Source organism: Scaptodrosophila lebanonensis, unplaced genomic scaffold (genome assembly GCF_003285725.1).
Source record: "Scaptodrosophila lebanonensis strain 11010-0011.00,11010-0021.00 unplaced genomic scaffold, SlebRS2 tig00000096-arrow-pilon, whole genome shotgun sequence".
NCBI classification, from domain to species: Eukaryota; Metazoa; Arthropoda; class Insecta; order Diptera; family Drosophilidae; genus Scaptodrosophila; species Scaptodrosophila lebanonensis.
Genome location: NW_022060567.1, coordinates 1977975 through 2050063, shown reverse-complemented (window position 1 = coordinate 2050063; position 72089 = coordinate 1977975). Strand labels below are relative to the sequence as shown.

At 38.4% G+C, this 72089-nt stretch overlaps 1 protein-coding gene across 1 annotated transcript; it reads left to right on the top strand.

Annotated features, from left to right (window-relative positions):
• Window positions 1-17968: 17968 nt before the first annotated feature.
• On the top strand, window positions 17969-52300 carry LOC115627682 (chromatin modification-related protein EAF1). Its single transcript, XM_030523425.1, has 4 exons — window positions 17969-18415; window positions 18514-18660; window positions 19218-19885; window positions 52219-52300. Exons 1-4 carry the CDS (start codon window positions 17969-17971, stop codon window positions 52298-52300), a joined length of 1344 nt encoding a protein of 447 aa, XP_030379285.1.
• Window positions 52301-72089: the final 19789 nt, after the last annotated feature.

Genomic DNA, 72089 nt, shown 5'->3' with positions numbered 1-72089 from the left:
AAAAGTTGAAAAAAATCAAGCAGGTACAATTTGAAATCAGCTGTAGTCGTTTCGATGGAGAACAACCTTCGTGTGTACGTAAAATAAGAACAACCAACCAACAACCAACAACCAGCTGATTCATTGAATGCGCCAGCAGCTTATTGCTATCATTTCACACACGCTTTAAATGAGAATTAACAAATGAGTGACGGCATCGACCTCATGGTAGCGACGTCATCTCAGCAACAATGACGTTATGGTTGAAGTAAAATAAATTGCGCTTAGATCTAATAACGCATTAGTATGTATGTGAATGTATGTATGTGATTAGAGTCTAAAGTTTATACTATTATTACTTACACAATCTTCATTTGAATTTAATGGAAAATGCTCGGCTAAGGCCGCCCTTCCTTTTTTCTTTGTTTCTTGATGCATGGCAGCAGTAGGTTTGCGTTTTTTACCCATTACCCGAATGAGAACGGTCGCCAGGTCGCTAGTAATTCAGCAGCCCCATACTAGGTATAAGTATATAAAGGTAGATGCTAGGAACTACTAAAAATGTTAAAGTGTTCAGTCGTTCAGTTATCTGGGCGAAGTTTCGAAAACTCCTTCAATATTCGGGAACTCTTACTTTTGCAATGCAAGTAAAAATGTAAAAAAGTAAAAATTTTTTGCGCAATATTTTTTCGCCACATCTGCAATCTAACGAGGATAGTTGGCTGGTTGAATGATTTATTTGAACATAGGAATGATAAATGACGAATTCTGTAAATTTATTCATTAATTTATAAATTATATATCTGTCGGTTCGGTGAAATTTGTGGTAGTAATGTGTACGCAGTGCCTTCGAATTGCGAGCCACAGATCCTTTAACGTGTAGCCTCCAGCTCTGAAGATGGGATACCGTTCGTAAAAAGTCTTCAAAAATGTTCAGTTGCACCTTCTGCTGGTGCAAAAGAATCGAACAGTTTGGTTAGCAAACATACTTACCCATTTGTCTTGGGAAATCGATATCGGTTAAAATATAAAATGGTTGGACCAGATGTTTACTTACCAAGTGGCATGCCAATGCGACATGCGACCTGTAATTGTTCTGGCATTTTCAAAGGATTTGTAAAAGCAGTGCGTTAAGCAATGTGTCCGATAGCTTGGCAGATCCTTAAGCCCAAACTCTCCAGCGTTCAGGATCAGGTACCGGTCGCCAGGAGCCCAGCTACTTGGCAGCTGTTATACTATATAGTGTATCTATATTGTGTCGTCTGTAAAACTGAACACCAAACAGGCATTAGCCTTGGCACTTGCGTCAGATATGTATGACCACTTACCCCTCTTTTAGTAGAATCAGTTTTGTGCGCCACGCCACTATGTGGTGCCAAGATTCTATTGACGAGTGGTGTCTGCGGGGTCAAATGATAAGAGATATACCCGAGGAAAGGGTATACATTACTGTTTACTTTCCTAGAAGCATGTTAGTTGGGAATAGAATCTGTAATGTCCCTAAGCTGTCAACATGTTTTTTATAGTGTTTGTTTGGCACACGTTGTGGTGAACGATAGGTTAGATAGAAGAAACGTTGAACCTCAACTCACATCTTTTCTTCATCTCTTCCACAGAGTTCATAATCCAGTTATGCCTAAAAATTGTCTGTGTATTCCTCATCGCGGTACCCTTCGGTTTCAGCAATGCGGCAACTTTGTCAAAACTAAGCCCGCAACAAGACGCAATGTCCGATGCCTGCTCCGATATAAAATATATATACATACCCAAGTTTTCAACTCTTAAGAAGGAATGGGTGAGTAGAGGGCAGCAGTTAACTACTGCATCAAACTAATCAATTGTTTCTGCTTCATAGAGCGGTGCATACTCCCAAGGAGACAACGACTTGGAGAAGACGTACTCGCTTCTCACATTTGCATTTAATCATCCTCTAAAGGAGGACCTAAAGCGGAGCATTGCTGAATTGGAGAACCAGAACCTAGTGGTAAATCAAAGACAAGTCAAGCAAGAGCATGCCAGCAATCTAATAGCAACCTTTTCTTTTCATCAGTTAAGCGACGAAGTGGAGAAAATAGTGAGGACCATCGAATATTGGGAAGCCCTACGAGATGGTCTGCTGGCATCAAAGAAGAACACAATCGGACTGGGTGAAACAGTATTGAACCGCATAAGCCACAGTTTAACGAACCTTAAAGATACCTTAAGCATATTCGAAATTCCCGCATCCAACCCGACGCCAAGCTCCCAAGAACTAGCGATCCAGCAGCTGGAGTATGGCATTATAACTGAGGCGATCAATGTGATGAAGGTGATTCGTGCAAAGTGTGAAAGCCGTTTGAACCCTAAGCTGCTTTAAGCTGCTTTAACACCAATATGCAAGCAGCTGTAGCTTCCAACACAGGAACGTCTTGTGCCATACTGTGCGCCAAAGAACCGTATCTAATAGTCTATGTTTGTTGTATTTAGTCCTATATTATTTATTTTCCATTCATATTCTCCCTTCTATGCAGTAATTGGTCATACCAATACAAAACGTTACCAAAATCAAGCACTTTTTCTCGCAAACTCTCCAAATTATTGCCCTTAGCTAATTCTTCTTTGAATCAACCAAGCTTATATACATTGCTCTCGCGAAAGCCGAAATTTTATATTATTTCGCTTACAGTATAACTGTATAAGTTTCTAATATAGTATGACACCCCAATTTGAAATAGTGCCTCTTACACGTACACGTACTTATAAAGTTCCGCGATATACAAAAAATTCCGAACACATACATTCATATACCAAAAATTATAATATTATTTATATATAGCATTAATATTTTATAGTACATGTAATCATCACTTGTTACCAAATATTAGAATTAAAAGATAATTTATTGAAATTTTGCTTCTTTTTATTCAATACATCATTTTCGGAAAAGACTAATCATCTCATCGGTAAGCATCCCTATCTTTTGTGCAAATATAATATAGCCTATGTTATCAAATCAAATCTTTGCTCTTTATAATATTAGTATAGACATATACATATGTGGGGCTATGTATTTTGGTTAAGCTGATACTTCGGATTCAATATAATATTTAGAGATGTCGAAATACAAAAGTTATTAGAAATCATTAAACTTCGTTGGCTCGTCTTTTGCATCGTCGGTTCTTCTTTTCTGCGACTGAAGGCGAACTCTTCTTTTCGTCGTTGATGTTCCTGTATTAACAGAAACAGAAAGAGAAACAGCGTGAAATTTTCTTGTTGTAGAAAACCCATTCTAGTCATTTGTGAGAATATTTAGAGCAAACCGGAAGTTAAAAGAAATGCAATCGGCAATTGTTAAACATATAAACCTGGAATACCTTTGATTGTTCTGGCTTGTTTGTTGCGCTCTAAGAGCTCGATTTAAGCCACTGTCCCATCTTGACCAAAATATGAAATAATCGTCGCATCGTTTCAGGTATAGACAGCACCAAGATTCCTTGCTTACAAGCGAATAAGTATAGTGTCGAGTAAGTATTTAGACATTTGCGTATTGAGTTGCTGGCGCCATTTTAGGGTATGCGCACTCCTTCGAAATCTATACTGCAACATGTTCCCGTTATCCACACGCACACACTTGTTGGGCTTCCCGGAGAGCAGCGGCAACCAAGTAACTTGATAGGAGCCCCCTCTCCAGCTGAACGATCTGCGGCTTGAAGCTACGCGTGGCAGCGACTATGGCGATGCCGTCGATTGTGCCTTTAAAGCCCCAACTCTGGCATTGAATTGCAGAAGACAGAGAAGCATGATATGAACTCAAACCATATTTAACTCTGCAATAGCCCTTTTTCATATGAAATGGATAATGGATTGTTCGAAAAAAAAAACACAAACCTAAAAGAAAACCCATGTTTAAAGGAACTAATTGCGATTGACGAATTTCATTTTAATTGCAATGCAATTTTTAAGTTCCAGTTCTATCTCAGAATTGCCAATCAAGTGCATAAGTTATTTTAATTATAATAAACATTAAAAGGAGCTTAAGCCATATATATATGTACTACTGAAGTGTAAAGTAGTAAGTGCCAATCCATGCCTATTGTAAACATTTTTCTTATATTAGACTACCTTTTTAAAAACAAAAAATATTCCTATTATAAATAAATAATTCGAGAAGCAATACACACCGCTTAGTGATTGAGCACAGCCAAGTAAAGTTCTGCCTTTAGGTTAAATCAGCCAATGAACCCGTTCTTTTTTCAATTAAGATTCTTCAAACTGAAATATTATTATATATTCAGAATGGAGCCAGAGTTATGAAAACATCACATTAAAGCTGTGCTTAGCGAGTGACATTTTCGAATAATCTGAGGAGGCAACCGGCCCTATCAAAGCCGAATATTTAGCTATAGCTTACACGCAAGTATTGAAAGAGCTGAAGTGCATCCATTGCATCCAGCTCAGGAAAACAGGAAATTCTTTCCGAATATTTGCTACATGTATTAAAAAGTTGATATTTTCCAGAAATAATCAGCCTGATTAATTGTGTGAGCTTTATTAAGTTCACCGCATAAAATCATTTTGCATTTGTGGCCACAGAAATCTAAAAATTCCTGTAAGCCTTAGAATGCCCCGTGTACTAAAACTTGTGTAATTTTGGAAATACATTTCCTCGAAGTTTTGAAGCTACAGTTTTGTGCTTACTAGCTGTCTTATTAATGAGAGTTATCCTATAATTAAAGAAGTCCCTCTTTTGTCCCGAAAACAAAAAAGCAGTTTGAATGGCGTTTGAAGTAAGCAAGCAGTGTCAAGCAGTGTCGAACAGTTCCGGTGGCTCTGCATGATATCATATACAAGTATGTATGTAAGTATTTTTCAATGAGTTTCGAAATATAAATGCATACAACTAAGTTTTAAAATCAAATTTTCTACATCGAATACAACGGATAAGCCAAACGTTTTTTCATTACAAATGCCAGAAGTATATAAAAGCTCAGCATTTTTTCAGGAAGTCAGTCATGTTGTACAACGATAATTCTACCTGCATCTTCTATTTTTTCATTTATTACACGCTTCACTGAAAAGTGTACTAGAATATTGAATTTGAGGTGCATGCTTGTAACGCTCTAATGCAAGAATGATAGACCATATGTTATCGGTAGAACATACTTATATCAGCAGCGTGATGTGTGACCATCTGTCCGTCCAACCGTCTGTCTGTATTACTCAATACATCTCCCACGGTTTTAGAGCAATCGTGCTTGCACCGTTTCATATAGTATTAATTATAAAGCCATTAAAGAATATGATTAAAATCATATCACCACAAATATTTACCTAACGCCGAAAATACTTATACCGCTCTCTATTTTTACATCCTGTAGGTTAAAATGAAGGCATGTCCCTTTTGGAGATCATATTTTCTTAAGCAAGGCGCAAATGTTTGTTTCACCGCTACAAGTAATTTTCTACAATACATTAATTCTTGGAATTTGTTCCAAATGGGCAATTACCTGGCTTTGCATTTTTTCCTCATTTCATCATGACTGATTAATTCATAAGAAAGTTATAATCGGAAATATAGTCTTTGTGTCTGCTCTGCCAGGAGCTAGAATTTGCTATTGCTGTTTTGGTTCAAGTCTATACTGCACTCAAAAGCATAGACACAAACCCGCCAATCTTTTATATACCCTATACCAGCTTAAGTAATTAATTAATAATTAGCTTAAAATACAATTTCTTAAAGTCCTTTGTAGTTTTTGATTGAAACATGCATGAAAAAGTAATACAAAAATATAAATATGCATATGTAAATCTATGTTAAGGAAATTATTTACATCGTGATAAGTCTATTCTAATGGTAGGTAAGCCATACAAAAACTGAATGAAAACGAAAAGGGTTGATGTTTATTTCGTTTGTAATCCAAATAAACTACATACATTGACTTATGACCTCAACAAACTTTGGCCAAAAATAGAATAGTATTTGAAGATTCTACTATAATATAGGTAAGCCGTATTCAGAGACCAAAATTATTTTTAGTTTAGCTTAACATTTAAAATACACACTTTAACTCCACATCCCTCTCAGGACAATAATTACAAGTATATCTCGTTTAATGTAAGCCCGAGAACGGAGTGAAATGTTGCATAGAATGTTTATGTAGTACATACATACATAATAAAGGCAATATACATATATTATTAAAATAAACTCACAGTTGACTCCAAGCATATACATAGTATACATTTTCCGCGTGCTACTTGGTTTGTACACGCCCTATTGAGTCAGCAACGGAACGAATACATTCGCGCCTAGCGGCAGCAGCGTTCACAATGCTGGCAGCGAGGGCGATGAGAGCGCGGCGTGCACTGCGATCACATAATACTGTAAGCTAATTTTTATGAATGAAAACAAGGGTGAGCGGAGTGCGCGGCGGGAGAGGGAAATGCGCTCACCTGTTGCGCTCTCGCGCTCACAGCAATAACAACGGCTACGTAATAACCTGTTGCTACTCTCGCTTTTTAGCTCGCTCAGCACTCAGCATTTGAGATTGTGACTCATTGCGTTGTGAGCGAAGAGGCAACTGCCGCATTGGCCAACCGACCCACAATTTGAGTAAGACTCAAATTCTCTGAGGGCCAATCAAAATGAGTCATGCACTCTCACACGCGCACACACACATTGACAAAATGTTGTATGTTGTTTTTCGTGACGCCCTGCTGCTCCACTTTTTTAGACCAATGCAGTGCTCATTTAAGTTATTGGGTTGCTCAGTTCTGGTTACTTCTTGCTGTAAGTTCTCTACTCTTGGATGTGATTATTGATGGTCCAATATTGCATATTCTATATACATACATATATTTATGAATGTAGCTTCTTGAACGTTGAGCAAAGCATGGGATTGGTTTTTAAAAGACTGCCCAATCCGAGTCGAAACGGACTCCTTCTAAATTTGACACATATTTCCCACAGGAAACCAATGAGACAACAAGCATCATACAAGTAGTTTACATCTTACAATTCATAACTACCTTATTTGTTTGTTTGCTGCCTAATCAAAATAAGCACTTGGTCAAATGAAAAACAAATTACAAAGGCCTCCTCTCTACACCCCCAGGAAACATAATTGAAGTTGAATTGCGGAAGTTCTTGCGGAATGTTGTACATAGTTAAGCATTTGTAGGATGCAGCCAAAAGTTAAAGAACTATCTCTAAATCATGTTGCGGACTAAAATAAGATTGGTCTGTCAAACGATTTGTTTTAATATGGGAAGCGAATTTAAGACCCCAAATCAGATGTATATATCAGCGTATATCCAATGTATGCTAGAAATATCCGGGTGCGCTGCTTACTTTGCAATAATTCGAAGGCTCCGCATTCGAATCTAATTTCAGTTCACAAAAGGACAACTGAAAATCGCACATTTTCGAGAACATTCCCACAGAACTGTTGAAAGCTACTTATTTGGAAAACTGTTTGAATCTATTACTTCATTTTTTTCGTCATCTTTGTATTAAAATAATAATAGGGCTATTGAGTTAGGCATTGCTGAGATCCATTGGCATTGAAATTGAATGTATTTTGTAAATAATATGAGCTTTTATGGCAACGACTGCTCCCTTTCGCACGACAATATTTCTTACTAAACTTTTAAGAATTTGGAAATAAATATTGAGTTCATAAATCCATCCTTTATACCTTTGGAATATAAGCATATTCGTAGAGTTAATGTTAGTTTTTAACATTACTTATTGTAAATAGCAAAGTTTGTTTCTATGTTCTGCCCTTTTGGGACAATGCAATTGTTTTTGTGATTGGTGTCTTTATTACGCTCATTTTGCTTTATTTATATTTATATTTAAAAATCTTAAACAATTATAGCTTTTGCCTCAATAACAGAAAAAATAGATTTACGATCCATATACCACTTAGAACAGTAAAAAAAAAATAAATATAAGTTAGGACAAAAAGTCCGTTTGTGGGTTAATGGATTTAATGGTTTTTCAATTTAAGAATACAAATTATTTCATTATGTTATTAATAAGACAATCTTCGTTAAATAGTCGTTCATTTGGGCAGTGTTTTCTTTAGGTTCTATCATCAATTTTTCTATATCGATTCATCATTTAAAGGATTCATCAACTTAAAGCGGGCTTGCTCCGATGCCGATGATTTTTTCCATTAGCTGGATATGTCTTCATTTAAAATTCGTATATTTTTTTGTCATCCTCCCTTCTGGCCTATTCACTTAATAGTAGGGAAGTATACAAGTAATAAAAGTTCTACTCCAACTAGAACTCTCATTTATTTATTTTAATTTCATTTGTTTATAAACTCATCCTAGCTTTACAGATTACCAGATTACTTTTAAGTTAGTATGCTTTTTATTATACATTTATTTCTAATTTAATTATGTTTAATTTAATTACAAGCTTATGTTAGTTTTATTTGACGATGAACCTAACAATTATTAATTGTTGTTTATCTATTATTTTTTTATTAGTTCACTCTTCAAAAACCAAGTTTCACTATTGTTGTTAACTACCAGAAAGTTCAAGGCCTACGAAGTAAACTTCAGTCTTTGTATGTGGATTACTTTTTTATAAGTAATATTTATTGGCCAATTTTCATTACGTGTTCATTAAAGTTTCTTTGTTTTTCAACAACTTCATAAGTTAGTAATATTAACATAGGTTTTCGAAAAACGAAATTTATATTACTTTAAATAAATTCTAGAGTGCCCATTACGGACTATTAGAGTAAGAACCAATTGTACTTGTATATTAACTGGGGTTTATTATAGTATTATAAGCAGATATATTTAACTGGCATAAATAAACAAAAAAAAAGTTAATTACTTTGCCCAGCAACAAGCTGGTGCCTTAGTATTTATTTTAAAATTGTTTCCTGAAAGTGAAATTGTTTTTCACAATCTACGAGTATATCAAGGATGTACTATTTAGTTTTGAAAAGATTAATATATTTTGTACATGATTTTTAGAGACTCATCGTTTTTATTTATGCGCCTGAGGAACCGCATCATCCCACTTTAGATATAACGAAACAACCAGTTTATTTGGACAACATACAATCTAATGATTCTTTTTCTTCTTCTCTTTGAGGTTCTTCTCTACTACTTACATAAATGTATCTCAAACATATTTTAACCCGTCCTTTATAGCCATCACAAACTCAGATTCTGCTCGCCTCAGATCCAGTTTGCTACTCGTACATGAATTATTTGGTTCGCACTGTATTTTTGAAAGTTTGAACAAAAGTCCGTCCATAATATGGTCCTGATGAATTTCAAAATTTCCATCCCTCTGAAAAGAGTCCTTTATTTTTCTGCTACAGAAAAAAATATTTTCAATCTCTTGTAATTGACTAACAGGCTATTTCATAGCCATTCTTTCTGAAAATCATGTTTCTCTATTGTTGTTAACTGCCGGCACTTGGAGCCTAGTTTATCCGTTTATTTTATCAATTACTTAACTCTTTGAAATCCCAATCGTTATTCAAATTACTCTAGATAGGAATCTTACACAGATTCGTCCATTAAAAAAGCAAAGGGAGGCTTTTGTTTTATTATTATTGCTTTCATTGTTCGTACAATTCTAAAATGCTTTTCTTTTATATGTATCTTGTTTTGAATTGGTTTTATTTTTTAGGCCTTATTATTTGGTGTGGAACTATCATTCAGGGAGTTACACTGCCAGGCGTCATCACTCTAAACATATGTCTCAATAAATTTGAATATGGACTCAACTTTATCTGAAGAGCTTCTAAGCTTTAATGCGCATTTTCAGAAGGACTCGTTGTTCCACACAGACACAGACACATACACGTACAAAGTAGAACGGTAAGCGGCATGTGCGAATTGCTGTAAAAATCATGATGAAATGAACAATTTTACGCATTTTACGGATAATCAAAACATCACTAGCCTCTAAAAACTCACACCTTAACGATCCTTGTTGCACACCCACAAACACACAAACACACGCATCCACACACCCTCATTGCCAGAGGAAACAAGGCACGAGGGCTGATGCCCGGTAACTGGCAAACGGCGACCGGTGATCGGTAATCGGTGAGCGGTACACGATGCCCTCGGGGCCTCGGTGCATCGGTGCCTCGGGGACAGGAGCGGCAGCAGTGAACTAAGCAGCGTGTAATGATTTGAGCTGGGCATCGTTTTTGTTTTTGTCTTTGTATTTGCACGGTCTCTGTCCCTTTCAGTGTAGTAGTAGTAGTAGTAGTGTGTGTGTGTGTGTGTGTGTGTGTGTGTGTTTGTTTGTTTGTTTGTGCATGTGTCGGTTAACCTTCCACTCCTTGGCAAGATTGAGGTGTCGGTTGCTGTTGCAGTGTGGCAATTAAAGCGTATCCTTTGGATTAGATACGCCGGTAAAAAATTACACTGTCGACCATAAGCAGGCCGAAAAATCAAACACAAGGCAGCGACATAGGACAGCAACAGCAACAACAACAACAACAACAGTAACAGTAACAGCCAGGACCAACGCAAACACCAACAACAGGACCGCACAACAACTCAATTTTGTAGCAAAATATTTTGTTGCCTAGAACGAATTGCAAGTAAAACATCATGTCAAGCCACCTTTTGCTTATGGTCAGTGCGAAGGTCAGTTTGTCAGTCCGGTCGTCCGGCAGTCCGGCAGTTGGACATTGGACTGTTAGGCAGCCAGCCAGCCGGTGGCAGCCTAAGGGCATCCTGGAGTGCCTGCGTACTTTTTGTATACCGACAACAGCAGCAGCAGCATCAGCAGGAGCTCATCAATGCAATAATCATGTTGTTTGTGTACTTTATAGATACAGATACAGATACAGATAGAGAAACAAGCATCAGCAGTAGATTGACGGCCAGATAGTATGTATGTTTGTATGGCTGTATGCCAAAAGTCGATGCCGCCACCGCCACCGCCGACGACGTCTTCATAATAAAGTCGTTGTCGCTGTCCAGCGAAATCGTCTTGGGTGCGAATTGAAGAATGGAGGAAAACCTTTGCCTTGAGCGAAACTCGTTGCGAGCGGGTTTCCACAAAGTGAGCAGAAAATAGAAGCGGAAGCCGATAATTGCATGCTCTTCCAAGTGCTGTCTTGTAATGAGTTTTAGGTTCAGATTTCGTTTTATCGCTCAATTACTGAAAGGATTAAATATAAAAAATACAATTAAATAAAAGTAGGAAACTTTTCATATTTAAAACAAATAAATACATACTATATGTATGTATACTCACCAGAGAAGGAATATTATTTTCAAAAATTAATTATTTTTATACTAATTTAAGATAATCCAAAAATGTAACTACTTGTATTTGCAAAATATAACAAAATCAGGAGCTTTCAAATACAGAGTTTTCTCTAGTTTTCAGAGTTTTCTTTCTACTGGTGTCTCTACATGAGCCTGCTTTCTTTTCTCTATTCAATGCTTGTGAGAGTTTTCTTTTATCTACAGCATTATTTTTTCCACAGCTATTTTGATTTTGTCCCTTTTTTCCATAACAAGTTCTTTCCAGTAACTAAGTAGGTCCCCAATAATAATTGTCTCACATTTTTGTGTGACAAAGCAGAGAAGTACAAAATAATCCCCTGTACTTACTGTAGATAAAGACAATCCCAAGCAAAATAAACCATATAGTATGAACCGGGTTACGAACAAAATTGGATCACTTTCTCGATGCGGAGGCATTCTGCAAATAAATATTTCCTATCTTTGAAATATAACAGATTTTCGTAGAGTGCATAATGATTGTTAAAAATAGATAATACACGTATGACTAAGTATTACATTATTACCCTCATTATAGTAATCTATATAAAGGAATATAATCATATTGATAAAGAAAAAAATAGATGTATGTATGACAGCGTTCGAAATAAATAGTATCAGAAAAAAGTTTGCTCTTTTATATAGAATTGAATTTGATTATAATATAGGGGATTTTACATTATATTAAAAAAGAATTATCCACTAAGTGGTATAGAAAACAATTAATACTTGTTTGCATCTGCCAATGTCGTCATTGTATTATTATTATTCAAATTATTGGCTCAGTTTTAATAAATAAAACCAGCCTGGTTAGCGACAATTTAAACAGAGATTATGTAAGAACTGAAGGCTGAAATGATTGAAATATATAAGTACATTAATGAGGCAACAGGTTTTTTATCATCGTCACCATGACATCTCTAGCGTAAGAGATACATTTATGTTTGTTATAATACTGCAGTAATAATTTGGAGATAATTTATTACTAACTGAGTCCTTTAATGGCACTAGTGTTACTTTTTTTCATGAGACGAATATTTGCCAAAATTTGTAATGAGCCTGCACCGATTTTTCATGACTTAACAAATTATGAACAAAATTAAAACAAACCTTTATTCATAAAATATTTATTAATTGAAATATGTTGAAAAATATTAAACCTATTCGTAAGCCTCTTTCTTATAAATAAAATAAAAAATGATGTGCTTGTACATTAATTTCAAATGTACTTGTAGAGTAAATGGGTCAAAATTCTATCAAATATTGCAACTGCTAGGGCATAAATACATATAATCAAGGGCGAAGTTTTTTCATTGATCATATGCATAAGTTATTTTTCAAATGCATCGTGATTTATTTCATCAAAATTTTATTTTTTTGGCCCCCCCTTTGGTAAAAGCTGCCTACGCCCTAGAATATAATAATATTATATGTAGCTCCAGTTAAGTTGTAGCCTGCTTATGTTCGGAAGAATTTTTTTCTCCGCGTACATCGATCTGTAAGATAACATGTTCTCTATCCTGACTTTGTATAGCAATGTTTCAGCTTATCAAAAGTTGCCCTCTTAGAATTGTTGACTATATCTATCGCATAGCCCGATAGCTAGATAGTGATAGATGGTTCGCGCATTAGAGCACCCAGAAAGTGTTATAACTCCAATTCGAAGGGTATGAAAGAAACGAAGAAGAAATAGAAACTGTTTGCCACCTACCTAAAACATTCCCAAAGGACATGACAATGGATAGTGATATATATGCATAAATATATATACATGTACATACATATAGATATATGTGTGTGTGTGTGTGTGTGGGACCCCGTGTCTATAGGCATTTGGTGTGGCGTGCGGCTGAAATCAAGGCAAATGCCCCGCTGATCGACATGGCTGTGTGTTCTGCTTCCTGCTGCCTCGGCGGCCTGGCCAAAACAATTGCACTTACGGTTAGGCGCAGCGAAAAGGCAAAAAGGGCCTCCAGCGCCTGTTTTGATTTTGGACCAGAGTCGGAGGCGCAAAGTCAAAGTCCTTAGTCTACGAATACTCGTATGTACGTAGTACAGAATGTGTCGGTTCCGACAACACAGCTGTTCTTAACAATGTGGCCATAATTTTGAAAAAGCCATACAAAACAAAGCAGCAACTACATTTAATTAGCTCGTCAATTGTCCTTTCTCGCAGGCACACTCACACACTCACAGACTTACACAACACACACCCAAAAACACTCACAGCCTCACACGTTCGCATGCTGGTCAGTTTTGATTTAATGGTCACGATCGCCCAGGATTTTAGGTAGACAGCTACGAGAAGGTTGAGGCGTTGCACATCAATATAAATATTTTAGCCTATTTAATTGCCAATCGTACTTAGAATAGACTTGCTTCGGACATACTTGATATGTACTGCAGTCGTTTGATTCTGATCTAAGATAGGGGCGCCTCTTAGGAGCAGCAATTTCCCCACTCGGGCACTTAGGACTGATGAGATTGCAGGAGGAATCGTGAGAAGGCCACCTTTCCACACATAAATATATAATTGGCCTTTCCGATTTATTGATTTTTATACAAGTATGATCAGTTTCATGGGCCTTTAAGGAAGTGAGAGTAAAAGTGTTCTCCAAACAGTGCGATATTCATTAATGGTTCCGTGCCATCCTTGAATAAGGATCCTTGATGCAGACAGTATGGTAAGCTTTTAGCCTCTGAATATCTCGAAAGCAAAACCTCTGTTAAAGAAACCATCAAACATATAGTCGCCGACAATTTATTGGTATTCCACCGCAACCCTTCCCTCACCAACAACATTTCATATATAGTATGATTCAAATATATAGCGCAATAATCCAGAAAACTGTTTTAACATTTAAAATTATATCTAAGTTTCGCAAATATATTCATAATCAAATAAATGTTGAGAAATGCGTCTCCATAAATTAATTTTAAGGAAAGTAATTTTTCAAGGGAAAGACCGATATATTTATTTCCAGAAAAAAGGAAACAGTCTGTTTTAAATATATACACACAATAATAGCCTGAACTTTTAACGAAAGATAAAAGCGAATATAATGCTTCATAATAAAATAATATAAAAACTTCCTAAGCCTGGTTTTCATATATACGTCCATATGCCAAAGAAATTGGGTTATAGACGAAAAATGTATAATATATATGTATGATTAAAGCTGAAGATGAAAAAGGAATTTACACCTATGCTTACAAAAAAGCGTATTACTCAGGACAGCAGTAGTCCTTCTTTTATGTTTTACTCGAATATAGCACACATTTTTAAGTCATGTTGTTGGTTGCACAATTTTAAATTTGAATTTTATAAAAGGGGGTGTCATTTAGTTAGGGCTTAATTAAAAACTAATTATTGAGAAACATTTTTGAAAATTTGTTTGGAAAATGCTGGGGAACATTCTGAGCTTAAAGTAAATGTTTTCGAAAATTTGCTACATTTTTTTATACCCAACCAAAATAAAAAACCAATTTTAGCAGAGAGGACCAAATTGGACGGATAACTCCCAAAAAAATTGGCTATTTCGAGTTCAGCTTACATATTAAAAATAATTAATAATTATGGTGGACATATCCAGGAATTCTACAAAGGTATAAAAAAGTAATATTATATTGACTTCATTTAAATTAAAAAATTGTTTATCAACCATTTGTACACTTTATAATTTGAATTGTCATTTTATTGAGTTTAAAGACAAATTACAATAATTTAAAAATAGCAACGTTTTTTGTTTCAAATATAATATGTTGATAAGGTGACATTTTCACTGACCTTACTAATGTCCTAAAATTATGGGATATCCTTTGCTATTGGGGCTATTTATGTTAAACTGAACAACAAATTAAATGAATCTTTAAACTACATTTAAAGTGTTTATCAACCTCTCTGAAACATATTACCGATTTCCAATTGATTTATATAAACATAAACATACAAGTATATATTTTACTATCTGAAACATATTACCGATTTCCAATTGATTTATATAAACATAAACATACAAGTATATGTATATTTTACTATACTACTTACTTATATGTGTGTAGAGGTGAGTGCCTCGTGCTCGTACAATTGTTTTTAGCAAAATCCCTTCCATGTATATGGTTGGGGAAGCGAAGGACTTGGCCCAACAGTAAATCAGGCTCAGCTCAAGTTAAAGTACAAGAACTCAGGTAGTTAACTAAATATAAATAAGCTATACATACGAGCATATGTATGTATGTAAGTATGTATGCATGTAGATATGTAGATGCATTTTTGCGCAGCCGGGCATCGTAAAAAATGATCCCGTTTTATAGAGATCGAGAGAATGAGTAACAGGGACAGACATATGTGGTTGGGGTAGAAGCTACGATCATAAAAATGAATTTTCAGGTATAACAACAGGAGCAGTGTGTGAGGGTGTGTGTGTGTGCGAGAGAGAGAGGGAGAGAGAGAGAGTGTGTGCAGATCTATGAGTGCAACTGTGCTCTGAGTGAAATATTTTCATTGGATGAGTAGAAAATGGGAACAACGACAAGATAAGCCTTGGGTCTAACAGAGCGATGGCGATGGCGTTGCACACACACACATACACATACACACATGCACATGCACACACACATGCATGCGATGCCTACAACCGGCTTATAATGCGTTCGTTAGCTGGTTGGTCTGCCTTTCGGCTTCATTCGTTGGTCGATACGAACAGCATGCACATACACACACACACACACACACCCAAACACACGCACGCACATACACACACACACTTGCAGCCCAGGCTGACCGTTGAAGCCCGTCGATGAGTGACAGGCAGACAGAAAGGCAGACACTCACACTCGGGCCAGCGGTAAACAGGCAAAGAGAATGGGAGGCAGGCAGACAGAGGCTGTCAAGCAGGCAGGAGGCAGGCAGCCTCTTTCTCTGCTTCTGCCGCGATCAACGTTGAGCAACAACAACAACAGTCATACACACACACACACATAGACAGTCCTTGGTAGTATTAGTGTTCTTTCGGTTTAGTTTGAGCCGTACCGTTCGTTTTCCCATGGTCTGCCCGGCTGGCTGACTGACTGACGGCGGTCGTCTCGGTCTCGGTTTCGGTTTCTCGGCCGCCGCTTTGTTATTGTATTGCCATTGCCCGCTGTGGCTGTGGCAGTGGCAGTGGCAGTGGCTGTTGGTGTGGCTGTGGCTCTCAACAAAGAAAGCTGGTCAAATTCAGCGCAACTTTTGGTTCAGTTCGGTTTCAAACTTGGACGTGAACAGTAGTGGTCGGAAAGTACGCTCTTTGATGATCGTTGGTGATCGGTGATCTGGTCCCAAAAGGCAAATAAACATTGATCATAAAGCATAAGCAGCATTCTGGACAGAACTGTATGAGACAGCATTTTTATTGTAAATGTGCGTACGGATTGAATTTTTTCTCAAGTGTGGTGCCAAGTGTACAATAAATTCAAGAGAGTGCTATTCAAATTTGAAATTGTGATCAAATATCAACAATCCAATCAAAATCGAGAAATCATTTCGAAGAACAACCAATAAACAATATCTTATCGGATTAATTGCAAATTGCTTTTACCATTTTGCAATAACATTTTCAACTATAATGCGGTGTGTGTATTATTTTTGATTTGAGTTTTAATTTTTTTTTGCATAGTTATACAAATGTCTTGTTTTGGTATAAAAGGTGCATAATCCTAGAAACATCCATTAAAGCCAATCTGCAAATATATTCAATCCAATATACAGAATGATTAAGTTCTTAATTACCTTTTAAATATTAATATTTTGAGATTAGTCCAAAGAAAGGATTTCTTATTTTATATGAGTTTGGAAGAATTGCGTTGAAATATTTTTTTGGTAAGAATTATAATATAAACTGTAGAAAATGGCAGGAAAATTGAATTTGTGAATTTTAAGGATTTCCAAAAATTATCTAATCAAAATAATTGCCTCAGAACTATGCTGATTATTACAATAAATTCGATTTAGTGAAAAGAGACGTTTAGGTAGAAAACAAAATTTTACGTTTTCGTTTTTGTCAGTTTTTGCTTTTGAGTTTTCTGTAAAATTTTCAACAAAAAAAATTATAATAATAAGATAATAATATTAATAATGATAAAAACATTCGCTCAAGATAAATTGGACCAAATATCGTTACGAACAGATATGGCATCGCTATAACATTTCTCGAAAGTTAAGGCGAAGGTCATCTCCATGAACCCCATCCTCATATGCATCTCATAGTAGAACAATTCATTTGTTATGCTCTGCACTTCTTGCACGTATTCATTTAATATTCATTGTGTTTTCTATTTTGTTTCCTTTCATTTTGTTTGTTTTTTCGGATTTACTGTTACATCGCTTTTGCATTTTGGCAATAAACTTTTGGATATTCACATACAAAAAAAAACAAATAAAAAATAAAAAAAACCCAAAAAATTAAAAAAAAAAACAACATTAAAATACCAACAAACGGCAGCAGTTGGTTGCCATTGCGCTGCAACCAAAGTTAAAGGCAACAAAACGGCGACAGCGGCAGCAACGACGCGGCAAGGCGGCGACGGCGGCGGCGGAAGTGGAGGTGGCAGCGCTGGCGCAGCAAAAACAGCAACAACGAACGCAACAAGGATATGCACACACAAGTACAAAGCAGAGCAGGACCATGCGCCAAGGCGGCAGTATCCGAGCAAACAGCAGACATCCGCAGAAGAGCAGAGGAGCATGCATCTGGCCATGTCCTTGCCGGTGCTTTCACTGCTGCTGGTGCTCAGCGCCGCTGGCGGCTGTGACGCCGCCGCACTAACCACAACCAGTGGCGGCTTGACTGTCATCGATGCAGCAGCCACCACGACGACAACCACGACGACGCTGCTTGGTCAGCGCCAGTCGCAGCAGCAGCAGCAGCAACAGCAGCAAGGATCTAGCGTTGCCCTGAGCCTGCATGCCGTGTATGAGGCGACGCAGGCGCAGTCGCAGTCGCAGCAGCAGCAGCCGCTGCGCAAACGTCACCGCAAGCGGAACAGCAATTGGTACGACTATCGCAACTACAATGAGAACACCACAGCCCTGGAGTGGATGAATCCTTGCGGTGGCTTCTACATGCCCAGCCCCACTGGCGGCGGCTTTGGCGACGGCAGAGCCAACAGGAGACGCATGAATCCCAAACAGGTGGGTGCACGATATGCCAGGGAAAAATGTGTATTCAACATCGACATTCCTAAACAAACTGCTTCCCCTCTTCCATCTCTTCCTCCACACTCGCACAGATCTTTAACCTGCTGAAGCGCGCCGCCGGCAGTGAGTATCGGTCGTTGCGTGGCAATCAGGAGGGCATCGACATTAGTGACATGCAGATGTGGTCCCTCCACAACTACAACTACAAATTCTTGCCAAAGCTCAAGCTAAATTCAACGGTAAGTGTCAGTCAATAGAAAAGCAACAAAAATATACCACAACCATAGCTTTTTTTAAAAAACATTTCCCCACTGTTCATTTTTGAAAAAAAAAAATGAAAGAAGCCTTAACGGGTCATATTTTAGTCCTGATCACACTCTTGCCATTTAAGCCTAATTTTATATTTTCCTTGAATGTTTTTTGAATGAGTTCTTCTATGATATCCTTTCCTCAATATATAGTATTTTTGTAGCTATTACAAAAAGTGGAACTCACCAATAATATCGAACCATTACAAAACAATTAATTATTTAATACAAAACTGCTGTTCGAGAATAAACAAGATTCAGAGCAAAAAAACATTGATATACTTTTAAGAAAAATTGAAAACAAGGCTTTCAGTCCGTTCGAACGATTTTATTTATCAGTGCCTCAACGTTACCTCACTCTGCCCTTGAGCCTGATATTAGATTTCGAAATCATATAATACCTTTCATGGCGCCCCGTGAAAGTATATTTCCATAGATTTAGTCATCACTAATTTTCCTGGACTTTGGCTCCCATTTTTCCACGACAGATTGCGCTGAAGCGCTGGTACCGCAACATGCAAACCTATGTGGCCTCCTTTGCCTATTTGCGTCGCATGCAAATCAATTGGGATCGGCAACACTTGAAGCGCGAGAGTCGCGCGGCACGCGAACTGAAGCTCCTGCTCCTCAGCTCGCGCAGCATGTTGTGCGAACTGGAGACGGCAGTCAATCACACATATCCGGCTCCGAGTGCTGCACAGAGACGCCAGCTACCGCAAATATCGCGCAATGACATGAACAAGCGTCTCAAGTTGCGCTCCAAGCGGCGCCCGGCGACGTCGTCCCCAACTTCGATGTCGACGTCGTCATCGGCGTCGGCGTCTGCCGCCTTTGAGGCGGACTCTATTGACTTGCAGTTCGTCAAGCATCATTATTACGAGTTTCTGCGCACCATGTGGCAGCTCCTGCGGCAGAATGGCAAGAGAAACAGGCGCCGGTTGGCGCGAGAGCACCAAGGACAACGGCAGCGCGATAGGCAGCAGCAGCAGCAGCAAAAGCAGAGGCAACAACAACAGCAGCAGCAGCTGTTGGCGCAGCGGCAGAAGCGCCTGCAACTGGATGCTGCCATCAATCGGAAGGAGTTCAACGAGGTGGCCAAGCCCACCGCGGAGCTGGCCGCAGGACGGCGTGGCAAGCGTCAACAGCCGGCCTCAGCGTCGGCGTCGGCGTCTGCGTCTAGGCCGACGTCCAGGCCGACGTCATCGCGTCGCGTGCTGCGCGCGTGAGTTGATGTTGAAGCTGAAGCTAAAGCTGCTGTCTGCCTGTCTATCTGTCTGTCTGTCTGTCCGTCCGCGTCTGGATCAAGTAAATTTAATGAATTACAATTTTCAGTTTGGTCTCTGTCCACACACACACACACACACACACACCCCTAACATTCAAGCACACCCACACTAACCCAAACCCAAACCCAACCCAAACACATTGCACTTGAAATGCATGGCATATGAAATTTAAAAGTATTATTATTATTTTACATATATACAAGTACGCATTCATATACCCATTTATGTATATATACTATATATACATAAGGTAATCTATTTATTATTGCATGGCACAATCATTCTGCACATGCTTTTAACTTAAATTTAAATAAATTAAGCTGGTTTTTTTTATTTCAATCTTCAAAATAGCGTGCAAAGAACTGCAAACAATTCTTGAGAGATGCTTAGTCTTAGGTTGCCACACACACACAGACACACACAATTACATAAAGTTGCCGTTCTAGTCAAAAAGGAGTAACTGCAACATTCACACACACACCCATATACACACCCATACTTTGTACTCTTAATTAGTTCATCTGCTTATCTTTAGTAGGTACTAGCCCTGACATCCAAACCATTTTAAAGTATTATATCTAAGTACCATATATTTAAACGCCCATTTTTTTGCGCCTAGATTTAATTTAAAGTAGTTACGAATATATAGCATATACATACACTTTTTTTTTCATATAATAAGTCCTGTTGAACTGTGATACAGCCGTGAGTTGTGTTAAATGCAATATGGCTATTTTAGTTAATTTCACACGATTGAATTGTATATAGAGAGGAGATACGAATGCACGTATGTATTGTAGTATAGCATTATCTAATTTATGTTTGTAGGCGTCGTATATAGACTAAGCTGCAGAAATAAATGCACCCAATAAATAAAATGAATATGAAAACGAATCCACATCTTTTACCTAACACGTTGGGGAATTGAAGTCCTACAACTGTCGATTTCGGTATTGAACCAAACGGAAGTGAATAATACGTAAGTATTATTGCCAAGCTCTGCATGGGGGGATAAAATCAAGAAATTTGCGCAATCCCCTTTTAAATGTTCCAATTAATTGAGAGAAGCACTGTTTCCTTGAAATCATTCGCAACATTCCAAACCTTCAATTAAGATATGTGATTCTCGCACAATATTTTTTTGAAAACCTCAAACAAATTAAACCACTAGAATAATTGCAAGTGGTTCTAGGAAAGGAAAGCAGAATTAAAGCAACATATTTTAGATGTGTATTCAAATATTCATATGAGTATCGAGTATCCTCCGATGAATTCTGTTGCAAAATAAAATTTTACAAATTAGTAAAGATATCAGGACGACTTAAGGACAGAATGGAATCAATAAATATATAAATGAGCTCTTTTATGTCTACTAATACAAAATCTTACGAAAACAAGATTACAGTCGTTTACATTTGAAAGAGTTCTAATTTAAAAATCTGATAATTTTGCAATTTAACATCGAAAGTAACGCTGGAAAGTTTCTGTAACTATCTCGAACATTTTTTGCTTTGGCAGTAAATGCATAAATAAATTTTGTTAAGGCAGGTATGCCTCTGTCTCATAAATGCTGATCGGCATATAGAGCATAAGTTGTTTTTACTCTCCAGACGCTAATAATGTTAATAATGCTAGAATTGAACAAATCTTGGCAAGTCTCTTTATTTAAAGAAAATGTGTGCCGGAAATGGAAACAGCTCTCTGTTAGTGTTTAGAAATGGCGGACCAACCACTTTTATTAAAAGCAAGCAAAATAGTCCGGAAAGCGTCGGAAAACTTCTGAAAATTTTAATTCCAATAGTGGAAGTAAATTTTTTTAAGGCATATTTCGCTATCTTGCGATTCAATTAGAGCCAGTATTCGAAGATGCACGGTTCTAAGAGGCGATCTGCACAAAACAAGATTAATGTGAGGACGTCTTTATTATTTTTTATTTTCTAGATCCAAAATAAAACAAGTTAGAATGTCATTCATCTTTGTATTAAATGTTCGTTTAAATATAAAGAATTATTTACGTTATGAGCTTTTTTAGTCAAAGTTTTAAATAAGGCTTAGCTAGTACAGCTATTTATGCATCCAACTACTTCAGATTCCTAGTCGCGACACGAATTAGAAACGCACGAGCGAGTCACAGGAACCAATATAATGTCGGGAATCGAGAGGATTGTGTAGTTGGCTCCAAATGCAGCAAAATCTATAACAATAGAGAACGATATCAAATGGCTCAATGAAGAGCCTCAAAAAAGGACGAATGAGCAAAGGAGTAAAGAGTTGAGAAGCCAACCCTGTGCTGCAGTTAACGTCGAGGAGCATCAATGAGCCGTCCATTCTCATTATGCTAAGCTTAGTCCCAGTTTAGCCAACTAACTCATTGAACTTTGGTAAGTGCTGCTGCAAGGTGATGGTGATGAGAATGAGGATGTGGATGATGTACGTCTCGAGCTATTGTCCGCAACATTAATCCGTACACTTGTTGCATATTGGCATGCAAAGTGTCTGTAAGCCGAGCTATTGCACTAATCCTAGTCCAGACTACGGCTACTCACTTTGTTTTAAGCGGATTTAAACAAATTTACTTTTTAATGCGCCGGCTTATTGCGCCAAACTCAATGCTTGCCAGCGTTTAGTGGTACTTTGTGGCACATAAGAGCGGGGCTAAGCAGCAAAGTCGCTAGCAGGGAGAGGGAGAGAGAGAGAGAGAGCAGAGGGATCGAAGGCGATCGGAGATTGCTGAGACACAATTGCTGAGACAGACAGGATTAGCATGTAAGTGCGTTGAACGGAAGCAGGGAGCAAAGGGCCAAGTGTTGACATTCAAATGGATTAGAGAAGTGGCTGGAAATATTTGAATATTACTTGACCGGCTAGTTGGTCGCGTTGTAGTTGCTTTGCTTGTTGTTTCTAAGCCGTTTATTGATTGCAATCGAGCGACAGTTTTTATGATGCACACACTCTCCCTCTCTCTATCTCTATCTCCCTCTTGCTTTGGATCGTTCCCTCTGTCTGTCTGTCGGTCGCACAGGAAGTTAGCATAGTTGTCAACTGAAAGGACTAAGCCCGGGGCTTAGCCAACATCGACATATTTGACCTGCGTCTAGTGTCAAGTGTCGAGCGGTTCGAACGGTTCGAGCGGTTCGGGAGTTGCGAGCACTACGACTGCACAAAAGTAGGTGTTGTTATGTTTTTAGCTGTCATAAATATTGTAAAACTTGGTAAATATTTAAACAGCGAGCACAATAAAGCCAAATGGCAGAGGCAGAGGCAGAGACAGCAACACATACTCGCAAAGAGAAACTGCGCCTCCTCTGCCCATTGTCCATTGTACGGTGTGGTTATAACGGTGGTTGCGGCACGGCACGGCACGGTGCGGTGCGGTGCGGCGCGGCCAGGCGTTGCCTTGACCATTTACCTGCAACATTGTTCGCCGCCCAGCCCTTGCCTCTACCGCCGCTCTCACCTTGCCATTTCTCTTAGCCATTTCCCAAGTCTTTTTATTTGGCATTTGTCTGAAATTTGAATATGGCCCGAACGGTCCGAAGGTAACCCACAGACCAAATGAGCGACCGACCGACCCGGCTGCACAATAAAAGTGACAGATTAACAACATTTAATAACCCATCATTTTTTTCTTATTCTTTTTGAGTATTTTTGTACGAATACTGCTGCTGCTGTTGTTGTTGTTGTTGTCGCTGCACTTCCTTTGTACAATTTTTAGCTATGTGTAGTACGTATGTATGTATGTATATATGTATGTACAAGTATGTATGTGTGTACAAGTATGTACGAGTACAATATAGATAACTGCATTTTGTCTTGTGCGGCTTTTGTTATAGCATGTCCAGCCACTTTTTGCTATTGTTTGTCGCCCTCCTTTTATTTTGTATTTTATTATTATTATTATTATTTTTGGATTTTGCCTCTGGCTGCATTTTTCATGGGAAGTCGTCGTGTGGTTGCTGCATTTTTTGCATTTATTTTTATCTTCAATTATACATATTTTTGTTGTGGGCATTTCTTTGGGCATGTTCGCGCATGTTCGCGCGTGTTTTTGTTTTCAGCAGCCCCTTAACTATTCGTAGGACTTCCATTGATGCATAGGGTGTTTGTTCCTCAATTTAAATAGATCTGATGCAATTGTCGTCAGAGATATGTATGTAGGTCTTGGCAGAAATTAGGCTCTGATTAGCTTACTGTAATTTATGCAATTAATGCCATACAAGTATGCCTGTCCATCTGTCGGTCAGTCTGTTTGTAAAATATCAAATCTGTTGAAAAGTCCAAGTTATGGGCTAATAGCATTTTCTAGGCCCGAGATAAGAAAATTTCAAGTTTATGCTGTTTTTCTTCTTTTTTTCCAACTAGCACACTCCATAGTTTTCAAAAGTTATAAACAATCAGAATTCCACTATATTGCTAAGCTTACTTTTCTTTTTAACGTTTACAACCTTTCTTCACACTGCACATTGGGCCAGACAACTCTTTTTTTTTTGGCATAAGCTCAAAAATTTCATGGAAAAAATATTATTTTGATATATATATTTTTCTAAATAAAGATAAATATTTTTGATCTTCATGCATGCATTATAAACAACATTAAAAAGTCAGTTGTGCGTTCAGCAGTGCGTTTTGGTAAATAAGGTACGAAACTTTTTTCTAATTTTGCGAGCTTGTAAATTTCTTAATTTTCCAAAATAAGTTAATGTTAATATTGGAAATGAAAGGCCTGTATTTGTAGAATATTTATATAAAACAATAATTTGTTTGTTTTTGCTAATTTTATATTGTGTGCATTTATTTGTTTCATTCATATTTATATAAAACTTAACCAAAGTGCCCATCTATTGTGGACTGAAAACTAGCTTTCTGCAAAAAAGTAATGCTGTTAAGCTAATATACGGTGGGCGGATCGGATATTCATGTCACTAAAATTAACTAAGCCGAATTTCAAGCCGCTATCTTCGAATTCATGTCAAAAGATTGGCTATTTGGCCCATTGTACACTGTCCGACCAGTGATTGGAGTCTACTAAAGGCAATGAAGACAATTATACAAATACTTAGCTGTCAAGCAGCACTATTACAGTGGGGCTTGTCTTCATGTATATCCTTCAATTTGTCTGATATCTGTAAGGACATGGCGGTATGACAGATCACATGCTAAGGGCTCATGAATGGTCAGCATGATGAGGCGAACATAAGCTTCTGATTGAACAAACAGATCGGATCGGGCCACTTTGTATATAGCGTGTGTATGCAACGATCGGTCGCTTTTACAGTAATTTCTATGTTAATCAAGCACTCTGATATTTTGTGATTCATATTCGGTTTTCAGCCAAATCCGACCACTGCCGGCAAGCAGAAATCGGTTTTTGTTGCTTATAACCGATATACTATATGGGCATATAAATTAGCAAGTATGATGCTTTGGCTCAGCGCTTCGAGGCTAAGGTATAGAAAAAATACTCTTGCGGCTCCATTTATTCACAACTTAAGCTAAAATTTAGTTTTGTAATTGCTGGTTTAATGATTTTATATTTTTTAAATCTGCATTGTTATTTGCTCAAGAGAGCCGATTTGTCAAGTAATTCTGTACGATAACTCATTGAGGGGCATTTGAATTCAGTTCGTTTACATAATGGTATCGCTGTCCTTTCATCCGCACAGCCACTGGCCGTTAAATTCAATAATAAACACGTAGTAATTGCTTTCGAATTGTTTACAAATACATAACTTCAAATCACTCATCGCATTGAGTGTGTGATTCGCCTTTCATAATAAATGAAATGCTCGCTTGCATATTATTTATTACATCAATATTTTCCAAGATTGTTTATTTGTTTGCTTGAGATTGCTGCTTCAGTTGTTGTTGTTGTTGTTGCTGCTGCTGCTACCAGCCAGCAGACCAGTCGACATACGCAGAGATCGGCAATCGCAAGTTAATGTCGTGTGCCGCCAGTATTCATTATACTTGTACGAGTATTTGTCGAGCGCCGCAACGGAACAAAAAACAGCACGAGCTGAAATTGAAATTCAATACGAATATTGTGTACGTCATCACTTCTAGAATGCATTCGAGCGCTTTTCGAATTCATTATACCCTCTCCCCGTAAAATGAACGGGTATGCCAGAATGTCTAAGCCCCAGATGTACGAGTATGTAAAGGGCAGAAGGAGGCAGGACAGACATCGTCTTATGGGTACATATTTTATCCGTTATTTCAGCATTTTAATTTTAATTTGATTTCTTTTATCTTTTATTGCTATTTTCTCATCTCAATTTCTTCTTTGTTGGGTCTAATAACGTATCGGACTACTCTCTCCTCCACCGAGCCGAATTCGTTATTAGATATTTTTGTAATTTCTATAGAATTTTTATTTTTTTAGTTTTATTTAGCTTCAGTTCTCTATTGTATTGATTTTTTTTACATCGACTGCATTGTTTGTCGATGAAATAAATTAAATAAATAAGTAAATAAGCTAGCTAGACATATCCAGTTTATTACGAACATACGTATTATTTTATGTAGAAGTATTTCGCCATAATCTGAAGCTATATCTAAATCCATTTATAATAGTGATTGTCTGCGAAAATATTATTTGAGGTGAGAGACTGTAACGGAAAAACTTTGGTACAGGGTATTCAGAAGTCGAGCTTGCACAAATTCAACGTTCTAATGGTTTTTAAATGTGTGTGTAACAGAAATAAATTATATTTTTGACTTTACGCAAGTAAAAAATGTGATTTATTTAAAGCCCAAAATATGTTAGAAATACTTAGAAATATGTTTGATAAGCTCCCTAGAATTTCAATGATGTTATGAGAAATTCGGGCAGCGAACAATTTCGTTTCAGGTTCAATATAAAGTCGTTTATTACCGTGCTTTTTAATTTTGAAAATATGATTAGGCTCAAATAGGCATTTGCTCGTAAGCTGTAGTGTATCTGAATAGTCAAGAGTATACTAGAAATTGGAAATTGGAGCCCATAATATACTTTACATATATTGATCATAATCATGGAAAGGTGATTCGATATAGACGTATCTGTCTGTCCGTCTACGTCTTCATCGGTTCATCACGTCTGTCCGTGTGAACATCGAGAACTTTCGAGCCTTAACAGGTAGGTGCATCCTATTTGGTGAGTAGACTTGTCTTATCTTTATAACAAACTATCATAAATGGCCTCGTTATTTGAATTGCATTTAGAAACTTCGTAAAGTATCTACTTGTATGTATGCCTCTGTCGCAGAAATGATCGGCTAAGAAACCACTCGTAGCGGCAAAATTTGTTTATTAATTGTGATATCACAGCTAAATGATTTATAATGCCATAATCATGTGCTCACAAAATCAGTGCACTACATTATAAATAAATAAATATATAAATAAATTCGATTTAAGTTGAGAAAGGTAGAGGGTATTCCACTGTAGCACTCACTCTTGTGCTTCCAAATTTCAATTTAAAAATGTGCAAATGTAAATTTGTTTTATAAATTGTAATGGTCTTTAATGGTTTTCGTTTTGGCTGGATAGAGGGCACAGCGTTTATAAAAGTCGGGCATGCAAGCATGCCATTAATGCTCAATATATCACAACATAAACCCCTCTAATCAAATGCATTTAATTTAATTGAATTTAAAGTTTCGAGAAAACGCTGATAGTCTCCTGATTCATTGATTAAATTGAATAAATGTTAAAAGGAGGATCGCCCAAAACTAAATCCTTAGGTAGAATTGATTTAATAGCTTGGGCCACATTGGACACTTCTAGCGGAATATTGTCAAGTATTACTCGAAAAAGCAACTAAATAAGTTAATATATTTTTATATAGATGATTATATTTATTGCCTAGACTTAAATTTTTGATTTGTTGCAAAATGCAGGAATTTTCCTCTTCGGCGGATGAAATGCATACGTTTCACTTCAAAGGATAGTATTGATGGGCTTTGTATTCTCACATCTTAATCTGTAACTTTTTCTGCTCTCTCCCGTTTTCGTTGTCTTCCTCCTTCTGCTTCTGCTTCTCCTCCTTTTCATTTTCGCGTAGAGCCCAGATTCTGGTTGGCACTCGTAATTATATAATTTGCGTACACATGTCGGCGTGTATCTTGTTTTTATTAACATACATTTTAATGGTCATTTATGTAATTTCATAGTGCGCCACAACATAAATTTCAAAGTAACGACTACCCACAGAGGTGGCAACAGCAACAACAACAACAACAACAAAAACCCCACGATAAAGTTCTCAGCTAAGGCTGAGCCTCCTTGCCAGCTCGCTGCTGTGTTGGGCTTGAGACTTACTCGTACTTGTATGTATGTATGTATGCGTTTGTGAATTAAAGGCGCTTTGGCACCTATGTAGCCGTTTCGTATACCCATTCAGTTATATGAATAGACAAGCATACGTACAGTGATGGAAAAAATAATAGAAACGACCAAATTTTCTTCGTTTATTCGAATTTTCTTCCATACACATTTTTCTTACAGAACATAATTATTTTTAATACTTTTTAATAATTTTACAAATATTCATCAGATTTCATGTTTAAATTTAAAAAAATATAAGCTTTTTGAAAAACTAGATCGCGAAAGAACAATTTTTCTTTTTGGGTTCGAACAAAAAAATAGAAGCGACATAGTTTAAACTGAAGAAAATGAATTTTTTAGTTCGGAAAAGAGTGGACTAAATAGTACATGGATTGCAAGCAAGGAGTAGGTGGGATTATTAATTGTTATCTGATCATAAAACTTAAATGATTAGCATTGTAAACATTACTTTTAAATTATTTACAAATGCTGTTATTTTGAAGCGATTAAAAAATATTAATGAATGTGAGCAAATATTATATTTTAAGTCTTAACTAATAAACAGGTGTTTGTTAGTAAGTACTTGGAGCACTGAGACGTTCCTTAAATAAATAAACAATTAGAATAGCTGTCATGGCAATAATAACGGCAATACCTCATATACCACAACACATCATTTGATAGCATTCCTATGTTCGATCAACATCTATTGACAATAACACACACACATATCTAATTACCATGGGAATGACTGGGGAGAAGATATTATCCGAACTTGAACGTTCTACTCGCATGTAGGTGTAGGTGGTGGCAGGTTCGCTTTAGCTGACACGCCAAGTGGGTTGAGTTGTGAGAGTATCCCTCATACGGCCAGACGGTTGCTAATCAAGAACGAGCATGTTTTTGTTTTGGCCTAACACATTTCCAGACAGGTTATATAATAATGTATAAATGGAAATGGATATAATGTACGCGAATTTATATTTAGGTACGTTTGTGTTTGTGTGTGTTATGACTTAATAAACATGTCGTTGAACTGTCGCTGTCTGCCCTCGCCCAAGCTCTTCCTCTCGCTCCCTTAAAGTCTTTGCCGGCAGTGCCGCACAGAACCTTTTTAATAAGTTTATTGCGCAGACGGGTCTGTGCCTATTAAGCCAGTATTTATATACACATGTACTCGTATGTGTGCATGTATACAACCATACACACATACACACATACATACTTATGCAGTAAGTAAGTATAGTTAGTTGGCTTTTAAGCATCTCCAAAACGTTTTTTTAATTGTTTTAATTTTTCTGCCCTGTTTGCTGAGCGTCTTCGTATTCGCCTTTTTGTTTTTACTGAGTGTGTGTGTGTGTGTGTGTGTTTGGGCTTAGATGGTGTGCACATTGAACTTGAGCTGCTTTGCTTTTAACGACAACGACAACAGCAACTACTGCTGCAACAACAACAACAACAACAACAACAACTACAACAACTACAACAACGACAACTACATTAGCCATAGCTATAGCCAGCGCGTTGGTGCTGCTGGCAAGCGGCAACTATTCAAAAATAAAAGCAAACACAGCGCAGCACGACAATTTTAATTACCATGAGTAATATTTTATTACACTTTGACACTGAGAGCTGTGCAGTGCAGCGCAACGAAAAAGAAAAATAAAAAGAAGAGAAAAAACTTCATAAGAACAACAGCAAAGGTGAAGTAAAAAAAAAAATGTTGAAGTGAAAATCATATACATAATAAAAAGTGCAACAAATTCGTAAATCTGTGCAGTGCACACAAGTACAAAGACACACACACACACACACACACACTCATATACACAGCACGGTTAAACGGCAGCAACAACAAGAACAGTAACAACAGCAACAACAACAACAACTAACTTAAGTAGCGGTAGCAAAAGGCTACTAACATGTTTATGCTACTTTTATGAGGAGGCAATAAAATCGAACGAAGTACGAAAATAAAAATGAAAATACAAGAAGGCAAGGGCAGAAACAGAGGCAGAGGCAGAGGCAGAGGCGGAGGCCCAAAGAGGCGACACTTACACAGCAACAGACACACACACACACACACACCCATCCATACATGCTCTCATACACCTTTGCAAACAGTTCGCACAATGACTTCATCGATTTATAGCGGTCACGAGTGGGTATGACTATGACGACGACAGCGACGACGACGACGATGACGATGACGATGACGACGACGACGACGGCGACCCCACGACGACCATCAGCCTCACCACACTCTCAGGAACCTCTGGGATATGGGCCACTGGCCACTTGCATTTTTGCCGGCCGGCGAGGCACGGAGTGGCTATTCGAAGCTGGCTGCATTTTTATGATGATATTGTTTTGCGTTGTCGGACTCGCTTTTGTTTTTTTTTTGTTTTTTCACTCTGCGCACTCTGGATTATGCAGAGCGTGTAAACATGTGTGTATATGTGTTGGTGTGTGTGTGTGTTTGTGTGTGTGCTTGTGTGTCCAGCTAGGCGGCGCGTTGTGAAAACGAAGCCAAAATGACGCGGCTGTCGACGAGCTGCAGCATTCCTGGAAGAAGACGTTGTTGCTGCTGCTGCTGCTGCCGCTGTAGCCGCCGCCGCCCTTGCCACATTTGCTGCTGCACCGTGGGACCATAACCTGCGCATTCTCGATCTCGCGACATCCTGCGCCGCCGCTATTTTGGATTTTATTGTTTGTCGTTTCATGCGCGTCATAATCACCGAACAGCATCTCAAGATCTCGACCTGCGCCAGTGACACACTCAAAGATTTAACGTTCTTGCCTTCTACTATGCAAGCACACTCACGCACGCATGCACGCACACACTCACGCACGCACGCACGCAACTGTCTCTTGATTTATGTGGGCCACGGCGCGCGCAGGATAACTGCGTCGCATATTAATTGTGAACGTGACTTGAACTTGAGCCTTCTCTTCCACACCTAAAAGTCGCTCTGCCCGTGTGTGCGACTCACATACCCCTATGCACATACATATGTGTGTTATACTTTCAACTAATAGCTACGCTCTTTGCCGGCTTATCGCTTGGAAATCAAAATCAGAAACGACAGCAGCGGTTAGTTGGGGCTCTGTGAAGTTTCCAAATCTGAACCAATTCCGTGGCTTGCAGCGCAGAAATTTGTGGCAAGACTCAACACTTTTAAAAACTGAAATATCATACCATATACAAAGTATACCCAAAAAAATATCTAGGGATCTTAACAAAAATACTTCTGCATGACTTCTCCATTCACATAATGTGTATTGTTTTAAATAATTTTACATTTCTGATATCTGTGCTGTTTCTTATGTGTTAACAATAATGTCGCCGGAGTCGCCTGCATCGCAAGGACTTGCTCGTTCAGAGCTGTTTAGCCACAATTTAATAATTAAATGTAAAATAAATTAGAATAAGATTTGATTAACTATTGTTAGTCCCTTAAGAAAATAAGAGGAGATGTGATAAATTATTGAAATAAAAAAGTAGCACTTACAAAGTTCAGTCATGTCAAATGATTTAATTATTAATTTTTATACTTGTTCTCAAATATATAACGTAACGGAATTATCAGTGCACTATTCAAGTGTTTCAACAAATAACTTTTATAGACACTACGAATCAAAAATCAATCCCCAATTAAATATTTACCAAACTTGTTCTTCTTTGGCAAATACTTCTCAGCTTTCCATATACAAGTACAGGGTCGATATAGTATTGATATTTTTCAAAATCATGTGTTATTTTGACAATGACAGGGTGGGTCGATCTTCGACCACAGTCGATCTATTGCTCGTGAAGTTTGGTAATCGCCTTGGAACTGCGATTTGACGCCATTATACTTTTTTTCTTATGGAGTGCCGTGAAGGACCGATTTTATGCGAACAATCCATTAACGATTCGGGCCTTTAATTTGTGAGAGAGAGAGAGAGCTAGAAACCGTCACCAGATCGTGCAAGACTGGGCTAACAGGATGCGCTTAGGTGAAGCTTGCCGAGGCCGCCTTATGAATGAAATTGTGTTCCTGAAGCAATGGAAATGTTTGCTATTTCGAATAAATCAATAGTACTTTTCTGGAACAAATTAAGATTTGATTTTTAATTGTGAAATGGAAACGACTATTTGGACCAAACTATACTCTGCAGTATTAATACAATTGTATCTTTCTCCATACAAGAAATAATTTATTTATACTCTCCCTTTTTGGGAGTACAGGGTGCAGGGCTATATAGACCACCCTATACTCTGCAGTATTAATAAAATTGTATCTTTCTCCATACAAGAAATAATTACAAATAATAATTTAATTGTACTCTCCCTTTTTGGAAGTACAGGGTGCAGGGTTTCAGGGCGTCCAGCCCGCACGGCTCTAGCCTTTTCCATTTTTGTTTTATTGTCTTTGATTTGTATTGCAGAAGTACCGTTAGCACTTCCGCTGCACACATGAACACATAAACACATAAACAGAACAACAGTAGATACATGGAGAGAAATGAGCCGGCATTTTGAAATGTTTTTGTCGCATTGCCACACAATTTGGCATTGTCGCTGAGACGTTGTTGTTGTTGCTGGTTGCTGGTTGCTCGCATTGTCATCTCAGTGCCGTCTCAAACTGGGGCAGCAGGAAACGTCATTATTTGTAGGCCAAGCGAGCGCACACGGGCATAACTGTGAAATTGAAGAAATCGCTCGCACAATGAGCACAAGGAGCGAGCCAAAAGGACATGGACATGGACACACGCATGGCGTGAGCGTGAGAGGGAGAGCGACAAAATAAGGCGATCAACAGTTAGTTAGAGCAGTGAGAGCTGCATGCTATGACACTCGCCACATGAGAACTTCTTTGTCTCTCAGTGCCTGCGTGCGTGTGTGTGTGTGTGTGTGTGTGTGTGTGTGTGTCAGCTGCATCATCATTGCGCCGTGTGCGACTCTTTGTCTGCCCGTCCGCCTATCTGTCTCTGTACTACTCTATGTGCGTCCGCCTGTCTATTTGTGCCTTCGTACACTCTTCTACTTGTATTTGTCCGCCCCGTCTCTGGTCTCTTTTCGTCTCGCCTCTCATTGTTGTGTATCAGCATCTTTTCTACTCTTGTCTTGTTTGCATTGTTCTCTCTCAACAGATTTGATCAGTTTTTAATGAACTTCATTCATGTTTGAATGACTTTGATCAGTTCCGCTCTGCGTTTGGCTTACTTTGACATATCTTCTGGTTTGGCGCGTCCGTCGCTGTCACCATCACCGAGCCACAAACGATGCTGCGTCTCTGTCTCTGTCTTTGTCTTCATCTCCATCTCCATCTCCGTCGCCGTCCCCGTCGCCCTCTTCGTCTTCGTCTCCCTATAGCTGCTGCGAAAGGCAAACAATAGCAAATACATGAACCTTTTGAACGCGTGCGGCGTCGGAAGCGGCCGATAAAAAAATTTAAGGTATTTGAAAACGTTTTGTTGCTGGCTGTCTGGCTGGCTAAAGCTGTTGTTGCTGTTTTGTTGTGACAGTGCTCAGAAGATGCGCATGCGCATGCGCCCGCCCCATAAACAAATTAGAAAGTTTGGTCTAATTCGGCCCATGGGGCGTATACGTACGAGTATGATGATGATACTGGCAGGTACGAGTATCTTATAAAGAAGGCTCAGCTAATCCCGTAATGCGCAAAGCCGCTTTGGGCCAACAACCTTGCCCAACAACACACATCATACATCATCCCAAACATTCACATCATCATCATCATAACCATCACAATCACCATCGTATTGGTGATCATCATAATCTTTATGCGTCAAGTTCAACGAGGCGTATAAAGTATTTTCACCAAGTGCCGCCGACGTCGCGACGCGTCGTCAAAACGATGTCGGACGAACGACCGACCCAGCAAGAACAACGCCACTTTTAATTTTCATTCACACACACACACACACAGACACACAAATATGTGTGTACGCACACATGCGCAGCCGCAGTCTGCAGTGATTGAGGGTCCTTAAAAGGGTACAAATAATCAGAAAATTGTATTAAATGTCCCACATAATGAAAAAAATGAAATGGAATGAAATGAAAAAGAGCAGTGAGGTGGCAGCTTGCATATAGAAATTGTTATTTCATAGCTGCTGTTGCTGCTGCTGCAACATGCAACACAAGCAACTGCTGCTGCTGCTGTTGCTGCTTTGCTGCTTTGCTGTCAAGCACAGCTCAGAATCATCCACGCGCATTTGGATATTTGTGCATACATGCATATACATACATAAGTATATGTATATGTGTGTGTGTGTGTTAGCTGTTAAGACGATGATTATCATTATTGAGGCACTCTTGCTTTGATCTGCTAAACATTTGCGGTACGCCTTGCCCTTGCCTTGGGGCGCAGCAAGTGCAGTCATATTACTATTGTTGTTGTTGTTGGTGTTGGTGTTGGGATGCTTTGGCTGGGATGCTGATGGTCTTCGTCTTCTTAGCCGCCGCCGCCGCCGCCAAAGTTGACGCTTTGTGTCATTGTCAAGTGTTGCGCCTGCTGCATCGTATTCTGCCCTATTTGTTTGATTTGTGATTAATGTCTATGCGTGTTGTTTTTATTTCTATCTCCATGGTTCACATGCTGCACCCCAAGCTCTACAGACGCACATACATAAGTATATGAGCATGTGCATGTGCATCTGTGTTTGTATCGTAACTACAAAGTGGCATTTAATTCATGCATTGTTCAGTTTGATTTTTATTCAGCTTTGTGCCTCAGGCTCTTTGTCTACCCTCCATCTATCCTTTTGTACTTGAACGTCAATAACGTCGAAAGTTCTAAGCAGATTTGGATCGAATGCCACTTATGGATCTCATTCTACATGCAAATGGAATTTTTCGATTTTAATTAAATATTTCGAACCTTCAACTATTTATAAAAATTAAAATAAAATAGCACCTATGCATCTACATCTACTGATGTAAGTACACACCAATTCCATGTGTGGCTGGGCAGAGGATACATTTACTTCCATAATTTATCATAAAATCTCATTTTATGCTTTACTTTATTATGTGGTATACCTCCAGAAATGGGTAGATGAACAGACTGGCATATTGCATGAATTGGCCCGTCATAGAAGGAACATCTTATGAATTATGGTAGTTGCTATGGAGCGTATTCCACCATGGATATGAATGTCTAAATATTCCATAATTTAAAAAAAAGATAAAGTAAAACCAAAAGTTACACCTTTGTTAAAGGCTTCCATTAAGCCAATTCCATTAGGGATTAATAAATTAATGGTGTATCTAGTGTTGAAACGTCGAGTCTGTTAAGTCAAATTTATTAATTTTTAGATTTCTCGTAATTTATTTTATCATAGGACATGGACATTTGAATGAGAAAATTAAACAATAATGGCTAAAATGCTTTTGTTTTTATGCTCAGTTTCAGTTCAATTTATTGTATAAAAATTAATTAAACACAAAATTAAAAAAAAAAACAAATAAAATACACTAATTTATTGTATATATCATTCGCAGTTGCGTACTCTTGTGTGCAATACAGGGTTGAAGCAAAAGCTCCCATCCTACTACATATTATCCCGGAGATGGCTAAAATTTGCGCAGAAGGAGAAACAGAGGGAGGAACAGCTGGAAAGCAAATCATCAAAAATTAAGCAAAAGCCCCGAAAAAGATTGTGCAATGCATAAGTAGTTCATCAGTACATCAGTTGAGCAGGAGAGCAAAATGTTTCTTGTGAGGAGTGGAAAGGGTATACGAATCTGAACCCTCGAAAACTATTTTGGAGAATTTTTGGAGAAACACAGCACCAAGGATTATCTTACAGCTCTCTTAGAGAAGCTGAGGCTGTCTGCTGATGCATTGGCGTCCTGACTAACGAAAGCTTATCATACATTGCTAATGGTAATTAACAGTTCAAATATTTGTTTATTCGAGTTGGCAAATATATAAACCATAACAATTGGTCAGTTGGTCGAATTTATTTCTCTTATTTCAATTTATTTGGCAACACAAAAACAACAACTATGAGGCTGACCACACAATCTCGAGCTGAGGGACGCATACACCTGGCACAGTGGGCAGTGCGCAGTGCGCAGTGGGCAGTGCACAGTGGGCAGCAGCAACAGTTAATTGAAGCATATTCCAAAGGGTGCTGAGATGTTGATGTCGATGTCGATGTTGCACAGACTGCATTCATTTACCTGCCCAAATATACGGAACAAGAACAACAACAATATAGCAACAACAACTGCTTGGCTGGGTGGTCCCTGGAAACACTTAAGATATACTCGTATATACGTAGGTTTTGTCATTGCCTTGCAAATTGAACGCCTGCTGCAGACGCAGGGGCGGCAGTGACAGGGGCAGGGACAGTGACAGGGACAGGGACAGGGACAGCTGGCCAAGACCTAGACCCATCCTCAAACATCGGACCTCTCTCAACCGCCCGCAACGGTCGCCGCTTGTGTAAATATTTCTCCAGCTAGTTTGCGCGCAAACAAAAAATAAAAAACATTACAAAAAGTAAAACAAGTTGGAATGCTTTAGACATATCTCGACTATCGCATACCTTTTACCTTACCCCTCAGGAGTTAGTAGGTGCAGGTATCAAGACTAAACCAGATTCCAAGGGGTCTACAGGGGTCTAAATATTCAAAGCTAAAGCCAATTCTAAGACTCCTCTGTGCAAAGTTGTGAAGAAAGTGTTTTCAGTATAATGTGAAGCTTAAACTTCTATCTGTTAGACTGTGCATTAACCGAAGTACTGGAATGCTACAAATTATGATTAGTTAACTTAAATTTATTTATTTTTTGGGTCTATATTCATTCGTAATATGCGGCTAGATATTTGGAAGAACCTTAAAGACATCAATCTTATATTACATGATAAATAAAATGCTATTTTATTGTGTTAGACGAGCAACATAAGCTAATGTGTGTGCATTTGATATTCATTTACCATTTATTTATCTTTTAACTTTTTTTTACCAGCTTTTGCATTGTATTTGCTATCAAAATTTGACCACTGCAATTATATTTCCAGTTAACAATTCATTCAGTTCTATAAATAGGAGATATGTCTTAAACGCACGCCTGCGCTAAAAAAAATTTAACTGAATGCTGCTAAAAAGTTCTATCTAGTTCATGATATGAATAGGACTCCCCTTAGCCAATTGTAATCCCTTCTTGAATGTTGTGTATAACTTAACCTAAATAGACCTTGTTAGGAAGTGCTACCTATTAAGAAAATATATGCATATTAACATTTAAGGAGAGATCACTGCTCTCAAACTATTTGGCTCGGAATTGGTGAAGATGTGTCCGTCTTGCAAAGCATCTAAAAAATTTGTCAAAAATATCATCAAAATATGGAAAAAAGTGGCGGATGTATGATTATTTCTAGTGATTTCTAGGTAATTAATTCGGGAAAACACCAACACTACTTATTTATGAAAACTGGTTACATAACTTGGTTACCTGAATGCGCTTTCCATTGTTTTTTGTTTTTTTAATCGCAACGATAGTTTTTAAAAGTGTCAGCCTCTATCTCAATGGTAACAGAAATCGATAGGTCGGATAGGGCCATGCTGATCAGTTTCCTTATATAAAATTTAAATGCTCTTTTACGAGTATACCCTGCCACATTTTGGGTAGAAAAATAAAGCAAAGCGAAAATTTGAAAACTCGACTCCAGCTCCAACCTCAGCTTCAGCCTCAGCCTCAGCCTCAGTTCAGCTAGGACGCACTCACACGCTTCGACTTCCCGCATATTGTTTTAACACATTAGCAGCGCAATGCAACAAATAATTTCCATATAATGCTGCCACACAATGGCCAGCGATAGCTACAGCTACAGCTTGTTGTAAATAGAGCGCCTGAGGTAGACGTCGCTGCCAACGCCAACGCCAACGCGGACGTTCCTCCCCGAGCCGGCTGCGCGCCATGTCGCCAACAGTCAATTGTCAATGTGTGCCATGAAGAAAGAGATATGTCACAGGAAGAAAATATTAGTCTTTGTCATTAGGCAAAACAAAAATCAAGAAACAAAAAACGACAAAAAAACGACCACGCGCTTTGGCTTTGGCCGGCATATTTGCCCACCAACAGAGTTGACACACGGCTCACCTCACCTCACCTCAGCCCAGCTCACCTGAGCTCACCTGAGCTCTGCTCTGCTCTGCTCAGTTCGGTTCGGTTCAGTTCAGTTCAGCTCAGTTGTTGTTAATATTGTTGTTGCAACATTCACATGATTTAAGCAGCCAGAGCAACACCAACAGCACCAACAACAACAACAGCGCTGTAAGTACGAGTACGAGTATATACACACTTAAGTACTACATCCAACTTAAAATGTTTCCCATCATAAAAACTCTCGACTCTGGCTTTTGTTGTTGCTGTTGTTGCTGTTGCCTCCCCTTTGCTATGCGCTACTCTCAGACGCGCAGCTCATTGGCCTGGTCTGTCGAAGAGTCCAAAAGTCCAAAAAAGGAAAACAAAACAACAACAAAAAAAAGCGAAGCAACCAAAAAACAAAAACCGACTTTAGACAAAACAAACGAAATTAAAAACGGTTCAAATGCTTTGCTTGTGCAAGCAATTGGCTTTGTATGTCCATCTGTCACCCAGTCCATAAACATATACTCGTACATATGTATGTATAGTATGTGTGTATAGTATATATGTATGTATGTGCGTATGTGTGAGCCTGTGTGTGTCTGCATGAAAAGTTGTAGCTTGCCGTGTGAGTCTGACTGATGGAAAAGCTAAGGCAGCCGGGAAAATGTCGCACACACTCGCGTACAAACATTTTGTACTACGATACAAGCATATAGGTATATAGTACTACTATATATACTATGATGTACAGTTATTTCTCAAAATATTAATAACATTTTAAAAGGTTGCACTGTTCAATGATGATTATATTCTCTTTATTGAACAGTATTAGTATAATCAAACAATTAATTACTAAACATGTTATACCATATACAAGTATATCATATATATCGAAATTAAAACATAGCTAGCATAACAAAGGCATCTGTTATGAATTGAACAGAATGAATAAAATTGAAGCATTCTCAGCGAAATTGCTATTTATTTTTAAAATATAGCCAAATGGCTTTATTGATATTTTAAAATTGTGAAACAGTTAAGAAAAACCAGTATACATGTAGGGGGCTTAGGGTTATCCACAGCGCTCCAAGTGCCCATCAATATTCAGTAAGTCAAAACATTTCCATTGATAACATCTTAAGTATATATACAACTACATAGTAGTGTTGGGGCCTTTGCTTAGTAGACCCGGAAAGTTTGGAAGGTACTTTTTTCATTTGACTGGCATTTGTAAACTACACGTGAACGGGGCCCGAGATCTTTTGTGGTTTTTGTTGTCACTGCACTTGAGGAAAATCCGAAAAGTAATTGTTTTTGTATTAATACAATACAAAACAATACAATGCAATACTAATAGAATACTACACATACATATGTATGAACAAACCTGTTCCCAAACTACTTGTGTGTGTAAGGCGTGTGTCGAATTATGGTGATTATGCAAATTTTTATTGTTAAATAACCACAACTTTATTGCTTTTTGCTATAATTTAGAGTTTGTCATTCTTCATTTATATAAACAACTTCTGTGCTTCCTATGTTGGCTGTTAATCGAAATCGGAAAATTGAATAAATTTGAAGAGCAATAAATAAAAGACTTCTGTTATCTAGGAGATGTGGAGAGTCTGCTAGTTGGGTCATTGAGGATTCAGCCGTCTCCTTAATAGACAGACGGACAGGTAGAACGACGGATGGACAAGATCTAGTGATCGATCAAATTAAATCACGTGGTTCAAGTACAATATAAGTACTTCATACAGTACTTGTGAATGAATATACTGCCAATCAATCAATCATATTCATTTGCCAGATCTACTTTTGGCGCATCAATATCAAGACGTATAGAGACAAATTGAGAGGAGCAATCAAAATGTAAATGCAATTTTAGAAACCCTAGATGATTGGGATGTGACTTGTCTGTCATCGAGGAATAGTTTTGTTATTCAACACCAACGAAGTTTGGAAAACGACTGCGATATGAATGTTTCGAATTCAACGAATTTCTGCGGAATCGAAAATAATTCTGATTAGATTAGATTTTCGTTTGTACATGTACTTTCTTTGGGGTGTGCACATCGCAGAAAATATTTTAAACACTTTATTGCTGATATTACGGAAGCGTCACATTCAAAATTGCATTCATCGGGTCGGGGTCAGCTGGTATGTCCGGCAGGTCCGGCATGTCCGGCACATTTTGCCAATAAAATTCCCTAACAAATTTTGTATATAATCAGGCGAGACTCAACATTATAGAAATTAAAAAGAAATCTGTTGTCTGCACTCGACAGCATAGTGACGTAATTTTGGCTTTGCGCTTCTTGTTCTTAGAAAATGGGAAATGGCTCGATTGCTTGCGTAAATAAAATATTTCGGTTGGTAGTCTGCGAATTGCAAATATAACAGCACATCCTACAGTAGCTAATAAAAATGTGCGTACGAGTAAATCAAATTAAATTACTAATAAATAAGATAAACTTCATAAAGTATAGCCCGAGACAGCGGACAACTTCAAAAACACATCGAAACGATATCGAAAATATTTTCAACGACTGAGAACATGCAATTATGTATCATAAGTAGTCGGATTCCTGATCTAATTTATAAGGAATGGCTGCAAGGGTTTCAAAAAAATGTACCGTACAATCGCAAATGTGGATAAGTCAGCTGGAAGTCCGTTAACTTATCGTTTAGATAATAAATATTCCAGCTACGATAATAACAATAACAGAAAACGCCTTAGTCAAGTAATACATACTATAGTATGTGGGAAAGGTTCACATCTAAATCAGTTTGAGAAATGAAAGGGAATAAGTATAGGATTTAAAATTGATAAATATTAAATAAATATGATGAAATAAATCAAAAAATAAAAGACAAGAAAGAAGTGTAATAAGTTATATATTAAGAGAATCAAAATAGAAAAGTTATTTATACCTTTAAAAGTATTCATTACAACAATTGCAATGTTTAATAACAAATCAATATAAATGATTGGACAACCAGTAAAAATAGTGTGAAAATCTTGATCAAGCATATTAGCAGCTTATTTTTTATTGCCCATTTTATAAGTTATACCTTTATCTAACCAAATTGATATAAAACTCTCTGCTTGTAAGGGGGGAGTTTCCAACAATTTGTGAACTTATTTCCCTCAACATATAGTACATATACACGTATTTTCCTCTATTTTTTTTTTTTTTTTTTTTTTTTTTTTGTTTTTGCGTTTACTTCACACACGTGCTTGCTGATCAGTATGTTCCGACAACGCAATCTTGGGTCCATATTTTTTTAAGTACTACCTGCGCCTCATCCCAGACGGCGACTTCCTCAAGCTGCTTGGGGCTGAGGCTCGCAACGCACATACACAGTCAGAGTTAATTTTTCGGAGAAAAACGCCAGAGTTTCTCGCAATTTTATGATAAATTCATTGAATTTTTGTCGCTCCAGGTCCGGGGTCTGGGGTCTGGGTCTGAGCAGAAACAACAATATTCTAAAAATAAGAAACGGCACAAATTTGCGACGACTTCAGTGACGAGGCCCAGATCCAGCTTTCGACCCAGAGACTCTTGCTGTAAACAGCAACAACAGCAAATTGTAGCTGGTTATTGACTTAGAGACTTATGTTCACATACGGGTACACATGAGTATGAGTATATTTTTAAGAACGGCTCCAATTCGATAACAACTTCAAGCGAACTACGACGTCATCAAACACGATACTAGAATTGTGACACTTGGCGTGCATGGCGTCACTACTTGTATATTGATGGCGTCATTATTAAGCTGTTTCCGATTTCCGACAAAGTTGATAAGCTGCTCGGCTTCTGGCAGAGCTCATATCAGTGACGTTGATGTCGGTTAAGGGTTTGGGTATGGGTATGGGTCCATACGGGTAAGGGTAAGGCAAGTCGTCATCAACGCTGATGGCGCAAATGAGCTGGAAACAGCGGCGCACAAAGTAAATACATAAATAAAATGAAGCTACAAATAAAAATTAATGTCAGTCAAAGATTCGCAACAATTTCATTGAGTCAGTGTCAGCACAGAAAGACGCTCAAGTCGAGGAGTTGGTTGTGGATGTGGATGTGGATGTGAACGTTGGCTCCGGTCTTGGCAGCAGCATCCGCAGCAGTCAGAGGAGCTAAGACGGCAACCGAAATGCCCGCGGCGTGTTCGGTAGACGCCATGGAGGTGGAGATGGTACGACCGTTGCTTCAGTTGCTGCCTCGTCGACCACCTGACAGTGTTGCAACATTTGCGAGCACCTCACCAGGATTTGTGACTTTTTGGGGAACGAAACTTTTGTTTACAAATCAACTCAAAAGAAGTGCGCGGAACCGCCAACTGGTGCTGCTAATAATGAATTGAAATTTTGTTCGAATCGGTTTTCGTACCACTGGACCAGCTGGACATTTCTGAGCCTAAGAATGTTCCATACATGCGAAGAGAAAGAAGTTCTGCGATTTCAGGAAATATGGAATACCACTATACCCGAACAACGACTAAAATAAGAAGAAACTTGCTGTAAAGGCAGTATCCGACATTGGCAGTCTATAATAATAATAATAATAATAATAATAATATTGTGGCTTATGATGTTACTTGTTGTTTTCGAAAATTAGATCGAAAATCGTTTTAGTATTGCAATGCTTGGGGATTCATTTTAAAAACAAGCTCCTACCGTTTGTTTAAATATCAAGAAAATAGTGTGGCCCTTTTTTTATAATTCAGAATAAAAAGATAATAAGTATCGTAACGAATTTGCACGATTTATTTTAGCACTAACGAAGTGTTTACAGATGCATGAAAATGTTTAAAAACATATATTCGAGGTCGTGCTAAATACTATGTATAGTATGAATTAGCTCCTGATTTCAAACAGAAATACGATGATCAACACTTATATAGCATTGAAAAGAATTGAAGCGTACTTTATATATAGTATAGTAGTTATAGCTAAGGTATACTTGTGTGCATGGTGAAACTGATTCTTTTTGTAGGGCGCATATTACCGGGCATTAGAATTTTAATATTCTCCGTGGTAGCCAGTTGTAGATACTATATACTTATATCATCATTTTCTTCTCTGAATGTGCAATTCCTGGCACTCAGTCAAAGACAATAATGCGGCTAATATGTAATTGATATTTGAATAACATTTCCCATTCGATATATATAAAATTTTTGTATACATTTTCACTTTTCTGTGGCTTTCGGGAACCAGGGAACGGCAACACTGTCGCCCATTGGTTGGGGCTTGTAACAAGCACAGTGCCATCCTGTTGATTTGTGTTGAGGAAACAAAGTGCAAGTGCCTGTCATGATGTTTCACACACACACACACACGCGCTTACAAGTGTGAGTGTGTGTGTGTGTGTGTTGGAGTGTGTGTATTATGAATGACGGCACATGTTAAGACAGACCTACTTAAGCAGCGGCGCTGCTGCTGATGATGATGAAGATCGTGCGACTGGGCGGCTGGGCGACTAGGAGTTGCGTAGAGGCAGTACCTCGGACGGATGGACACAAAAATGTATCATATACATACATACATATGCATATACATAGATGTACATAACATACTACAAATACATACGAGTATATAATATAACATACATACATGCATGTGTATTTAGAGGCAAGACAAAGTAGCAGCGGCGCATGCGCAAGGATCTGAGGCGAATCTTACGAGCGTTCACGACCCAGTCAAGGGGCACAATTAAAATGTGTGCGCACCGGGCGTAGGCAACAAGAACAACATCGTGAAGACGGAGCAGTAGATGATAAAGCCAGGCAGCGAGTCTTTTGGTTTTTTTGTTTTTTGTTTTACCATGTCTCGTCTGGAGTTGGAGTGTTGAAAAGTAAGGAAGCTTTAACAAATTACCGCCCAGTTGCCGGCAACGAGCTGTTTATAAAAGCTGTAAAAATTTGCCAAGCCAACACCGAGCCAGAGCCAGATCCAAGAGCCGAGAGCAAGAGCAGGGGCAGGGGCAGGCGCAGGGGCAGGGGAACAAATGCAGGGGGAGAGGGGAACAGGCACGGCCCAGATCTGCTGTCTGCTCCAATGATGCCTAGCGGCAAACTGCGCACACAAACGCACGCGGCTGCATTAAAGGAGCTGTTGGCCTCTTCTCTGGCGCACAGGCACCGGCGCAGGCGCAGTGGCTTACAATGCACGCGGATGGATCTGTGCGAACTCTTGCGGGTCCAGTGTCAGCCAGTCAACCAGTCAGCTAGTCAGTCAGTCAGCCAGGCAGTCATTCAGTCATTCAGCTGCCTCATGAAGTGAGCTGCGAACGAAGCAGCAAAAGTTACTCATGTCATGACAGCGAACGAGGCAAGCAGCAAACTTATGACTGAGTAATTGCTGGTGATATTTATGCGAGGAAGCGTCTTCGAAGCTGAGGCCGTGTTTCCAAGTCACACTGACCATCGCCATCACCATTCCCGCCAGAGAGCTGCTGCTGCTGCTGCTGCTGCTGCTGCCGTGTATCTCAGCCAAATCTTAAGTTTCCTCTTGTTGCCGTTGTTGTTGTAGTTATTGTTGGAACCTTTATTATCACTTGCCCCACAATGCGGTTGTTATGGCATATTGATTGGCAACCTGCTCCGACACTTCAAGTACTATTTGTGGGTGGTGAATTTTCTATGCAAAAATGTGTGAAAAATAACGCTGAATTAAAATGAAACATCGATCTATCTTTCATTTTATTTGTCTTCTACTATGTATGTCTAAGTCTAAGATCGGTTCTGGTCAAATCTAAGTAAATAATCTCAGATGAGGTATCTGGAGTCCAGTTTCTATTGGTAAGTGTTTGCTTTTATTGGGTAGAGAGTATACAAAAGTCGAACTCACGTAACTCTAACGCTCTACTTGTTTATACTCGTCCTTGAGTCGGCTAAACCAAAACAAACAAGAATTTTATTTAGTCCTACTTTAAAAACTAACCAAACTAAATCAATACAAAGGGTTTTCAATTTTAATTAAATTATTCAAACAAAAAGCAAACTCAAATAATAAACTCACATGGAAAACTTAACTTAAAGTTTTCCTATCACGACGAATCTTGACATGGGAACACATAATGACAAACTAACAGGATCGAATTATTTGGGCACAGAACTATAAAAAATCATGAACAGTTATTCTATCTCGTTTCGTCACACTGATCAGGAATATATCCACTTTGGGCAGCTGCCATGAAGAGAGTTCGGAAAAAATTTAAATATGACATTACGCTAAACACATCTTTAAAAGGGAATCTGCATCTACCTATCTAACAATTAAAAAAAAATTCTAATGAAATGGAAAGGGGTATACATAAGAAATTGATCTTTCTGTTAAAGAGAATATGCATTTTATCTCATTTTAATCAACCTATCCAGATGTAAGCTGTCAAAGCTTACCCTGTATTAGGAGAACAAGTCAGGTTCTGGTCTGGCCAAAGGAAGGAAATGTGCAAAATCAAAGAAAATGTGTAATTCAAATTTTTGTTTTGAAGGAAGGAATAGCAAAGAGTTTAAAAAATGTGTATAGAGGTTTTCAATTATTCAAGTAACCCATAAAAAGTACTTTTACTGTAGTATTATACAGCTAATTCTTGTTTTACACGATAGATTGTTTCCAGGAAAAACCCTGTAAAAAAGACATTGATCATATGCAAAAATGGGTGATTGGTTCCTTATCTGTAAAACGTATTAGAACCAGTGAAAAAAAAGGATTTATGTTTATTTTATTAAATTACATATATAATGAGCTTAATGACAACTGTGTGTGTTTTTATATATTTATTTTAGGTTATGTTGAATCGTGCTTAATGGAATAAAGTCGTGTAACAATATATAAATTTTAAATTTTTATTTTTAAGAAGCATATAACTATTGTACATTGAACTAAAAATGGCGAACTAGGACATCATTAGGAAAATATCTAAAACGTAAACTGATTAGCTTAATAATACTTTTGAAATAGTTTTACTTTCTTCATTTCCTCTTTGCCATAGCAGTTATAGTAGTATTAGTGTAGTAGGTTAGTTATATAAACTAAATAAAAATATATACAAAATAAATTAATGTTTGTGAATAGAGTATAGAGGAGATATCAGTAGTGTATCTATCTATCGAGTATTAGTGAAAGCGAGAACCCATAAGTTTTGGCACCACTCAGTGCTGGGGCAGCTGTTATTATTTGATTATCTCTCTCTTCATCTCACTCTCTCCTTGTTTCCCTCTCTCTATCTCTTTGTTTATACCTGATCCATGTAGGTGAGCTCCAGATTCAGTATCATTGGCATAACTTACATAGCTTAGTTTTTAAGTTGTTGCTGTTGTTGCTGTTGCTTTGAGCGTGTATGTTGGTTTTTTTTTAGCATGTGATTTTCATTGTTGTTGTTACTGTTGTTGCTGTTGTTGCCGCTGCTGCCGCTGCTGCTCGCATAACATCACATACCGCAAAGCAGTGTGTTTGCTGTCTTTTGGAATGTAAATCATTTGCTAAGTACGCTTGATTTAGGCGACCATCACACTACATTCTTCGACAGAGGTACGACGCACACACACACACACACACACACACACACATGTGCACTCGGGAAGGTGGAGAGAGACGTGTTGGGGCTGGGGCTGGGACTGGGGCTGGGACTAAGGCTGTACTGACAGATGGCTGGTCGTATGTTTTAGTCTGTCGCCTCGACGCTCGCCCCGTCAACTGGCTGACTGCCGACTGGCCGACTGGCTGACTGGCTGACTGGCTGAATGTTTGGATGTTACAATGCAGATACATGAAAAGCATGTGTAGTACTTTCCAACCACAGCCACAACGGCAATGGCAAAGTCGACGGCGATGATGACGATGTTGACGAGCTGACGACGAAAGCAATACGCCATACATAACTCATCGCACATAATGAGACTGCAATAATTCACTTGCTCTTCATGCTCGTGATCCTCGCGGGCAGTGCATATAAAGACACAACAAACCAACCAAAACGCACACACACACACACACACACACACCCATAGTCAAAGTCGGGCCTAGTGATGGAAGTTCGCTGCATGATATATACTCGTACTATACCCGTAATATTTTTGAAATAACAACTTCTAAAGCCACGTTATAGGGAAACAATGTAGAATATAGTTTTGTGCTAATGATTTTTATTTCATTTTAAAGCAAAATTCTCTTCATTAATTGCATTTCATTAATACTATATACTATACATACATACATATGTGAAATTTGCTTGACCATTAACGAGCATTTATTATTAATTAATTATTAATCAAATCAATTTCGTTTAGCATCTAGGAATATACATACTTATTAAAATCTAACCACACTCATTTATTTATTTATTTTAAATTTAAATAATTATTAATTGCTTTTGATTTAATACACAATTAATATGCAATTTTAAAACTGTTCTCTTTTCGTTTTTATTTGGGTTTTTCGATTCGCAATTTTTTTCTTTCGATATAAAAAGTGATAACTCTAATCTATGCCTTTAAAGAACCTATAAAATACAGATCTGCTGTAGAATGTTTATAATACGAGTACGAGAGCACCTGCTTTTCCAAAGGGATTAAGTATTTCATAGAGCAATGGACATTTGTCTTAAAGGATGAAGGATACTGCGAATTCTTAGCAGCTAAAAGCAAAAATTGTTTCCTCACAATTTCTCATATTTTTTACATTGATTATATTTTTTGAAAATTATTGTAATTATTAGATCAATATATTTTGTTGAATTCTTATTTATATACAATGAAATATTTAAACAGCGATTTTAAATATATATTTTGATGGCATAATAGATATGAGAATTTTGGAAAATGGAATCGAATTTTATATCTGTTGGAAATACTTGGAAAATACAGGAAATTAAAAACCAATTTAACATAAGAATCGAAAAATTTGTATAAAAACAGGAACGGGCTAATAAGCAGCCGTCTGAAATTGTTTGTATTCGTGTATTGGGCGTGATTTGCGCCATGCTCGTCTCTATTTAAAAAAGTCATAGCCAGGCACTGTTATAACAACAACAACCACAACAACAAAAGTAGCAACAAGCCAGTCAGCCAGCCAGCCAGCCAGCCAGCCCGCATGACACTCCTTGGTCCAAGCCAAGCCAAGCCAAGCCGAAGCCGAAGCTGAAACTGAAGCCAAGCTATGAATCTGAAGCTCTGTGCGGCCCGTTCACAGCCGTCGCTGCAGTTGGAAATCTTCATGCACTCCTAGTTTTCTGTAATTAAGTGTAATGAGCGTAATTGCTAATGTGTGTGGAGCGCACGTTGCAAGATTTGCTGAAGCTGTTACTCAAGCAGAAGCTGAGCTGCGGCTGCAGCTGCGGCTGAGGCTAAGGCTGATGCTGGGGCTGAGGCTGGAACTGAAGCTGCCGGCTGCTGGCTGCTGCTGACGTTGGACCGAACTGGATTGGGACTACGACTATGTCTGCTATGGCAATGGTGGTGGTGGTGGCGGTGGCGGTGCTGGTGGTGGTGGTGGTGGTTGCAGCGGCAACTGCCGCGTGTGTGCGATTTAGTTGTAGCCTCGATCTTGGTCGCTGCCTGTCTCGTTGGCTGTCCCTGGGACGGCATGGCTTGGCACGATCTTGCCGGCTCGTTTTGTCGGTTTTGGTTTTGGTTTTGACTTGGTTTGGTTTTAATTTAACGCAGTGTGCGTGTTCGTTTGCGTGTGTGTGTGTGTGTGTGTGTGTGCGTGTGTCTGTGCAGCAAGTGAAATTAAAATGTATGACAAAGTGCGTGCAATAATTCGTGCAAGTTTAATGAGTCCTCGCAATGTGGACATTTGTCGTCGTCTAATTGTACTAGATATGGATATTTTAATTGAATGAGAACGATGTCTTATTAGTGGTGCAATTAGTCTATTTGTGCAGATCGCAGATCGCAGATCGCGCATCTTTGGTCAGCAGACCTTGTTGGTTTTGGTCTTGTTGTGTGCGGCCACTATCCAGTGGAGTTGGCCGTCGCATTGGAGTTGGCTCACAGAGTAGAGTTGACATTAGAGTTGGCAGTAGATTCAGTTGTGGCAGCAGTTCTCGAATGGCCGTCCAGCTGGTTATTCTTCAGTTCGGTTGCTCAGTTCAGTTCAGTTCAGTTCTTCAGACTGTCATAACAGCAATTACATGCATGTTGTTCGCCTTGCATTTGGTAATCAAATTGCGCGCTAAACGTTGGGGCATTTGGGACTGGCCGTGTGCTTGGGGCCCCTACGGCCCCCTTCTATTTATGCATTGAACTAATATGGCTAAGTGTGTGAGTATGCATATACTTATATAAATATAGCTGCTTTATCCATGGATTGGCAGAGCCATGTTATTTGAATTCAAGAAACATTTATTAAAAGTTTAAATGGTATAAACTCATTTTCCTCCTGAAATAGTTACAAAAAGCAGCACAAATATTCAGGATGTGTCTCAATGGCTCTGGAGTTCGCAAATTAAATAAGCTAAAAAGTTAAATTAATAGTAAAATAAAAAGCAATACAAGTAGAAACGGATCAATACGAGATAAATTTGAATATTCATTAAAAACATATTTATTATTATGCGCCAATTTCTCATAAATTGTTATATGTGAGGGACTAGATGTTGTTGGAAAAACAAATAAAAGGATGTAGAGGATGATGATTAGAGGAATGAAAAACTGAAGTTAAACAATTAAAAAAAAAAAATTATACATTTATTTATTTTAAAAGGAAACGTAATAGTATTACATAGAAACCAAGCGGTTCCTCAATAAAAACAAAAGAGAAATATTACAAAAATAGTAGCGCGAGAACAAAAAATATTTTCGGTATTAAATAAATATAAAATGCGAATAAAAATAAAAGTAACGATTGCAGAAATGCACAATTTTATAAAATAGTAACTATACAAAAAAGTTTAAAAATTTAAAATTTAACTTATTTCACTTTTATTAGGAAATGTCCCGAGACAAGCTGCTGACTTGTAAAAATCAAATTTAAGACAAAAATCGACTTCATATGAAAATAAATTTTTATTATTGCTTAGGAATATTTCTTGAAAGTGTAATCCATCAAATCATTCCCTCGCATGAATGTATGGCCTTGAAGTGCGGGCGAAATACTTTTAAATACTGATTGGCTTGTCAGTAAGTATTCAATATTTATTTGTGCTAATCGTTGTTGTTAGTCCCAAATATTGAGTTACCGAGCTTTTGTAGCTCACTGGCAAGTCTGTTTATTTTGTCTGCGTTTGTGTCTGGAGTCCAGATCCAAGCCAAGTGCAAATGTTTTGTGCGCGTTTCTTGCCATTTAAAGGCAAATCAAGTGCATGGGCTGTGGAATCGACATCGGCATCGGCATCGCCTTCGCGATCGCGATCGCGATCGAGTTAGTATGTGCTGCATATATTGACGATACGCATAGGTTTAGTGAACTATAGGTTATGGTCCTACTTCCAATGTTTTCGTTTTTTATTTGTTTTCGCCAGCAGTGTGTTTTTTGCTTTTGTTTTTTTTTGGCTACGCAGTATTTTAAGGATCAGTTCGCACCCCAGCCTTGTTAGGGCCAAGTACTATTTGTTCTGGCACTCACGGCTGCGCGTGCGCTGCGCTCGATTGCCCGTGCAAATGCAAATATTTGTGGATCACGTGCATTTGTGAATTACAAAGGAGAAAGGAGATGAAAAGTGAAAACAAAGGAGGAGAGGAAAGCAAATACGAGTATACTATACATGCGTATGAACGCAAACGCAGTTCATTGAGCAATGATCGTGCGCTGTTGGGTCTGTGTGTCGCCGCCAAAGGGTTCTGTCAATATTTGCTCTAACTCGAGTCTGCCAGTCCCTCATCCTGCTCTCTTCACTCTCTTTTGGACTGGCTCTCTCTGTCGCTCTCGCTCTCGATCTCCTTATCTTGAGCACCCGCGCCATTTGACTGATTACCTCTCTGTTTGACTGATTGACTTTGAGTTGAGCGCGCACGCCTTCGCAATGTTGCGTCTGATTGTCAGTCTGTCCATTCGTCCAGTCGTCGCTTCGTCCGCGATGCTGCTGCAGATAAACGACTGCAAAGGATATCAAGGCGCTGCGCACGTTCATCAATTTTTGTTTCGTATTTGCTTCCTGTGCGCGTCTTAAATATGATTTGCTGTGCCACTCACATGGCTCCGTCTCTCGAAATCAGATGCAAAGTTCTGATTCAGATTTTGTCGTTCCGTTGTCGTTATTTCAGCTTGTCCGCTGTCCGCTGTCCGTTGTTCGCTGTCTGTTGCCAGTTGTCCGTTGTTGTATGTGTGTGTGTGTGTTTTTTTTTTCTGTTGCCTGTTTTTATTTCTGGCTTATTTGCTTGGCCCGTCGCAGACATGACTTGGCGCCAAGCTGGCCATTAATTATAACAATTCCATGCATTGTCACACGCACGCACACATGCACACATTTATACTTTCATTTACACACATACAGTAGAAGGGGCCGCAACACGTACACGCACACGTACAAGTAGAAAATTTATAGGCCGCTGCCTGCAACGCCGCGGCCGTTTGCGTCACTTGGGTGGTGCCACTCGAGCCCTTCTCCTTTATATTATTTTTATTGAATTGTGTGTGTGTGCGTGTTTTTTTTTTGTTTTTTTTTTTCTAAAACTTTGCACACGGCAATTGCACAACAACTGTTACTGTTTCTGTCACTCTCCAGGTCCAGGTCCAGCCGCAAAAGGTCAAGCTGCAAGATGCATGCAGTCTCTTCATTGACAATTAAATATCTTGTATTGATCACTTTATTGTCCTCGTTTGGCCATTTTTTCAGCTGCCCGGCCTACGCATTGTCCTATGGGCATGACCATGTCCTGCGTGTCCTTTCGGACTATGTGTCCCTTAAACTGAACTAAATGTGATTGTCGTTGCCAGTTTGAAGTGGGCGCGTCACTTTGATGTTGTCGCACACACACACACACACACACACTAACATACACACACTCACATACACACACACACACTGGCACAATGGGTTGGTTCTTTCATAATTTTGGTCCTCTATGATTCCTTTTGTTGGCACTGCGGTCCTGTCCATTGTTAATCTGTAATGTTATTTTGCAATTGAAACACCTTTGGCCTTATTAAGCGGAAAAGTGCACACAATAAGCGCATTGTTAAGTGAGAATAATTTATTTTGAGTGCGGCGCCGGCTTGTCGCACCGCCAATTCAGTTTCGGTCACCCATTCAATGGCATCCAGAGGATACGAATCTCGGCATCGGGATGGCGCTGTTTAGCTGTCTACAGTTCACACAATACGCACTCATTGTATATATTTAATTAATTAAGCACTTCTTAAGTGTAGGAACTTGAAAATGTAATCCTCAGAAAGGAAAAACAAATCGTATTTAATAAAAATTATAACTTATTATTCATTAATAAATGGACTTTCGGGAGAAAATAGCAAAACTTTGCAGGAAATTATGCTAATAGAGCAATGCGAGTATAAGGAGCTGTCCAAGCAGGATTACTAAAATAAATAAACTATAAACAGTATCGGGGAACAAAATTGATTTTAAATGTAATTGAATCAGAAAAATATTGACTCCGTTGAAAACAAATATAAGTCTAATTAATTTCTTAAGCTTATAAGAAGCACTTAAAAATTGTGATTACTCTCAAAGATTACGTAAAAGAGGTGCAGCAAAAATTGGAAGAATTCCAGGCTGACTTCAAATCGCAAATTTTAAACTGAACGTAGTGCCGAGCACATCAAATCCTCCACTTTACTTTTTAGGCATACAAATTTTGTTGTACAGAAAACCATACCTGAGTATAGAACATTTTTTGGTTGTAATTATTATAACAATACATATTCATGACTTCTTAAACTGGACCAAATTGAGCGAAAAATTGTTGTCAATCTGACCACACCTTAAAAACAGTACATATATTCTTCCGGTAACACCGACTAATCCAAAAAAAGTTAAAAAGATGCAAAGAAAGGCATAAAGGCAAAATGTAGAAGCAAACAATTAATCTGTAAGAAACGCGTACTCAGTCTATATATAGTATAAGTACTATTCTACTTAAGGCCAGATCGGAATAGTGATAAATTTTGGATTTGCTTTCTTCATTACATTTCCCATAGTCCATAAACCATAACAGAATATGGGAATTATTATTTGAAAAAATGTATGAACTGCTTTCGCTGTTTTTTATTTTCTCACGAAGGAGAATTCACCTTATATTGTTCAGCAATATATGGATGTACATTTATTTTAATGCCTATCGAATCATACTATATACCTGAGCTGTAATCAAATCAGAGGGCTAACAATATTATACTAGTGTACAAGGGCGTAGGCAGCTTTTACCAAAGGGGGCGGGCCAAAAAATTAAAATTTTGATTAAATAATGCACGATGCATTTAAAAAATAGCTTATGCATATGATCAATGAAAAAACTTCAACAAATCTAACTCAGATCCATTTTATGGCGAAATAATAATAATGCGTCATAATAATGAACGTGTGGTTGACTTTATATGGGGAATTTTTTTTTTAGGCAACGGCCTCCCCCTCCCCCCTGCCTACGTCCTTGCTAGTGTACCAAGGAATGTGTATATAGTAAGTAGTAAGTGTTCGTGTTTATTCAAAAGCTCTTTGAAATAAATCCGAAATAAAATGAAAACCCTCCTCGCTGTGTGAAACTGCAGCAGACTTGATTTCATCATGTCAGCAATTAGTCAGTTTTTTGCTCCAGCATCGCGAAATTATTTATTTAATATGCCAATTATGGAGCGGAGATGGAGGGACTCACACAGGGGTGTCTGCTTCGGTTCGCTTCAGTGGTCTATTGGTCAACAGCTGCAGCACTATGTGTTCGTCGCCTTTTTGCTTCCGTGAAATAAAAAACCGAAAATGCTGATCGCGAATTGACAGATTTCAACACCTATTCCCATGGCTTTTGATGGCGATAACGAAATGAGGGCGAAAACGCTGCGACGGCAGCTTCCAATTTCAAGCTGGATGATGAAGATGCATAAACAAACTGCGGAACAGAAAGCAGAAAAAGCATTTTGTAATAATTACCGAAGTGTCGAGGCTATAAAGGTGGAGGATGCTGGAGGGGGCTGAATGGGGCATTAAAAAATAAACAGCAATTGTGTTTCCTCTCTGCTGCCTTCGTCTTCGTCTTTGGAGACTTGGTCGCTTGGTGGGTGCGCTAAGTGTTGTCGCTCGAGAGCTTGTTCTAACCTTCAACGCATTTAGGGCGAAAAAATATATAATGCATTATCTAATAGATCTGCAGCGGAAAACATAACTCAAAAACATCTCACTTATGTTGTAAACACGTAAACAAAAAAAGGAACACACTTGTGGGGAAGAAACGAAAAGAAATAAGATATTTTATTATTAATAGTGCGAGAGCGCCAGAAAATTTTGTGAAGCAAATCGGGCGGCTCTGCCGTCCCCGCTACTGCTGGCGCACGTGACGACCACCGCAATATACTAAAAGTCCAAAACAACAACAACAGCAACAACAACAGCACTAACACCAAGAACAACGAAAACAAAACAACAACATAGGGGTAAGGTAGGCACGGTTGCCAAAGGTAAGATCAAAATATAAACTACAAGTTAAGAAGTTGTCTGCGTCAGCGTCGAAGCTACGAGTGTACTCGTATACCCTTCATTGTGTCTTGCAATAAAAACGTTATTATTCCACAGTGATATTCCAAGATTTATACACTCTCACTGCCCAGGTTCAAAGCAGTTTTCGCCTATTTTGCCTTCCTCCCCATTTGAAATCATTTGTAACAACTGGTATTAAAACACAATCAGATGTGACAATATTGATAATAATAGATGCAAGGGGGTAAAAGAAAGTCTAAAACTTAATATATATTTATATGTGTAAAAGAAAAAACGACGACACGATTCGATATTGATAAGTCCGTTCGTATGAACATTCAAAACTATTGAGCCATTTGAACTAACGAGCATTTTTGAAGCGTCACCAATCTTCGTGTTCTGATCCATGTTCAGAGCAAGTTTATCTCAAACCATATAAGGCCAACGCTTCCGAGATGCAGATCGTGTGCGATACATTTTTTTTTTTAGAAAATAGCGTATCCAAAATTAGTACATACATTTTTAATTTTACTTTTTATAAATGAATATATTTTTCATACAAAAACTTTTGTGACATCATAACGTCTCTATAACAGTTGTACATGTATGTATAAGTATGATGTAGGGATCTGACACTCTGATGTATATGAGAAATGCTTTGGTGCATATTTTTGCGACCCATTTGCTATAGGACTTTGGGAGGAGTTATGATTGAGGCACCACGATTTGAAATTTTTTCGTCGTATACCCATGCATGTGGCCTGCCATGCTTCCAAGCCTCCACCGAAAGCGATATACTTCTACATTTTTCAATGAAGAGTATAAAAAACACATTAAGATTAAATCGCAAGCAAGAGTCATTGAGAGAGGGACACACAGGCTGCTGGAAAATGGGCAGCAAGCGTGTGACTGCAACTGCCTTTTATTACATACTCTATACTCTCTATATCTAGAGGGGGAGTATATAGGTTCTACTACGAAAAGCTGTCCCTGTTGTGCGTATAGTACATCTATTGAGCTTAAATTCAATTGCTTCCAACTGCTGTTGTTACTCTTTGAACTTTTGAACTAATTTCAGATCAATGGTACTTTTAGAGAAATAAAATGTTCTAAGGGTTTTCTAAAAGACCTTTCGGTTTTAAACGCAGCATTTTCTTTATTGGCGTAACTGTAAATTTACTTACGAATAACGTGTAATTTCTCACCTTACACAACGAATGCATTGGAATGCATAAAGTTCAGAATTTCTTGAATTGCAGAAGTTCAGATCTTCCTGATAGTTTTATGAACAGCAGACTCCGTGCGACGACTATGTGGATTACATTTTAAAATTAGGATAAGCGCTTTTTATATACATTTGCTATTGTACATTGATATCGGTTTGTATAAGGATTTGCCAAACAACTACAAGTAGGTTTATATATAAGTATACGGAAATTGAAATATTAGCCAGCTTGACAAGATGTTCCATTATAAATAATAAGCGTGCATAAAGAACTGATGTTCCCTTATCTATTTCACAGAATACTCAGAAATTGGTTCCTTTTTCTTAATGGGATATGCCATGTTGGGTATACAGTAAGGACTTTTGATTCATTTTTTGATATTTGATTTTTTTTTTTTTATGTATTTAATTTTTTTAATTTAATTGACAAATAACTGTCAATGTTAAACATAAACATATGTGATAACAGTATAGAGTAAGCCATAAACCGGACTGGCAATCAAATTTTCCCCGACACGGGTTGGCGATTTTCCTCTTTCTGTTTCTTTTTCTCTTTCCGCCTTACTTCAGCTAGATAGCTCTTAAGTACAATGGAGTTTATCTATTTTTTAGTGGTGTAGATCTATAATGTCTCTAGCAACATATGGCTGTGATCCGGGGCAAATAAAACTACCCCAACGTGTCGGAGGCATTAATAGACATTATTGTAGAGTTCTTATTGAGGCTTTTTTATATTTTTAAGCTTAAATTACAGCAATATTTGTTGATATATTAAATAAATAACAGAGAGAGGCCTGGCAGGCCCCACAAGGTATATTTATTGTTGAGCAGCAATGAAGACGAGATAATGTCGACAAAGCGATATCCGTCTGTATGAACGAAAGGATCTCAGCTAGTATAGCCTGATGCTTATAAACCTTCCTTCCTTAGTAAATCGTAGGACGGTTCTTGGAGTAGTTTTTCTCCACAGGACCAACAAGGAATTATTTGCCGTTCATATTGGCAAGATGCACAACTGATTACGCTTTGCACAATCGTTTTCGGGTCACGTGAAGACATTATAATGATCTTTCACATTTACTTTCGACAGGACTCTCTCTCTCTCTGTTCTATCAAAATTATTCTTTATAATTATCTTCGGGGAAATCTCTGACTCTCTGTGAGTTGGGGCACAGCTTGCCGGACTGGCATTTAAAATTTCCCCCCACCAGGTTGCAGATTTCCCTCTTTTTCTTTTTCTTTTCGTCTCTCTTTCTACCTTTCTCTTTTTCTGTTTCTCTGTCTCTCTTTCCTTCTTTATTTTTCTCTTTCTCGTTCTACTTCGTACTTTTTCTAATTAGTTGTTAAATAGAATTAATTTTCCACCTTTATCTACTTTTTGTATAGTTTTTTAGGTCTTTAATGTCTCTGACCGCATATGGCTGTGAATCGGGGCATAGCTGGCCAATTGGCAAATAAATTCCCCACCCCCCCCGGGGGGGGGGTTTCCGGAGGCATTAATAGACGTCATTGTTACAGGCTTTCTTATCTTTTATTTTGTTTAGTTTAATTGGTTATATTAAGTTTTTAATATAATCGACAGTATTATTGTTGATATTATGAATAAAAATAAAATTAAAATAAAATAAAAATACAAATAAAATAAAAATAAAATAAAATAAAATAAAAAAATATAAAAATAAAATAAAAATAAAATAAAATAAAAATAAAATAAAAATAAAATAAATAAAAATAAAAAAAAAATAAAAAAAAATAAAAATAAAAATAAAATAAAATAAATAAAAATAAAATAAAAAAAAAATAAAATAAAATAAAATAAAATAAAAATAAAATAAAAATAAAATAAAATAAAATAAAATAAAATAAAATAAAAATAAAATAAAAATAAAATAAAAATAAAAATAAAATAAGAAATAGATTAACTAAATTTGGTTTTCCATAATTCCCGTACTTCATGGAATTTTGAATGCAAATTTGTCATTTACTTCCGGTTAGTACTTGTGTCCATAAATCAAGTTTCATCGTGATATGTCAATAATAATAAGCTCTTCCTGATTGTGGCCTAATTAAATAAATTAATGAATTTAGTTGTAGTTTAGAAAATTGTAGTTTTACAAATATTGTATATAACTAATTTATTTTGTGGAATAGTGTAGAGGGTTTTTTAGGGTTAGACCGGCCCGGCTCCAGCATTCCAGTCCTGTTTTTGTTCAGTGCGAGTGCGTTTAAATATTAAGGCATTTCCCATACTTAGATGTGTCTGTGTTTTTAGTCCTTGAGCTTGTGTACAGACGAAAAGGCATAATTTTTAATTGAAAATAAAAGGTGGTGTATAAACACGCTCGTAAAACGAAATAAAAATGTTGTTTAAGTGCGCGCACACGCACACACACATACATTCATATGTATATATGAGTATATATATTATAGCATACTTAAATGCAAGGAACAAAATTAAGAGAAAGTCCATTAAATTAGGAGCAAAAGGGTGCACTCACAATCAAAGCATACACGCACCTTGAATGCAAAACAGATTTTGGAATGATAATGATGATGTTATGATGACGGTGACGATGACGATGATGATGATGATGATGACGATGTTGGCTATCATCATTGGTGGCGGCGCTGCACTTTAGTGAATGAGTTAAGGTCGAGCTCATCGCATAGCTGCATGTGCGCTCCAGCTAAAAAGAGAGATAGTGGTGGTGGTAGAGGGAGCGAAGGAGAGGGGAAAGGGCGAGTATGTGTATATTTGTGCGTTTTTGAGTGTGTGTGTGTGCGTGCACCACCATATAAAATCGAGCAAAGGCCACAGAGAGCCCCGGCGATAAGCATCTTTAGTGTGGCTGAGAAGATGATCAACTGGCAGGCTGCTGCGGCTTTGTGGCTTTTGTTCTTGTTGTTGCAGTTGTTGTTGTTGTCCCGGCTGCATATTAAATTGTTGAATCAGTCAGTCACACATACCATCACACACACACACACACACACACACACACACACACACAGCCTGAGCCACAATGGAGACAAATCGGAGCACGTACACAGCGTCCAAAGTTAATGACAATTGCTGATTGTGTGCGATAAACGCAGCACAGGCGAAGGGCAATTGGTGGAAACCGCGACCAAGTCACAACAAAAGCAAAGATATTAGTAAAATACATACATACAGTCAGCTTATTATCTCAGCCCAACAAAAGGAAGCCAGCGGCATTGGTATCAGCAGCTAAAGGTGTGCGTAGATCCCATGACTCCGATAAGCGGCATTGCAGCTCTCCAGAGCCACAGCCACAGCCACAACCAGAGCCAGAGCCAGTGCGGGAGACAGACACTGGCACAGGGACAGGGTCAGGGCCAGGGACAGACCAAGAACCGGGAACAGAGAGATGACAACTGACAACAACAAAAAAACTGACAACTGAGCACAGACTGCTGATTGCTAACTGCAGATGCAGCGCGCTCCCAAAAATTGTTGTGTCTCATAAAAATGTAGTCGTTGTTGTTGTTCTTGTTGTTGTTGTTGTTGTCTTTTTAAATTTGTGTCTTTTGGGGGACAAAGAGACGCTATGGAATTATTATGGCCCATAAAATATTTGTACAAGTCTATAAATGCCCAGTTCATTTATTTAGTTCTTTGTGCCCTAAAACTGAAATGCCATTCATAATACACTTGTTCCTACATACATACAAGTATGTACATACAACACGAGTATGTCTGTACATACATATGTATAGTATTTACACCCTATACATGAAATGTACAATTGTTTATTAAGTTTGTGAAAAGTGAAAATGTAACAGGCACAAAGTATATGTATTCTTGATCAGCATGACAACGCGGCTTGGTTTAGCCCCGTCTGACCATCTGTCTGCACGTCTGCCGGTCAAGAAAGGTTCGATCAACTTTTTTTGTTTTTTTTTTTTAAATAATATTAATTTATTTTTTAAATTTTGTGTAATTTTTAAATTTTATATAAATATTCTACCCATATGGACAGAATATTTCAAAGTCGGGGCACTCGACTCTAGCTTTTCTACTTGTTTTCGAATTGTCAGTGCAGGTGGGCAGACATGTCGTATGCGTAACGCGTCTAAAGTAAATATAAAACAGGTGATGTTTTTAGATAGCAAGTACATACAAGTGCTAAAGCAACGATTAATGGCAATTATGATGAAATGCAATCGCACTAACACACGAGTATATGGAATTTCCTGCATTTGGACATCCGAGTTCTCCATCGCGACCCACACATGAAATTCGGCTTCGACAGACAAAAAAAACCTTTCAAGTTTATATTCCATCTATGATAAATATGTACTTAGTATAAGTATATACGATATAGTGAGCTAACATGGTAGGTCTTGGCACATTCTGTGTCCGCGACACATAATAATTCAGAAGCATAGACAACTAGATAAATTTTATTTTGTTTAAAAAACTAATCAAAGGAAAATAATAAAACAAGAACTGCACGTTACATCGGTGCCTATTTATTTGTATATGTGTGTGCATTGCAGGGTTCAGCCAGCAACACCAACAACTTGGCACGACATATAACTAATGTGATGTGTTTATCAATTTTCTTTTAAAAAACAACACAAATCTTTTCTGCGCTGGGGCTAAGGAATAAACTATGAATTCCAAGTTTGCTGCGTACTTTCCGAGATCCTTGCAGTCAACAATTAATACAAATTCTGTGTGTTATATCCATTCGCAATGTTCTAGGATATTCCTTTAATTTTTCAGTCCTGATCAAAAACTTATATACCAAGCTTCTTTTAAGGTTCTACAAAAACGGAGCTATAGCATAATAAGTATATAATAATATTTAACATTTTCTAAACCTTTTTTCGAGTGGGGACTTAAGAGTTTGGAGTTTGGTTGTTTTTCGTATCTGCAAACATTTTCATATATTTGCGAATATCACGCAGCTGGCGCATGAAAACTAAACTATGTAACTAACTATATAACTGCTATAAGCTTATCTCGTAATACTTGCTTCTAATTTGATGATTCAGAAATAGGCGACTGTCTTGAATTTGTTTGCCTTTATCTTTATGAGAGTGTTGCAACTGAAGGCTGATGATTAAATCAACGACTTTTCGTTCTGTGTGTAACAATTACTTAGCAATTACTTAAAAATTAAATATTTCTAAAACAAGTAAAACCATGTTAAAACTGTGTAAGCTTAAAAGTTGGGTAAGTTTTTTAAGTAGCCAAGTATACTTAATTTTTTTATTGATCTCTCGTACCACCAACTGATGCTATGGGTCGATGGTTTTAATTTTTAATTTACTGTGAAATATTTAACTCAGCAATGATACTTTAAATGTTGTTTCAAAGTAAACAAAAGAAATACCTATTTTTTTAAGTATATACCTGCCTGACAGTCTTTTTGATCAGGTATATAAACGGGGGATTTCAGAGACGGTTTGCCAAAACAAAGCGCAGTTATGGGAAAATATTCAAAATGTTTGCTATAACAATCCTACAGAGGCCAGTCAGAAGTTGGTATCCTTTATTTAAGCAAGAGTCCAAAAAGTCATCAAGAATAATGATGGATATGCAGGGTTTTAAATGCGTTCTAATCTGTTCAGTAAATATATATTTCCTACTAATTTTGTTGGGCACTCCTATTATTTTGTACAGCCGAAAACATATGTATTTTATGAAGTAACTAAAAGCTAAGGTTTTTTATTTGTTTTGAGGCTGATGTATGTTTAAGTTGAAAACGAACTTATTCTTTGAGGAATAAATAAAATATATATGAAAGCCAAGTTTAAAAAAGAGAAACAAATGTTCTTCCCTTTAAATCTTTATTTATTTGTAACATTTTCATTCTGGTTTTCCCGGTATACTTGAATACTTGTAAGAAGAAATTAGTATTATGTGTGTGTAAAAAGAGTTGTGTTCGGTATTGTGATAAATTTTAGGTTAGATCGGTAGCTGTTAGTGACAAGTTGTACTTTAAAGTATTAGATTGTGTTTTCCTTACCTACCAATCGGACCGTTTGAATGAACGAATGCATTACGATATTGGAAATAATAAGACTAGCTTTCCAAAATAATGTCATCAGCTTATTGATTTAATTCGGCATTTGCTGTAAAATGAAGAAGTTGGCAAATAAATCAAGTTGATATCAGTTTTGGGTACAATTTTATTAAGTACAAAATTAGATGCTATAGCTAAGTTATACATAAGGCGAGATACATACATACACGTATGCAGCTTAGTTGGCTTCCCAAAGTAATAACTATAGCTACTATCACAGCAATGTAATACAAGGCGAAGAAGTGCGTTGCTTAAAGCTAACGAATGTGCGAATGGGAAATGTCGTAATGCAATACAATAAATAGACATAGTAGACATAGGAGAGAGTGCTTACAAGCTACTTCAAAAAAAAAAGTTTATAAATATGTGTATATTATTCATTTCAATAAAAAAAATTGATTGAAATTCTTGAATTAATCGAATCTAACGAGTCAATAAATAACAATGAAAGTTATGTAGTTGCAACTCGATCGTTTCAGCGCATAAGGAATGCTTGGGAATGTATAGTTCGTTTAAGATATCCCACCTATAAGTACATTATAAGTCGAGCAGAGCTTCTAGGCCAGTCTACTCTCTAACACTATGGCTTCTGATGATGAATTACCCAGTGAGGGGGTGAGTGGGTCGTGTGGTTCGAAGCACACTCTGATCTTGAATATATGAATGCAATAAATAAATAAAATGTGTTTCTTTCTTTTTTTGATGAGCCTCGATCGCAATTTGTGTGCGTTTCTTGTTTGTTTGTTTGCTTGTCATGCTTTCAATTCGATATTTGTTCCTTTAATTGTCTTGCCATTATTGAGTCAATTTTTTGAGAAATTATCCAATTTGCGCGCTTTTCCAATCCAACGGTGTGTTATGTAACTTTTTTTCTCCTTTTCTCCTGCTTTCGCTGCTGCTGTGTGGGCTTGCTCTTTGGTTTTTTTGTGGGAAGCTTTTTCGATTGGCACGGTTTGGTGCGTTCCTGCTTCAATTGCACCGTCACGTTCTTCAAAAACTTCATGTACCTCAGCTTGAGGATCACCAAATCAATCGCATTCGGTTGCCTCTCCACACCCTCGCGCTGGGGCTTGGACTCCTTGTCGTCCGGTCGCAGGAGTGGCGTTTTGAATAGCTGGAGACGCTCCTCCATTTTCTTAAGAGACCAGATGTGGATGCCGCCCTTATTGGACTGGCTCGAACGACTAGAGGCGTACAGCTGATTTGTGGCATTGAGGGCGGTCTCCACATAGCAGAGCACTTCGCCTGCACTGTGCTTGAGCTGGTCCAGATGATAGGAGAGCGGGGTGATGCGTTGCTGCTTGTTCTCAAAGTCCCAATGCTGCTGTATATGGTGGAAGTAGCTGAAGGCGGCCACATAGATCTGTAGATCTTTATGCAACTGGCGTAAGCGAACCTGCAAGTAGGAAGTGAAGGGAAGCGGGCAGGTTTAGTCAAAAGTTAACTCCAGGCTATAGCAGCTAATGGACTTGTTACGGCACGGGTTGACTGAACTCAGACATGTAGTCATTAATGCGAATACAATGTAAACGGCTCGCCGCAGCAATCGAAATCATTCGCACACGTACGAAAAGTTTGCTTTTGCGTTCGATTTGCTTGAAAGTGAAACCCCAAATTACAGCATGCTTGCTCTCTCTCTCCCTCTGTCACGCTCTTATCTAATCGTTCATACAATTGCTGGCTGGCTGGAGCCGGGTCGGGGTCGGAGCCGGAGCTATGACTATGACTATCGCCGTGGCTGTCGTCGCAGCGGTGTCGTGGCATGTGTGACGTCGTCGTCGGCTCGCACGCCGTATTTTTTTTTTCATTCATAACGAGCATTTAGGGGAAACACCGTGTGCGCTCAATTGCTCGCTCTTCCCATGATTCATACTCAACACTCAACGCTGAACGCTCAACACTCTCGACCGCACGCTCGCGTGCTCACCCCATAGCAGCTTTATCTGAGACCGCACCGTAGGCCCGCGAACTATTCAATAATGACTCTAGAGTCTAGAGTAATTGTGTACGGGTGTTTGTGTGGCGAACGCCGACGCTGACGTTGACGTTGACGTCAAAACAACGCAATGGGTTCCTTGGAAGAGTGTGCTCTTCTATCGTTTGTTTGATAAGTTTTTGTTTTCCCAGTACATACTTGATTTTATTTTATTTATTTGCTCTTGCGGCGCATGCTATAAATAGCTGAGTTCAATCAGCGTCTAGTCACAAGACCCTATTTTTGCGACACCTGTATACCTGTGTGGGCCTAATAAGTTGCCCTTTCACAATTTTTCGCGTCACAAACCACCGTCGCACCCCGCACCCCACACCGCCCCACGCCCACTCACCCTTTGAAATGAATAATGCGTGTCAACAATTTGTCGCCGCTTTGCGCACAAATTCACAAACAAACTGTTTTGCATTGACGTAGGTTGGCCCACAAAAAAGAAAAAAAATCATATTTTCTCAGTCCTATTTGTTGTTGTTGCCGTAATTATTGTTATTGTTAGAGCTCTTGGTGTTTTGATTTCGGCTTGACTTGTTGCTAAACACTGAGTAGCATTGGTCAGTCTGCGGTATTCGCGTGTTTGCCATTGGGTTTTTTTCAAATTTGTTTTTTTTTTTTTTTTTTTTGTGCACCCTAATGACGCCAATGAGAAATTCAACGAAACCCGGCATTATGCCATTGTTAAGTACATAGACGACATGGGGCTGAGATTATAATGGAAGGTGGGGGACATGGGGCGGTGGCGATGGCGATGAGACGGCTGTCTAAGTTTACAATTTAATCATGGAAAGTTACTGACACCGCTCCGTTGCACTTATTGCCTTAAGCCGCCACCGAACCAGAAATAATTTCGAGCGGATTTAGTATCTTTGCTATCGCGCAAAAAAAACCCCACCACGTCAATCATGTTTTGTTTAATTATCAGAATATATTTCGTCAGTTTTTTCATTTCCAAATTGTTGGACTTCAGTTCGAGATCCGTAAATAATGAAAAATAAATTTATAAAGTAGGAATATTAATAGCAAACATGTTAGGAAAACATTTGGATTTCCACCTCATCTAAAAGCCGTTGCAAAATGGAATTCTATTTTTTGCATTGTTTACCATTTTTTAGGACATTCAGCTAAAAAACAAATAAATTATATGGCATTTGAGCAAAGTTGGCTCACACTGATTGTCATTAAAATAATAAAATTTGTTCAATTTTAGTTTATTTAATTGTATTTATAGGTTATACTAGGTTAGTGCCAATGTAAGTAGCAGCGAAAAGGAGGTTTGGCAGACTACACAACTAAAATAATAATATTGATCCCATCTCCTGATATTTTTGGTAGTTCTTTAAATCCTCTACAATTACGTCCAATTAGTACCAATACCTATGTTCTGGAGATCAGCTTAGGGAGTTCAAAATGAACATAATTGCTAAAACATTTCGTTGGACCCAACTACGAGGCTCATGTGTCTTGCTCAAGGTCAAGTAAATTAAAAAGTTAGTATGAAATGGATTTGATTTTTCAGTTGAAAGCGAGCTAATTACTGTGAACAGTTTATGGGCCCATATTGCCTTTATACAACTAACAAAGCTGTTCAATATAACTAACCATCACTAATGGCATAAACTAGCACGCGATAAGATACATACTCGTAAGTACAAGTATATGGCTGGAATGTAAGTGTACTTTCGATTTCTAAGACACACGCCGTTGGCAGCTTTCGAGGACATGGGATAATGAATACAATACAACAAGCCGTTGAAGGCCGATGCATCCCATCGGATGGGAACTTCCTATCCTCAAATGATACTATTACCTTAATATTTGACACACGCATGCAAACCGTGAATTTCACACTCAATAAATGATACGAGGCGATTTTATTATCTCGCGTGACTCGCTTCATGTTTTAGCGTGTCATTAAATTTTATGCGCTCCCGCACGTCCCCCGAAATCGAGAAACCGCAAAATCTGAAAATCACTATCAAATTCGAGCTGAAGTCCAAAACAACTGAAACCAGTTTTGCGCAAACAACGGCTTTGTTCCTCTTCACCTCCAGCGGTTTGAATTTGATTTTGATTTTGAATTTGATTTGATTTCAGTGTTTTTTTTGCTTTTTGTTTTTTGTGTGAAACAAGTTTATTGCAGTTTTTATCAGCTAATAATGGGTAAGAAGCGACGCGCGCCAAACAACAAATTGGAAAAGGCTGCTACCACTTCACGGGCTGAAGCAGTTGTTGTTGTTGTTATTGTTGTTGGTGTTGTTGGCCCCTGCTCTGCTGCCGGGAGCACTACTGGGAGTGAGTGGGAGAAGCTGCCTTGGTGTTGAGCTCGTGCGAGCAAAATTTGTTGTGGCATTTGTTATTGTTTAAAGCACGCTCATATTTGTTCAATCAATTAACCACTTTAAATGTAACTGTCAATAAAACGTGAGCCTTTGCTTATTGTTTTTATTTAGACATTTTTTTCGCATTGGTATTTAAACAAGATTAAACGTGTGTTGCGATAAGCGCTGCTCCAACAAAGTTCTCAAGTTCAAAGCCCACTGGGGTCTGACCTAATTACTATTTTTGTGAACCTATTACATACATTACTAAGTATAGTATATATGCTAGATTAACTTTAGAGCTAGGGTGAATTATTGAGAGTACAGCGGCTGATAAGTTGATAAGAAATCAACTTGACCATACGCTTAATTACCTTTCGTTTTCGCTTCCATTTGTGAAGATATGCAAACGCTACTTATTTGGGTGAGTCGGAAACACCTTATTGAAGAGTTGGCATGCCAGGTTGATAAATTGAAAAAAGTTGACAGACAATAATATAAATAATTATACAAATTTAGGCTAACAACCTTATAGAGTAGTTCAAGCTGCAATTCTAACGCAGATGCAATGACTCCTACTTGTATAAGAAAAGGACCGACAGCATGTTTTTACATCTAACGTTAATATTTTTTTATTGTGGCTGTCATCTGTGATTTCAATTGTTTAAGGTCTTTCATTAATTAATTATTACCTACTTTTTACTCATTGATATGGTATTGATAGATCGCTGACAAGCAAAGCACTTGCTAAGAGATCGTTGGGTAATAGGCAATAATCCGATTACTTTCGAGACCAATAGCTTATCAGTGCTTATCGGACACCCCACACCCATGATAAGCGATGAACGGACTCGAGGCAGTGCCAATGCTATTGCCCGTTTTGGTGGCAAAAGCTTACGTTGCGCTTCAATGTTTGCTCATATGATCAACGTGTGCTCGAACTTGTGATAGATTTTTGCACCTACGCAATGACGACAGCAGAAAGCAGAAATATAGTACATGTATAAACAGACGGACTCAAATTTCTCCTCCACCTTTCTCAGATCAGTCAATTTTTAGGCAAACATGTGAGCCAAATCGTGATTAGTGCGATAAGATCGCAAGACCGTACCGTCCACCTTCTTTGCTCCGAAGTGCACGTGTTCTACATAGTACCCGAAACCATAAGTTTTGCGCATTTTCGGATCGCCAATTGGGCCAGATATAGTATTAATTTTCTCAATTCGGTATGGATGTTTGCTTTACTTACTTGTGAAGTTTTTTCCCTGGGGATTGGCAGAAACGCGTATGCCGCCAAATGCTTTTCCCATGCTGCTGGTTTGGATATATCGATGGACGGACTTGAACTTCTCCGATCCAATTCACGCAGGTGCCGCATTTCTCGACCTATGTCGTTCTGTAGCTTTCTCTGGATCTAGAGAGAGAGATCGTGATAGAGAAGGAGAAAATAAATATGTAAGTTTCATTTCAGTCGGGCACTCTAACTCTAACTGGGATGTCGGCCGTTAAAAGTCAGACAACTATATCTAATCCCGCATTAATAGTTACGTAAAGGACCGACTGACAATTATTTTTTAAATGTACGAGCTCAACTCATATTTTTTTAATTGCCAAGTCGGAAGTTGTATTTATTTCTTATTTTTTCATGATCAATCAATTTGGAATTTAATTTATTAATCCTTAGGCTCTCTAAATTAGAACTTGCCCCACAGATATTATTTTATTATTATTTTATTAAAACTGTCCTACTTTGGATTTAGTGTCTTCTGCTCCTCACAAAAAAAAAAAAAAAAGAAAAGGATGAGCCGAACTGTATCGCATATTAGATCGTTGTATTTATAATATGGGTACCTCTCATAAGTGGGTTCTCTAGGTCTGTCGCACGCGCTTTTGCATACTCGTATACGAGTAACACCCCAAATTTTGATAAGGATTGCTGCTTACCTTTTTCTTCTGTCCGCATCGCTTAACCACAGGTTGTAGTGAACCCTCGCTAGGACTCCAGCTGCCGCCACAGGTGTTAATCCAAGCCGGATGCTTGGTATTCAAGTTCAGTTCACAGCTGGTGTCCGAGCTTGCGGGGCTCTTTGCTGACGACTGTGTCAGCTCTCTGGCAGAGGCTTCATCATTTTTTTGTGTGGCTATGGGCATGGCTAGTGCGCAACCGCTGCCCGATAGTTTCTGTAGCTGGCACACGAGTATGAAGGCTAGCAATGGCTTTAGCAGAAAGGAGTGCGTCTGTAGTTGTTTCCGTCGGCCTCGTCCTTGTGTGGAGCTGAGCGGCGACTGTTGGGGTGGGGTTTTCCTTATTAGCTCCGTCTTGCTGTTGTGGGTGGCGTTGGTTGCTTGATGCGGGCAACCAGCTGTCGTCTGTAAGGGAGACATTATCAACTTATCACTCTTTTTGTTTTTTCCAGTGCCATCAATATTATCTAGTTGATATAATAATTTTAAATGAAGCCTAATGGATCAAATCCTACATAGGGGCTTTGCCCTGAGTCATAGTATTATTTTGGGTCGTTGTGCGGGGCGATAGGGGGGCGATAGGGGGGCGATAGGGGGGCGGCTTAGATACCAAGTCAACGAACCTGCCGCTTCTTGCACACATTTATGAAATACATGTGATGGCCACTTTAAACGCTTTTTTTGGGCCTCAGGCCAGATCCGTTGTCGGCTTTATCATCGCTTCTGCCATCGTTGTCGTCGTCATCATCGTTGTCGCTGTCGTTGTCGTCGTCGTCGTCGTCGTGAGCTTCGTTGGTGACGCATCGCCCCTGACTTTGCGCGAAGCGGTAGCGGTGCGTGCCCCCGCACCTCTCGAAATGTGCAAATTAATTTCACATGCTTGCTTTCGTGCTTGTTGTTGTTGTTGTGTTGTTGTGATTGTCACTATGTATTGTTATTATTGTTGTTTACTCTTGGTTTGAATTTAAAATGCTTTGGTCGGCAACTAAATCAAAAACTAAATCTGCTGGCTTTTGTCGATTGCTCAGTATACGCCAGTTGAGTTGACTTGTTGCCCGATCCAATGCAAGCCCGGTGGAAAAGAGTGAGAGTGTGTGAGCGGGGGAGGGGTGCAAAATTTAAGAAAATGTCCTTCCACATCCTTACTGATTAGCAAAATGGATTAAATAGTATTCATATTTATTTGCAAAGCTTCACATCAAGTGTTTGTTCAAAACCTTGAAGATCCCTTTACAATCTCCCGTCAATCCGTACCATTTGTTGTCCTTATCTATGAACTGTATGTACTGTATGAACTGCATTTTTAATCGAAGTGGTCTATTCTGAAATCGGGTATTACCACCAAATAATACTGCAAAGCCTTTATAGCGTGTGTATATGACAAATGTGCAAAATAAGACCGAACTAAGTGAAGGAGCAGTTTATTTCAAAGCGGAGGCATGGAATCATATACATGTATGAGTAAGTATTCATTAATTAGATAGTATATATAACTACCGAATAATAGTACAATCACTTAAAAATACGGCCGCTTTTTGACTTGCATTTGATTTAACAGATAGGGCTTATCGCAAGAAATCAGCGGCAGCACAACAAGACTCTGACTAATAATATAGAAACTTCTCAACTATAGGTGGTGCAGAGGTTTTCTCAACTGTCGGCCAATTATAGGCCTGGAGCCTTTGAAAGTGATGTGGTTTCCTTTTTCTCAGTAAACCTTATGCGAATGTGCATAAATATGGGGTGTTCTAAATATTACGTATACGCACCATTTACACATAAATTATATATTAACGTGTCCACGGAAGTTCCTGTAAAATTGCTGCTGCGTCAGCCACACGCGTCACACTCGCTTACAAATTACTAAACAGTCTTTCGTTTGTGTTGCACGACAACAAAAAAATTTCAATAAAATTATTTAAAAAAAAAAACAATTGCTTGCTATTCGATAAATTCACGCGTTGCACTTGTTATGTATGTAAATAAATTTGCCTTTTATACTGTGCTTTCTTTTTGAAACTGCTGCTCGCTGCTCTTCAAAATGCCTTTTTACTTTTCCGTTACCGCGTGTGTGAACACTCCGCTTACTATAAACATACTAATGCGAAACTCGATAGTCTCTTGTACGATGGTGCCAGCAGCGGTGGTGATGAGTGTTCGCCCTGTGAGCCGTGAGTTCATTATTGTATATATATATATGTGTGTGTGTGTGTGTGTGTGTGTGTGTGTGTGTGCGAGTGTGAGTTGGCGATTTTCGCCATGGGTATATGAGTGTGCAACAGGCACTTGGGGCAGTGGCAGTGGCAGTGGCAGCGTCAGCTTCCACGACACCATCATCGTCAGTCACTAACGCCATTGCCATGTAAAGCCAGCTCAACTAATTTTCTGTTGCTCTTGTTATTGGCGCTTCTCTTTTTCTTCTTGATATAGCTATAGCTATAGCTTTTGCTGTTACTGTTGCTGTTGCTGTTGGGTTGCGGTTTTCCCGTTTTCCATTCCCTGGCCGGCACTGGCCCCATGGGCGCACACACACGTACACACATACACATCGCATAAGGCAAGGTGGTTAGATAGAGTTGATGAAGAAAAGAGCTCAACTGCTCCTCACTCATTGGCGTGAGCGAGCAATGAGACGAAGCGAGTGCTGGGCTGTTGAGCGTGTGAGATTCAAGTGTTATCGCTAGCAGCTTGAGTGTGTTTCGCGAAAGCCAAGCAGAAGGCCTCAAATGGCTTGAATACCCTACAAAGGTGGGGTGGAATATAAATTTCGCACAAACTGATATTTACGTGTTCCACTGCTTGCATTTGTATTAAAATAACACTTTCGTAAGTTTTTATATCTCATAGTAATTAAATTCTGTATTCATTACAGTACTGCAGCCAAACTAGCTATTTATCGTTATTAGAATTAGAATTCAATTTGATTCCAAGATCTTCAGTAATATAGATATAGTAATCTGACGTATCTGTGTGTCTTAGCCCGATAGCTTTATACATATATACATAAGAGTAGAAATACTGATTGAAACAAACGAACGTCTATCTATCTATGCATCTACCGTGTGATCCACAGTACGAGGATGTAGGTCATCCACGAGTCTCCTAAACCTTGCCCACTTTTCGCTACCAGATCTGAGCGCTTGGCAGCTCACCCAATAAGTGCGTACGTGTATTGGTGAGTTACCGATCAGCTGAGCTTATCTACTTGTACGAACTGAGAGTGTGTTTGCTATCGTGTTTTGGTTTCTCAGCAGAGACAGCGCCCGCGACGGCGACCGCGACATTGATATTGCTATTGCTGACACACAAACGCGATATGCACAAGCATAGTATATATTGTATATAGATATGTGTGCTTGTGGTCACGATCAGCTGGGATCGTTTGATAACATAGCCACACACAAGCGTGGCCAAGCGTGGGTGAGAGGGTGTTGTTATCGCCACCTTGGGCGCACGAGGGCGCTTTTAATGGAGCGGAACAGGAACATACGCGTTTAAATGTGGGGTTTGGGAAG

Bases quoted from the DNA above. Each gene is read 5' to 3' on its own strand.
- LOC115627682 (XM_030523425.1), top strand. From the start codon at position 17,969: ATGCATCTGGCCATGTCCTTGCCGGTGCTTTCACTGCTGCTGGTGCTC. The intron at 18,661-19,217 runs GTAAGTGTCAGT...TTTCCACGACAG, and splicing joins AGCTCAAGCTAAATTCAACG to ATTGCGCTGAAGCGCTGGTA. The intron at 19,886-52,218 runs GTCGGCGTCGGC...CCATTTTTTCAG, and splicing joins CGTCAACAGCCGGCCTCAGC to CTGCCCGGCCTACGCATTGT.